General features: G+C 37.7%; 1 protein-coding gene and 1 pseudogene across 1 annotated transcript; one reads left to right on the top strand and one right to left on the bottom strand.

The window, feature by feature from the left end:
* Positions 1 to 12,014: 12,014 nt before the first annotated feature.
* LOC101398824 (RNA-binding motif protein, X-linked 2-like) lies at positions 12,015 to 50,053 on the bottom strand. The gene is given in 3 exon segments (XM_087417849.1): positions 12,015 to 12,075; positions 49,423 to 49,524; positions 49,527 to 50,053. Coding segments are annotated over 3 exon segments (636 nt in total). The 5' UTR covers positions 50,046 to 50,053; the 3' UTR covers positions 12,015 to 12,060.
* Positions 19,342 to 20,595, top strand: LOC101395113 (glyceraldehyde-3-phosphate dehydrogenase-like; annotated as a pseudogene).
* Positions 50,054 to 72,089: the final 22,036 nt, after the last annotated feature.

Raw genomic sequence — 72,089 nt, 5'->3', positions numbered from 1 at the left:
TTAAAAATCAGTGCCTGAATTATAGATTTAGCATTCAAGGCACTCCTTGTAAGCAGTAAGCATTCATTCCAAAGGGAAGAAAGAGAGGGTCAGATATAGGATAAAAAGAAACACACTTGTCATTGGAGAAGGAAGATAAACTAGAACTAGTAAATAGTTCATGCATGACATTCTACAAGAGGCAATATAAAATGCATGAAAGTATTCAAAAGGAAGAGAGGGCAACAAGTAGACTGATAAGTATAAAGGCAAATAAATATGGAGAATACCAGGGGAGGGAAAGCAAAGGAGAAAGAAGTAAAAGCAAACAAACAAAATAAAAAATTCCCTCCTATACTGACTATCCGGGTATAAAATCAAATTTTTTCCACTAAAATGATGACAAAAACCCCATGCTGCACGTTAAAGAAAGGTTGGAAATATGTTGCTGAAATTTTCTCTACACCATCCCTAAGTGAAAATCCCCTATCCTGAACATGTCTTCCCCATTACCTCTATCTCCAACCATCTTCTTCTGGGGAAGAGATGCTTCAGAACAATGAGAACTCACTCCAAATTGCTGGGATTAAAGTTTCCAAATGAAGAGCCCAGAGTGCAGCCTACTTTTTACCTTCTACTATCCTACTTATGAACTGTATTTCAATGTAAACAAGACTTTCCCAGTATCAAGAGAGAGACTGCACACCCAGACACTAATAATTGATAATAAAGCATTTTTTCCAGAAGGAGTAGCTTCTTGACTCTTTGGTGTCAGTGGCAACCCACATGTTTTCAAGTGAGAGTTTTGCTGATGGATAGTTTCTCAATGACACAGGCAATCTGAATAAAGTTAATTATTAACATATTAAGACATTTCAAAATAATTTGTAATAGGATAAAGTTAATTATTAACATATTAAGACATTTCAAAATAATTTGTAATAGGAATGATATCAGCAAGATGACCTGGCCTTCGTTTACCAATAGAAACACTGATTTAACAATGACATATAGGCCAAAATACCTTTATGAGAATTCCAGAATTCAGTTAAGAAGTTGCAGTGTCCCAGGTGAGAACAAAGCTGAGAACAGCTGCATTGAAACAGGTAAGAAAAGCAATTTCACTTTACCTGAGTTAGCCTCCTCCCCAAGTCAGCAGAGCTCAAAGCCAGGAGAGGATACCCCAGCCTGTGATTACTCCCTCAGGGGGAAAACGAACAGTGGAGCATGCCTCAAATGTTCTGGATTTTTGATGAGCTGCCTGAGGAACTGGTTTCTGTCTCACCTCACTTAGAAGACTGACAAAACCATTATACTTTGCATGCATGGGGACCTCTGAAAACACAGGAAAGTGGTGGATGGCTTGTTACAGCCAGCACAGCTCAGCCCAACTGGGGGAAGTGGCACAACCTGAACATTCTCCCTCAGGAAGGAGGGAGAGGAGTGGAGTATGTGTCTGGAATTCCAGCTCTTTGGAAGACTGCCCAAGGGACTGGTTTCTGTCTTGCCTCACTTGAAGCACTGACAGAATCAACATAGTTTGGATGTCTGGGGACTGCTCAGAACATAGGAAAGAGATGGGTGAATTGCTATGGCTGGCACAGCACAGCATGATTGAGAGAATGTGCACAACTTGAGGTTTCTCCTTTGGGAGGGAAGGAGAGGAGTAGAGTGAGTGTCCAGGGCTCTGACTTTTCAGAGGACTGCCAGAGGAACTGGTATCAGACTCAGAGCACTGACAGGGAGCTGGTATACTCTGCATACCTAGTGGTCACTGAGAATAAGGGAGAGCTGGGCAGCTTGCTTCTGTAGAACTGGAGAACTCTCAGTGCCACAGACAGACACTAGAGGGAGTAAAAGATTACAAGCTACTGAAAAAGAAACCAGAAATTGAGAAATTGTACACAAAGGCCCAGAGAAGTCATATGCCCACCAAATGGTTTCAGAGGCCCTCAGAATCTCTAGCTGGGCTGATTGATGAAGATCTTGCACTGTACAAAGCCAGTCTGTAAAGACTGGAAGAGGCAGCTGCTTTTTCAAATGCAAAAATCCCAGCAAAAAGTTACAAAACACATGAAAAGAAAAGGAAACATGGTCCAATCAAAGGAACAAAAGAAATCTCCAGAAAATAAATCTAAAGAGACAGAGGTATATGAATTACCTGAAAAAGAATTCAAAATAACCATCATAAAGATGCACAAGGAGCCCAAGAAAATAATGCATGAACAAAATGAAAGTATGAACGAGATAGAAAATACTTAAAAAGAACCAAACAGAAATTTTAGAGGTGAAGAATACAATAACTGCACTGAAAAATCCACAAGAGGGGTTCAAAATCAGATTTTATCAATCAGAACAACATATAAGTGAACTTGAAGATAGGTCATTTTAAATTATCCAATCAAAGGAACAAAAAGAAAAAATAATGAAAAAGAATAAGAAAACCTAAGGCATTTATGGGACACCATCAAGTCAACCAATATACCCATTATGGGTGTCCCAGAAAGAGAAGGCAGAGAGAAAGGGGCAGAAAACTATTTAAACAAATAATGGCCAAAAACATCCCAAATTTGGGAAGAAAATGGACATCCAGATTCAGGAAGTCCAAGAGATTCCAACTACAATGAATCCAAAGAAATCCAACCACAGACATATTTTTAATCAAATTGTAAAAAGTCAAAGACTGAGAGAGAATTTTGAAAGCGGCAAGCAAAAAGAGACTTATTATATACAAGAGAACCCCATAAGATTCATGATATGGTGATTTACAAGAAATATATATTTGGTCTTCATGCCCATTTCTGGCACAGAGTTCTTAAAACCTTTGGAATTTCCTAAGTGATGAAAGTCACAAAGGTATCTTTTGTTATGTTAATGAGGTGAGTTTTGGACCCTTAAGAAGGGAGGCTGGTTGCCAGTGGAGACAACCACGTGATTAGAGGGTTGGAACTTTCAGTCCCACTCCCTCAACCTCTGGGGAGGGGAGAGGGGCTGGAGGTTGAATCAATCACTAATTGGGCCAATGAGTTAATCAACTGTGCCTGTGTAATGAAGCCTCCATAGAAACACAAAAGGACAGGGTTCGGAGAGCTTCTGGATTCGTGAACATGTGGAGATTTGAGAAGAAGAGCATGCCTGGAGAGGGCATGGAAGCTCTGCACCTTTCCCCGTACCTGCCTTGCTCTGTGCATTTGTTCCATCTGGCTGTTGCAGAGTTATATTCTTTTATAATAAACTGGTGATCCAGTAAATAAAATGTTTCTCTGAGTTCTGTGAGACACTGTAGCAAATTAATTGAACCTGAGGAGGAAGTTGTGGGAACCTCTGAATTATAGTCAGCCAGAAGTACAGATAACAATCTGGACTTGTGACTGGTATGTGAAACCCAAGGAGCGGGTGGTTGGAACGCCCAATCTACAGCTGGTCAGTGAGAAGCACAGGTAATAACTTGGGCTTGCAACTGGCATCTGAAGTGGGTGGGGGACAGTCTTACAGGACTGAACCCTTAACCTGTGGAATCTGATGCTATCTCTAGGTAGACAGTGTCAGAATTGAGGTGAATTCTTGGACACATAGCTGGCGTCTGGAAAATTACCTGGTGCTGTGTGGAATACCCCACCACCACATTGGAATTGCTACCAGAACCAAAAGAAGACTATAAGTGAGTTTCTCAGCAGAAACCTTGCAAGCCAGGAGGGAGTGGTATGATATATACAAACAGCTGAAAGAAAAAATTGCCAACCTAGAATACTATACCTGGTAAAGCTGTGCTTCAGAAGTGAGGGAGAGACAAAGATATTTCCAGACAAATAAAATCTGAGGAAGTTCATCATTACTAGACCTGTGTTGCTAAGAAATGATTTCAAATTGAAATGAAAGCAATACAAAAGTATAAAGATTGCTGGCAAAGGTAAATATATAGACAAACAGAGAATATTATAATACTGCAATGCTGTGTGTAAATTAGTTTTAATTCTGGTATACAGATTAAAAGACTAACTATGAAAAATAACTACACCCAACAAATTGGGTATATAAGGAACATACCTCAACACAAAAAAGGCCATATATGACAAACCCACATCAGACATCACACAAACTCAGAGCAAACATCATACATGATGGTGAAAAATTGAAAGCTTTTCCTCTAAAATGAGCAACAAGACAACGGTCATCACTTTCACCACTCTTATTCAACACAGTACTGGAAGTCCTAGCCAGAGCAATAATGCAAGACAACGAACTAAAGGCATCCAAATTGGAAATAAAGAAGTAAAACTGTCATTATTTGCAAATGACATGATCTTATATATAGAAAATCCTAAAGACTCAACCAAAAAACTGTTGGAACTAATCAACAAATTCAGTAAAAGTGCAGGATGTAAAATCAACATACAGGGGCGCGCAAGTGGTTAAGTGCGCGCGCTCCACTGCGGCGGCCTGGGGTTTGCCGGTTTGGACCCCGGGCACTCACCAACACACTGCTTGGCAAGCTATGCTGTGGCAGTGTGCCATATAAAGTGGAGGAAGATGGGCACGGATGTTAGCCCAGGGCCAATCTTCCTCGGCAAAAAAAGAGGAGGATTGGCAGATGCTAGCACAGGGCTGATTTCCTCACCAAAAAAAAAAAAAATCAATATACAGAAAGGAGTGGCATTTCCATACACTAACAACAAAACATCTGAAAAAGAAATAAAGAAAACTATCTCATTCATAATAGCATCAAAAACAATAAAATACCTAGGAATAAATTTAACCAAGGAAGTGACAGATCTGTACAATGGAAACTACAAGACTTTGATGAAAGAAATTAAAAAAAACACAAACAAATGAAACGATATCCCATATTTATGGATGTAAAGAATTAATATTGTTAAACTGTCTATACTATCTAAAAACATCTATAGATTCAGTGCAATACCTATTAAAATTCCAATGGCATTTTTCACATAAATAGAAAAAACAATCCTAAAATTTACATGGAACCACAAAAGACCTTGAATAGTCAAAGAAATCCTCAAAAAGAAGAAGAAAGCCAGAGGCATCACACTTCCTAATTTCCAACTATACTACAAAGCAATAGTAATTAAAACAGTAGAGTACTGGGGCCGGCCCGGCGGCGCAAGTGGTTAAGTGCGCGCGCTCCGCTGCGGCGGCCCGGGGTTCGCTGGTTCGGATCCCGGGCGCGCACCGACGCACTGCTTGGCAAGCCATGCTGTGGCGGCGTCCCATATAAAGTGGAGGAAGATGGGCACAGATGTTAGCCCAGGGCCGTCTTCCTCAGCAAAAAAAGAGGAGGATTGGCGGATGTTAGCACAGGGCTGATCTCCTCACAAAAAAAAAAAAAAAAACAGTAGAGTACTGGCAAAAAAAAATAGATACATAGACCAAAGGAATTTTTATCTCACACTACACACAAAAATCAACTCAAAATGGATTAAAGACTTAAATGTAAGACTTGAAACTATAAAACTCCTAGAAGAAAACAGAGGGGAAAGTTTTCATGATATTGGTTTTGGCAATGATTTCCTGGATATGACATCATGGAAATGACAGCAAGCCTGTATTTCTGACTGAGCAACAACAACAAAAACAAACAAATGGGACTACATCAAGCTTAAAAGCTTCTGCACAGCAAAAGAATCAGTTAACAGAGTGAAAAGACAACCTACAGAATGGGGGAATATATTCGCAAACCACATATTTTATAAGGGATTAATATCAAAAATACACAAGGAATTCCTACAACTCAATAGCAAAAAAATAACCTGATTGAAAAATAAGCAAAGGACTTGAATATATGTTTCTCCAAAGAAGATATATAAATGACCAACAGGTATATGAAAGGTGCTCAACCTCACTAATAATCACAGAAATGCAAATCAAAACCACAATGAGGTATCACCTCACATCTATAGCGGCCATTATAAACACACACACACATACACACACACGTACAAAATAACCAGTGTTGATGAGGAAGTAGAGAAATTTGGATCCTTATGTGTTATTGGTGGAAATTTAAAATGGTGAGCTGCTACGGAAAACAGCCTGGGGGTTCCTCAAAAAATTGAAAATGGAGCTACTAAATGATTCAGTTATCTCACTTCTGAATATTCATCCAAAAGAACTGAAATCAGGATCTCGAAGAGATATCTGCACTCCCATGTTTATTGCAGCATTATTCACAATAGCCAAGAGGTGGAAATAACCTAAATACACATTGACAGATGAGTGGATAAAGAAAATGTGGTATGCATATACAGTGGAATACCGCTTAACCATAAAAATAGATGGAAATCCTGTCACATGCAACAACATGGATGAATCTTCAGAATATTATGTTAAGTAAAATAAGCCACTCACAGGAGTGCAAATAATACCTGATTCCACTTATATGAAGTGGTATCACTTATATGACTATCTAAAATAGTCAAACTCACAAAAACAGAAAGTAAAACAGTGGTTTCCAGGGACTGGTGGCAGGGGAAAGTAGGGAATTGCTCTTCAATGGGTTTAGAGTTTCAGTCATGCAAGATGGAAAAGTTCTAGGGATCTACTGTACAACATTGTGCTTATATTTAATCATACTGCACTGTACACTTAAAATTTTGTAAAGAGGGTAAATCTCGTGTTATGTGTTTTTTACCACAATTAAAAAATAGCAATTTGTCACATTACCAAAGAAAGGGTTTCCTCACTTTACTTATAGATATAAAAGGACCTTTTAATCTACAATTTACTTTTTATTTATATACACAGTTCAATGACAAAAAGTAATCATTGTAAAATTAAATTATCTTGGTAAATATGGCTGTTTACAATAAAGGAATTATTGATTGTCATACACTAACTGAAAAATAAAGATTTCCCAATCTCAACTCCCTGATCTCTAATAAGAATATAAAATTATAAATTAAAACTTTCAACTCCCATCTGAAACATGAAATTCTAGAGCCACTCCATATTAGAGGGAAAAAAGTATGTGATTAAAGCTAAGATTTGTATTTTATCTTCCTGGAAGAGCTTCTGTCCTCCAAGAACCCACGACAATATAAATCATACCACAATGATAATCAAAGAGAACTCCACAGACAATGACGTTCCTTTGCATTACCTCTGAATGGCCCCAGCCTAATGGCCAGCAGTCCAAAAACATATGCACAGTCGTGTTGCTTAACGACGGGGCTACGTTCTAAGAAATGCGTCATTATGTCATTTTGTTGTTATGCGAACATCATAGAGCATACTTACAGAAACCTAGATGGTATAGCCTACTACACACATAGGCCATATGGTTCTAATCTTATGGAACCACCACTGTATATGTGATCCATCATTACACAGCCCATGACTGTACACTGTAGATCACTGTACTTAAAAAGTCAAATATGTTTCCTTCACGTTTTATCATGTTGCCACTGGCCCACCAAACATGGGTTCCACTGTCCACTTCTCTCATACAGCCTTTCACACAATGTAAAACCTCTGATTTTGACATTAGTAGACTCTTTCAACCAAATAAAATTGTGACTTGCTCACATCTTTATCTTTCCCACACGATCATGGCAAAATGAGATATGAGCAAATAAATGGTGAGCCCAATTCACCATGGACCCTTAATAAAATTGTGAAGAGATAGGAAACTGTGGTTCATGGGTAAAACTTGGGAAGAGCTCATGGTAAGGCTAATGGAAATATTCATTTATTCTTCTCCATGAGATCAGGAAAACCATGCCATTCTGGTCTTTACTATGTCCCTAGTGCTCTGCAAGTGTTTAATAAAAATTCCTTGAATGAATGAGTGAAGGAATATCCAAGGTTATATGGAACCAGTCTGGAAAAGGATAATTAATCAAAAGTACATACCTTGACAGTACATTAAAATACTAAGCAAACAGCTTTCTAGTGCCATAGAAGTCTTTATAATGTTCAACATCATGAAATCTACATATTCAGAGCCAGTCTCAGTCCATAAAATTTATTTAAGTATTCACAAGGAATTTATTCACTTAAGTTTTCTTCATAAAATACTTAAGACTTCAAATAAGACATATTTAAGACTTGTTTGCTGAATCAGAGAATTAAAGACAATCTCTTTTTCCATAATTTTACCCAAATGATGAAGTCCTCATTGTACAATGCCACAGCTACTAACATATTAACATAGAACCTTCAAGTTCATGGAGAAAGACGACACGGTGCCTGAGATTGTATAATATACAAAATAGGTAGTCAACTTTGCTCTGGATAATCTGCAAACAAATTTATATTCAGGTTTTAAGCTTAAACTCCAATCTTATCAAATATTAACTGTATCCAGTGGTCCAGTAGTTTATGTTCTGTAAATCTTTCTTTAAACAATCTCAAATGAATGAATTAATTCTCACAACTCGTGGACTGTTATGATTGTTCAGTATTTTCATCTCAAGTAAATAAACATATTTATTTATGCCAGTAGCTGTTACAAACCTTTACCATTCTTCCTGAAATCACTTAGCTGGACTCACCCACTCATTTTTAACAGATGGCCTAGCCTCCTACCTCACAGAGAAAGCAGCAACCATCAGTCACAAACTCCACCTCCTATACTATCTGCATGTCCCCAGCTTTCCCTGTATGTCCCCAGCTTTCCCCAGAGGATATCTTACTTTTCTTCCAAAGATAACACCTTTATCTATTTTCTTGATTTCATCTTCCCCTCCCTTCCCTTCTTCCTCTCTTCCCGCGCACCTTCAATAAATGTTTACTGAGTACCTTCTAGTGCCAGGATTTTCTAAGCTTGGGGATGCAGTGTTAAACAGGACAGACGAAGGCTCTCTCCTCATGGATTTTCCATTCTATTGTGTGTCCTCCAAAGCTTTTTAACGTTCACCTCTTTTTTTTATCTTCAATATATCCTCTCTCGGTGGCTCTTCCCTTTCAGCTTACAAACCTGTTTAACCCATCCACATACTGAAAATGCATCTGCTCATTTTGCTGACCTTGAAAGCATGTGTCTCCTTCCTTTACTGCCACAATTCTAGAATCAGCTGCAGTTTCTGTTTCTACTTTCACTACCTTTTTTCACTCTTCACTGCACAGCAATTTTACTTTTGTACCCTAGTGAAATGTTATTTATCCTCAGCCTCTGACATAGGCTTCCTTCCTTTCAATTCTCATGAAATCTAGGACAGGATGTAGTTTATTCTCTTGACCACACTTTTTTGCTGCCACTTCTTTCTCTGCCTGCACCCTTACTGCTCAACTCCCCAAGATTCTTACTTTGGTCTTCTTTTCTCATTCGACCCATTTTCCCTGAAACATCCTACCCACGTCCATGGTTTCAGCTCCTACCTATGCGCTAATGACTCCAAAATTCTGTATATTCAAAGCCTCCTGAATTCCTTATCTACATTTTCTAGTACCCAAAAGACATCCTCACTTGAATGCCCACCGGCCTCATGTGCTAAAGACATGGTACTTATTGCTACAGAGTAGCACAGAGAAAAGTACTACTAGCTACGGTAACAGAAAAGCTCTGGCATTTCAGTGGTCTAATGAAATAAAAGTATTTTTCTTGCTCACATAGGTCCAGCTGGTGGCAGTGATGGCAATGTGGTGTGGGGGTGAATGTGGTTCTGGGACCTAAGTTCATGGAGACTCTACCTTTTTTATTATGCAGCTTCCAAAGGATCATCCACCAGGGTTTCATCCAGCCATTAGATGGGAAAAGAGTTCACTGGATGATGTGGAAGGTTTTTACACACCGGTTCTGGAAGTGGTATACTTCACTTTCAGTGAAGTACATGGCACTTCACTGTAGATGCATGGTAGATGCAAAGTGGTTGAGAACGATAGTCCATGACTGAGTAGCCACTTCACAGCAACCTCTACACTATGCAAGGGTAATGCAAATTTTTAGTAGATAGCTAGCATTCTCTGCCACAGAAGTCATCGGTAACCTTTGCAGAGACAAACTTTTGTTTCTAGTCAGTTGAATAAGGATTGAGAAGTATGAAAGTGGAGACTATCAGGGTGCTTCTTTCTCTGGAAGCACAATGGTGGTGCATAAGTGCTAATTTTATATTCACAGAACCAAAACTTGGCTGTTAAGGGAAAGAAGAGCTTGGGAAGCAACTGGCCTCTCTGCCTTCTATCTTTTTTCCTTTAATCCAAACTTCACATAATTACAAGAATGTCATATATTTCTTTTCTCTCTTTCATTCCTAATTTTTTCCTCTTTAAATTTATAAAGTTAGTTTTCTTGTAATAAAAGTAACATTAATCTTTCTAAAACTCAGTTAATCATTTCATTCCCTGCACTGAGACATTCAACAATTTCCCCAATGATTCTAAGATAAAGTACAAGCACATATTATATCACGAAAGCTTTACAATAGAACTCCAGGCAACCTTACTTGTCTCTTACTGAACTTGCTTGTCTCCCATCAATTCAGCATCACTTTAGCCTCACTAAGGTCTAAAGAAGCTAAGAACAAAGAGGATGCTGGGAAAATCCTTCCCCGTGTGGTTTTGAGTTAAAATCAACCATTAAGAGGCATCACACAAGATTTGGAGGGCAAAGAGAAAAAGATGGCATTATGCCTTAGATATTGCAAGCAAATGCTTGGGTGGTCATGAGATTTGAAGCACCTTCTGAGTGGGCTCTTGAGAATCATCCCATAGATATTCTGTACTAAGATCGTCTTTAACTCCCCAAGGCCTTCCAATGAGTATAAGCTCCTAATTCCCTGCATTAAACATTTTGAACTTGCAATATAGACAGCAGCTAAGGTTTTCCTGGACAAACCTTGACAGATATACCCACTCAAGGGGACACACACACACACACACACGCCCCATGCTCCAGCCAAACCAAAATTCTTGCCATTACCAAAATCCAATTCTTTGCTTTGATACATGCTGCTCTCTCTGCATGGCATGCCCTTTCTCTGACATTTCTGCCTGAAAAACTCTCACTCATCTTTCAAATTCAACTATCACCTTCTAACTGAAGCCTTCTCTAATTCCCCCAATTATTGACACACTCTCTTTGGGGAGCCCATGACATCTTGTTCATATCTCTTTCATGGTATTTATAACATTGTTGACATGCCCTCACCTTGTCGAGAGGAATCATGTTTTATTACACTTTGTGGCCTCAGTTCCTAGTGCAAAGACTGTCATATAGTAGGCATTCAATAACATGGGTTAAATGCTCCATTTTGCAATAAAATGTCCTTAATATAAGTAAACTTTTTTTTACAGTATACTATCAAAATTGGGAGAATAAATCCATATGTCAGGAGTACGTCTGAGGCTCACTGAAGCATCCCAGGAGCCCCTCTCTCCACGACTACGTGAACATGACAGGACAGATAAGTAAGCAGTGGGAAGGAGCATACATTATCCTGCCTCTCCCTTGCCTTTGTCCTCTCAATCTCTTTATCACTCATAATTTAGTTACTCTATATACTGGCATCCTAGAAAGAAGGTTTTATCCCAATTCCTGACTCCCATATCCTCACACATTTCTCCTCCCGAAGACCTGCTGTAGAGGAAAGGGCTCCTCCATGTTGTCACATTAATGGTACTGTGTGGCTGACTTTCCCCCAGAAGATGCCCTGGTTGCCCAGACAAGTGGCCCCACCTGCTGTCGCAGCAGCCTGGGTGCAGCAGAACATGCTCCCGCCACATCTGCAAGGCAGCAGCAGCACAGCCAGGAGAGGAGCCCCAGGAGAACGTCAGTTCTCCCTCATTGACACTGTGTCAAAATGACTCTGCTATTTAAAATGGCTCCTCTTAAATTAAATTGATGCCAGCTTCTGCGTCTTGCCCTATCCCAGGAATTTTCAATCAGCTACTTAAGGAAAAGATAGAGAAAAGAATTAATCTGAAAAGCAATTTTGCTTGGCTTTTAATTTCCATAAGAAGCTTCATTCAGATCACATACTATTAAACAAAAGTTACTTACAACCACAATTCAACTGATTCATTTGGCAAATATGGCCTTTATTGGGCACTAACTTGGCCAGGGTTGTCCTGGGGCTGGATTATACTGATCAAACAAAATAAGCATGTTCCTTGCCCTCTTGGAGCTTACGGTCTGGAGTTCTGTGGGGGAAGAAGAGGAAAAAACAAAAAAAATTAAATGCAATATTGTATAGAGTAAGTGCTATGAAGAAAGACAAAACAGAGCCAAAGGCTAGAGAGGGCCAGTGGGGGCACATGGAACAGTCTTTTAGCTGGTATGGTAAAACAACTCCACTATGATGAGGTGTCCTCTGTGTCTAGATCTGAATAAAGAGAGGGAATAAGCATGAAAGTATCTATGGGAAGGGCATTCTAGGCAAACAGAATAGGAAGGTCCTGGGGCAGTGGAGCCTGGAGTGTTCAAAGAATAGCAGGAGGGCCAATGTGGCTTAATTGGAGAGGCAGGAGATGAACTGGAGAGGTGGACAGGGGCCAGATCAGTTAGAACTTGCAACAGGAGTCGAGACTTCAGTGCAGGTCTAAATTACTACGACATTTGTGACAGGACTTTAATTAGGGCCACTCTCAATGTTCTTTACTCCTCTTGAGGAATGCAAATAAATTAGCCAATCTAGAATGAGTAAAACCAAGAAAGTGATTCCTGGTGCCAATTGTTCTGTTATTTGTTATGCCATTTTCTAAAAGAAATTACCTTGTTAAAACATCTCATTTATTTACACCCAAAGGACTTTGCATAAACTGAAGTTAAATGCGTATGAGTGCTTTTACAAAGTTGGGGGAAATTACTGCTCAGCCTGAAAAGTGGTGGAGGAGATTTTGCCAATGCGCTTGTGAAATCCTTGTAATTTCCTGGGAATGTAGTCATGTTTTTAGACTTTTTTGAGTAAACATTAGAGATGATCTGTTGTTTTACATATGAGAACACTGACTTTCGCAAAAGTCATCCAGGTCATTGGTGGCTGTTCCAATCAGATTTCGGCAGCACCTCAGTATGTAGAGTGGGCTTGGAGCCAGATACACCCAGACTCATGATCTATTCACAATCTTTCTGCCATTCTGAACCTCATTTTACCCAAATTGATATTGAATAAAATGTAAACATCTAGCCTAGTACCTGGTACATCACACACATTTTAAACCAGTATTTCTGCCTCTTTAGTGCCAGTTGTTATATTTCATGAAGCTGGTGAAAAAGACATTGCTGTCCTTCTTCTGTGCAGAATATTCCGCAAGGCCGTAGCATATTTTGTTTCCTCCGTTCACTTCTCCCTTTCTCTTACCACATCACTTAGAAGCTAAGTCAGTCTAAGAAGAGTCCTCCCTTCTCCCCATACATAACAACCTTCAAACTGGAACGGGCATCTGGTGTAACTATCAAGTGTGCCACATTACACATACAACAAACAAATGGATCCCAAACCTATCAGGCAGGACTTGAAGGACCTACTCTGGGCCCTTCTATTTCATCTCACAGACCCAGACGCTGCTATACTTTGATTTGAATGATGTTTCTACACATGTCAATTCACTCCCATTGATGGATCAGCCACTTAAATCTCAAAATATGGTGTATGAGTGCTATCTGGTTCCAGGATCCACGGTAGCAATTTGTAACTTGAAAGAAAATATACAGTAACACCTCATAGGCCTTTGCCTCTGGCTTCTTATGTGACAAGACCCCTGTGACTTTTGGAGTTGCTTGAAGCTTCTAAGCTCCCAAGGAAGCATCCTTGACCAAAAACAACAACAAACTTGCTGACATAAGGGAGCATTCTTGGGATTGTTATTCCAGAATCCATGAAACATTAGGATATGAGGTACACCCAGGGTTTACCAACTGGCAATTTTGTTCATTTGCTTCCAATTCATTGCCGCCATTACATAAAAATGATCTTCCCTACACAGGAAACAGACTCATCTGCCTATGCTGTCAGGAACCGCCCCAGGCAACTAGAGCCTCTGCCCACGGCTGAGCTGCATATTAACTTTTGGCATTGCTCCTAGGTCTATTCTTGCCATAAACTCATGTCATAAATCATTTTCAGTTTATTAAAACTCAAAATACATATATAAAAAATTAGGGGCTGGCCTGGTGGCACAAGCTGTTAAGCGTGCGTGCTCTGCTGCGGTGGCCTGGGGTTCGCAGGTTCGGATCCCCAGCGCGCACCCCACGCATCGCTTGTTAAGCCATGCTGTGGCGGCATCCCATATAAAGTGGAGGAAGATGGCCACGGTTGTTAGCTCAGGGCCCATCTTCCTCAAGAAAAAAGGGGAGGATTGGCATCAGATGTTAGCTCAGGTTTAGTCCTCCTCACAAAAAAAAAAAAAAAAAATTAAATATTAAAATTAGGTGTAGACACTACAAATTCCTTAACAATCTCAATGTGTAAGACCCATCTGCCCTCTCCCAGGGCCTTTGGTTCTCTCTCCTTCTAAGCAGGCATGCTCAGGGGGAACTTATTTGAGAGGCAGATTTCCGGGACTTCAAAGGACTCCATGTAGAATATTGGCAGTGTCGAGGAATACATTTTCCTGCTTTTCCCACCTGGGTTCTAAGAAGCTAGCAGACTGGCTGGAGCTATACTGAAGAAAACAGGTCAGAGAAGAGAACGAGAAACCCACTGTGACATCATTGGGAAAAGGGAAATGACTTTTTGCTGACTTTATCATCTTTTCCCGCTTCTTTGATCAGAATTCTTCCCTTCTCCCCTGAAACTTTCATTTGCTTCTATCCTCTCTGTCCCCCAAAGCCCACGTCTAGTGTATCCTGTATATAGCCTGGCCACATTCCTCACCTTCGCCAAATTGGAAAGAGAACGGTTTTGAAATGTCTCCATTTATAGACTTGAGTTTTGGCCTTAGCTGTTACATAGTAATATATACTATATATTAACTGTTACCACTGTTATGGTAACCACTTCATCAATGTTATCTTCATTAAAATTAGTGATAATTACCTTTAATAGGAATTTTGTAATGTAGAAGAAATAACTGTCATCTGCAAGAAACAATATCCTAATTTGCTGAAAAATTCCCCACTTTCACCATGAAACATCTTATGGTAAATCCTCCCCCACGAAAAGGAGATAACATACGTTTCACAATAGACATGACCCTATCCAATATGGACAATTATACCACTTACAAAAGTACTTTACTATGCTTCGGGAGAAAGTTTTAGCAAATATTTCCTTAGAGTATTCAGTTCAGGAGATGAAGAATGAGATTTAAATCAGGATTCAAAAAATTTCCCTAGACACTTTACTTCCAATGGAAACATCTGAATGTTAACAATTCACTTTCTTCTTTGGCTCTCCCTTTTACCAGACCCTTTTACTGTCTTATGCTTAATATTTATAGAGCCATATTTAGATAAAGCAAGAAAATAAATGAGGGATTAAAAACAAATTCATCATTGCATGATACATATAAGCAAATGTCCTAAATATCATTAATGACCAGGCTCCCTTCTTTCCACGTCACATTTTTTTCTTAAATTTCTACTCTGTGCACATTTGATGAGGTAAGTATAAAATAATTATAGTAACATGTACATTACAGGTATCCTCGAAGATATGAAGCAGCCAATTTGTACTTTTTCATAAGTAGAAAAAATAGAAATAAAACAACCTAAAGCAGTGGTCTCCAAAGCATGGACCCTGGACCAGCAGTAATAATATCACTAGGAACTTGTTGAAAATTCAAATTATCAAGGCTCCTCAAAGATACTGAATCAGAAACTCAGGAGTGCTACCCAGCAATCTGTGTTTTACTAAACTCTCTAGGTGATTCTGATGCATCCTAAAGTTTGAGAACCACTGACATAAAGGAGGTTTTTCTAGGCAGGATTAGTGTGTTATCTTTCCCTGTGTTCAAATTCAGATGTCTTTAAAGAATCTCATTTCATGACCAAGGCCAAAATAACAGATGCTATGCAAGTAGCCCAGAGATAACCATGGAGTTGTACATCAGTATCAAAAAATTGAATTGAGTCTGGAATATATTAGATTATATGGCTAAAGAAACTCTGAAGATGTAATTAAGTTTGCTAATCAACTGACTTTAAAACAGAGAGATTATCCAGATGGGCCTAATCTAATCACACGGGCCCTTAAAATCAGAGATCTCTCTCCAGGTGGTAGCAGAAAGGGACGTCCAGAGTCAAAGCAGGAGAAGAAATGACTTGCTACTGTTGGCTTGAAAATGAAGGGGGCTATGTGGAAATGGAAAGGGGAAAGGAAATGGGGACCTCAGCCCTACAACTGCAAGAAACTGGACTCTGAAAACCACCAGAGAGCTTGGAAGCAGACTTTTCCACAGACCCTTCAGGTAAGAGCTCATGCCAGCTGACACCTTGATTTCAGCCTTCGTAAGCTGTTGAGCTGAGAGGACCTAGTTGAGCCACGCTGTGCCCAGATTCTGACTTCATGGACTGTGATATAATGAATGGGTCTTGTTTTAAGCTGCTAAATTTGTGGTAATTTGTTATGGCGGCAATAGCAAACAAATACTGGGTGTTAACTTAAAATGCTGTTTCAGCCATCCCACACTTTGCAAGGAACCTGCTGCTTTTGACAGCAACAGAACCAACTGGCAATTTAACATTCAGAACATGAGGTCTTCACAAGTAAGCTTTTGTAATATTCAGAATATCTGGACTATCCCTTTGGATTCTTAAAGGCAATCACTCCTTCAGTACATTTGTCTTGAGGGCACACTCACTCTCCTTGTAGGCTAGACAGCAGCATCTAATATTCATATATCAACCTCTGGAAACTAGAAAGAGGTGCCTGTCTCTTTTCTTTGTTCTCCTCCCTCAGAGGAATCTTTCTATGTAAAGGAAACTTAGCTCACAGGGTTCAGAGAACAGCCACAAGGTAGCCCCATTGCCACATCTTGGTGGACTTTAATCTGTGACATATTGTCAAATCTCAGCACATAAAAGAAAAGAGTCTTCAAATGTGAGTTCAGTTCAGCCATTTTTCACTTTGCAGACATTTAATTCTTTTTATTTAAGGGAAGCATGAAGGGCGTTCCCCATAAGTTTATGACACTACCCACATAGTGGAGTCCTCAAGCTCTTGAAGAAGTCAGGCTAACAAGGAGATCTGAAGCAAAGGTGACAGGCGGTATATCAGTTTGCTAGGGCTGCTATAACAAAGTACCACAGACTAAGCGGCTTAAACAATAGGAATTAACTTCCTCACAGTTCTGAAGGCTAAAAGTCCAAGATTAAGATGTCGGCAGGCCTGGTATCTTCTGAAGGCCCTGCTCCTTGGCTTGTAGATGGCCATCTTCTTCTGGTGTCTTCACATGGTCTTCCCTCTGTGTGTGTCTATGTCCTAATTCCTCTTCTTATAAGGACATCAGTCATATTGGATTAGGGCTCACCCCAATGACCTCATTTAACCTTAATTACTTCTTTAAAGACCCCACCTCCAAATACAGTCACAATCTGTGGTACTGGGGGTTAGGACTTCAACATATGAATTCAGGCAGCAGGGGGAGGTGGTGGACACAATTCAGCACATAGCAGGTGGCAACCAGTTACTTACTTCAGGAGTGTAGCCTCATTTATGCATGGCTACCAATGATCCTTCCAGACAGGGCATCAGAAACTTTGTCACTTTTGTGAAGGGGCTCCAGAAGAGGTTTCTCGCTCATGTATGGCCAGAGAGGATACTAGGTATATTTGCAAACATTAGGTAATAGGAAGTGACAGACCCATGAGAAAGCGAAGTCTACTGATATAAAGCCCAGTGGCCTTTCTGTTGCATTGTACCATTCGTACTGGTTTACAGCAGAATGCTGCTCAAGAAACCATACGCCCTCTGTTTATATCAGAGTTACTAGGAAATTCCATTAAATTTGAAAACCATTCCCATTTATCCGTTTAACTGGTTATCTCTCTTTCACTCTCTTCATGCTTCCTGAAGTACCTATATAATGGAAATGATTCAGTTTTTTTTAATTTCATGTATTTCCTTCACTGAACATAAAAGCTAATTAACATAATCCTTGACATTTATTGCATCAATGTGGCAGACACTGCACTGAGTGGTTTACATGCATTATCTCATTAAACTCACAATAACCCTATGAGCTACATACTATGGTTATCCCAATGTCAGAAAAGGGAACTGAGGTTTGAAGATTCAATATCTTGCTAAAAGTCACACAAGTAATGGAGCCAGGTCTATCAAGGTCTTTCCAACTGCCTCTTCGATGGTGATTAGCTTCAGGATATAATAGGCAAAACTCCTATCATAGAATAAAGAAAAGTGGCACTATCATTCATGAGTTCCCATACATAATGAAAAAATATATTGGCAAGAGGTAACTCACTAATTGTACTGCTATATAACATAAGCTCTGGCCATCAAACTGTCATTACAAAGTTTGGGTGCTTCTGCATGTGAAACATTTCATGGACTTTTGGAGGTGGGAAACCTCTTTCTATTTCATACTGAATTATAAGATTCTCTATAAATAAAGCATTGCATTCATATATCTAAAATGAAATTAATAATAAGACTATAATCTTCAGACAAGTGACAAACTACTCTGGTACTCAGGTCAAAATCATTAACATAATGACTATGACTACCTACTTCTGAGACAACATTAAAAAGGAATGGGAATTTTCAAGAGGAAAAACATGAACAGCAAGCATTCCCTTGGAGAGGACAAAGACACCTACATGAAAAGCAAACCTAGACCTATTCTTTCCCATGAATGAAAATTAAGCTATAACTCACACTAATAAACTTCTTGCTAGGAAAAAAAAATTTCAATATTTGAATGACACTACAAATTCCTGTTGACCTATTTCAAGTAACTATTACCACTTCCTAGTAATATTTTTACTTATCTAGCAATCTCTGGAGAGCAGCTGTTTGTTCTCTTCTCTTGTCAAGCCTTGAACTGACACAACAGCCTCTGCAAATTCAGTGCCATGACAAGGACTCCAGCTTAATTGAGAGGCTGGAGATCTGCTGGAAGTGCCTCAGGATTTATCCTCATCCCAAAATGTGGAGAGGCACAGCGCCCTCTGCTGGTTAAAACCCTGGGGCCACAGCATATATATCCCTCAAAAAAGTGAAATAAAGATTCCGGATAAACATGTGCTGCAAAAATTTTCCACCAGCAGGTCTTCACTAAAAGAAATGTTAAAGGAAATTTTTTGGCCACAGGAAAATTATACCAGATGGAGACTCGAATCTACATAAAGGAATGAACAGCACCAAAAATGGTAAATATGAGTAAATATAAAAGAATATTGTCCTCATTTTTAAGTTACTTAACAGATAATTGGCCCTCTGCTCCTCCCTGTTCCACAGAAAGCCACATGTTGTCTTGCAGTGCCAGCCACATCCCTGAGACATGATGGTTAAGGTCAGAGTGGATAGATTTGTCCATATTGGGTGCCTGGATGTCAGGGCTGGTTTTCATTTTGTTTTTTTGTGAGGAAGACCAGCCCTGAGCTAACATCCCATGCCAATCCTCCTCTTTTTGCTGAGGAAGATTGGCCCTGGGCTAACATCCGTGCCCATCTTCCTCTACATTATACGAGACGCCGCCACAGTATGGCTTGACAAGCGAGGCATCAGTGCACACCCAGGATCCGAACCTGCGAACCCCGGGCCCCCGAAGCAGAGTGTGCGCACTTAACCACTGCGCCACCGGGCCGCCCGGCCGGGGCTATTTTTAACTCCAACAAAGAGGAGATTGTCATCATCAATGACTCTTTCACTGTATAAACTACATGGTCTACATGTTCCAGCATGATTTCACACATGGCAACTTCGGTGGCACAGTCAAGGCTGAGAATGAGTAGCTTGTCAACAATGGGAAGGTCATCTCTATCTTCTAGAAGCAAGATGCTGCCTACATCAAATGGGATGATGCTGGTGCTGAATATGTAGTAGAATCCATTGGGCCTTTAGCTCATCTGAAGGGTGGCGCCAAAAGGGTAATCATCTCTGCCCCTTCTACTGATGCCTGCATATTTGTGATGCTCCCATCCTCAACACAGTTTCCATCCCAGACTTCCTGAACCATGAGAAGTATGACAACTTTCTCGAGATTGTCAGCAATGCCTCCTGCACCACTAACTGTTTTGCCTCCTGGACAAAAGTCATCCAGGATAACTTTGGTATTGGGGAGGGACCACAGTCTGTGTTGTCACTGACACTCAGACTGTGGATCTAGGAAACTGACATGACAGTGTGTGGCTATCCAGAACATCATCCCTGCATCTACTAGAGCTGCCAAGGTTGTGGGCAAGGTCATCCCTGAATTGAATGAGAAGTTTACTGGCATGGCTTTGTGTGTCTCCACACCCAATGCATTGGTTATGGATCTGACCTACCGTCTGGAGAAGGCTGCCAAGTGTGGTGACATCAAGAAGGTGGTGAAGCTGATGTCAGAGGGCCCTCTCAAGGGCATTCTAGGCTACACTGAGAACCAGGATGTCTCCTGTGACTTTAACAATGACATCTACTCTTCTACTTTTGGTGCTTGGGTTGGTATTTCCCTCAGTGATCACTTCGTCAAACTCATTTCCTGATATGATGATGAATTTGATTACAGAAACAAGGTGGTGGGTACCTTATGGTCCACATGGCCTCCAAGGAGTAAGAGTCCCCTGGACTACCAGTCTCAGCAATAGCAAGAGAGGAAGAGAGAGGTCTCCAGCTGCTGGGGAGTCCTTGCCCCAACTCAATCTCCTAACACACTGAGAACCTCCCATCCTCATCACAGTTTCCATTCCAGACTCCCTAAAGAAGAGGAGCGGCTTAGAGAGCACTAGATTGTCGCATACCATCAACATAGTATACTGTACTCCACAAAAATGATGCTTGACTGTTTAAAGCAAAAATAAAAACAACATGCTTGGATTTATAAATGTATGGTGGGGTTTGTAAATGTATGACACAAACAGCACAAAGAACAGGAGGGAGGAATCACAGTATACTGTCACAGAGTAGAGAAGAGACATAATACTATTTGAAAGTAAACTGTGATAACTTAAATATGCATATATAAACCCTAGACACAGAGCAATCACTAAAAAAATAAGAGGTATAGACAATAAATTGAGGAGATAAAATGATATTCAGAAATACTGAACCAAAAAGATAACAGAAAAAGAAGAAAAAACAAAAATAACAAAACAAAACCCTGAACCAAACAGAAAACATAGAACAAGATCATAGATTTAACCCAATCACATTGATAGTTACAACAAAGGTAAGTGGACAGATTGGACTTGGAAAAAAAAAAACAAGAATCACATTTTATATGTAAAACACAGATACCCTCAAATAAAAAGATGAGAAAAAGATATTATGCAATCACTAAGTATAAGAGAGTTGTAGTAACTATTTTAATATCAGACAAAGTAGATTTCAGAGCAAGGAATATCATTAGGGAGAAAAAGGGACCTTTCGTGATGAAAAAGGGACCAATCATGAACAATACATAACAACTTTAAATGGACATGCACCCAAGAACAGAGCTCCAAAAAAATACCAAGCCAAAATTAATAGAATTGAAAAGAGAAACAGAAAAATCTGTAATTACAGTTGATTTCAAAATTTCTCTCTCAGTAATTCATAGAACAACTAGGCAGAAGATCAGTAAAGATACAGAAGACTTGAACAACATTCTCAATGAACTGGACCTAACCAAGTTATCAAACTCTCTAGCCAACAACACTGAATATACATTGGCACTGAAAAAGTTACCATAGACCAAGTAGACCTAAGACATAAAGTAAGTCTCAATAATTGTCTTAATAGACATAATTGAAATTTTAATAAATTTCAAAATTTATTGTACTTAGTAATAATAGCTAACATTTTTGTTGTAAATATACATAACATAAAATTTACCATTTTAACAATTTTTGAGTGTACAATTCAGTGGCATTAAGTACACTCACGCTGTTCAAATTTTAAAATATTAAAATAAATCCAAATATGTTTTCTGACTACAATAGATTTAAATAAGACATCAACAACAAAAAGATATCCAGAAAGTCCCCCAATATGAAGAAATTAAACAAACACTTTTAAATGAGCCGCAGGTCAAAGAAGAGGTCACAAAGGAATTTAGAAAATATTTTGAACTGAAAAAATGAAAGCATAACTTATCAAACCCTTAGCTGCAGCTAAAGCAGTGCTTAGAGGGGAATCAATCTATAGCTTTAAATACTTATGTAAGAAACGAAGGAAGATCTGATATCCATGATCAGAGCTTCTGTCCTAAGCAGTTAGTAAAGAAGAGAAAATTAGACCCAAAGAGGTAGAAAGCAGAAAAACACAAAGCTAAGAGTGAAAATCAGCAACACTGAAAATGGACCAACAATAGAGAAAATCAATGAAAGTAAATGCATTGGTTATGGATCTGACCTACCGTCTGGAGAAGGCTGCCAAGTGTGGTGACATCAAGAAGGTGGTGAAGCTGATGTCAGAGGGCCCTCTCAAGGGCATTCTAGGCTACACTGAGAACCAGGATGTCTCCTGTGACTTTAACAATGATATCTACTCTTCTACTTTTGGTGCTTGGGTTGGTATTTCCCTCAGTGATCACTTCGTCAAACTCATTTCCTGATATGATGATGAATTTGATTACAGAAACAAGCCACGGGGCTGGCCCCTGAAAAGTTTTATAGAAATGGAGAGAAATTAGAATGCCCAAACAATTTTGGAAAACAAAGTCAGAAGTTAGAAGACTAAATCTACAGTAACCAAAAAAATCATAATACCAGAGTAAAAAGAGATCTATATATCAATGGAACAGAATGTAAAACTCAGATATAGACTCTTACATACATAGTTAGTTGATTTTCAATATAGATGACAAGGTAATTAAATGGGGGATAGAAAGTCTTTTCAACAAATGGTGCTGGAACAACTAAATATCCACATGGAAACAATTGAAATTCAACTATCACCTGACACCATTCACAAATAATAACTCAAAATGGCTTATCATTCTAACTGTAAAATTTCTGGGGGAAAAAAACAGGCATAACTCTTTGAAGCTTGGAGAAGGTAAAGATTTCTTGACAGGACAAAAGCATGAACTACAATAAAATGTTGATATATGTGGATATATTGACTTCATAAAAAATAAAGACTTCTGCTCTTCAATAAAAGCTGCTAAGAAATGAAAGGACAAGATTAGGTAATACATATAGCTGACAAAAGACTTATATGTAGAATATATAAAGAGTTCTTAAACTTAAAAATAAGAACACATACATACACGCACAATTTAAAATGCCCGAAAGGTTTGAAAACACACTTTATAAAAGAAGATATACAAATGGCCAATAATTACATGAAATGATGTTCAATATTAAATCAGACGACACAGGCTAACTAGAATGGCTAAATTAAAAAGACAATACCAAGTGATGAGGAGGATGCAGAGCAACTGGAATTCTACACTGCTGGCAGGAACAGAAAATGGTACAAATACTTTGGAAAACAGTTTGAGAGTTTCTTAAAAAGTTAAAGATATACCTATCACGTGACCCAGAAATTCCACTCTTAGGTATTTATCTAAAAGAAATGAAAACATATGTCCACAAAAACTTGTTCGTGAATGTTCACAAGCAGCTTTATTCTCACAGTTTCCAAAAACTGAAAACAACAAAATGTCTAACCACAGGTAAATAAACAGATGGTGGTATATCCATACAATGGAATATAAGTCTGCAGCAAAAAAAAAAAAAAAAAAAGAATAAACTATGGATGCAGCAACAACATAGCTGAATCTCAAAAATATGCTGAGCAAAAAATAAACACAAAAGACTGCATACATTATAATTCCACTTATATGAAATTCTACACAAGGCAAAGCTATTTTACTGTGAGAAATAAGTCATTGGATGCCTGAGCCAGAAGTAAGAAGAACTCAATGGAATGAATATATGGGTACTTTTTAGGGGGTGAAGGAAGTATTCTATGTCTTGATTTTGATGGTACATATAAGTTATACATTTGTTAAAACTCATTGTACTGTATACTTTAAAATGGGTGCATTGTATTATAGGTAAATTATACTTCAATAAAATTTGAAGGGAAAAAAGAACAAACCTGGAGGCCTTTCTCCAATCTATGTGATCATCTAATTCCCTCTTCTCAGTTCAATTCCCAAAAAACTCCTACTCTTTCCTCACATGTCCTTAATATTTGCCCTTTGACATTATTATCTTGAGCAGCCACTCCCTGCCTCTAACCTGGGATCTTCTTGTTACCACCAATACCCATGACCCCAAACCATTCTGGAAAGTAGGACATAGACTTCTCAACTTCGCTCTAATTCTTGAAATAGACTCAGACATACTTTTTATTTTTCCATTTTTACTAAACTTGACTAAAGGGAAAAAGAAGTAGATCATGATGATAACCAAGAATGGAGAAAATTACATAGTTACCAAGAATGGAGAAAATTACACAGTTACCAAATTTTTCACAGAGTACTAGAACATCCTATGCATTCTAAGGTTTATCTTAAATGATCTAAGTAAGCAAGATGCTAAATATTTGCCTTTGGAATCAATCTACAAAACTAAGACTGCCCTGCACGTATATATGGTAACTGACAAATAATAATATACAACTGAAATTTCACAATGTTATAAACTATTATGACATCAATAAAAAAAAAAATACTAAGAGTGCCCTAGATGTTAGAACAAGTTACTAGATCTTGGTCCTTCTGTGATCTCTAGTATGTTCTGCTATATCTGGTAAATTCTTATTGCCTCCAACATCAAGAAGTAGTAAAGGTTTTAAATCACTTTAGATTAAGACATATCTGAGGTTAAACATCAGTTCTATCACCTATGTATATGACCCTGAGGCAAGCAGCTTTAGATGCAAAATGGCTGGGCTGCCTCCTTAGAGGAGAGCAAGATCACTTTTCATGGCTGCTAGAATTTCAGATTGTCCATTAAGCCCTTCCTGTCATCTCCTACTCTTTTATCCATTGCAGGCTTCCATGTCTTCACGCTGGCGTCATATTATAGAGAAGCATGCAACTAGGCAGTAGATTTAGAACTGATAAACAGGAAGTAAGGAATGACAAAGTTTCTAAACAGATAGGTAAATGATGAAATGAAAATTTAGTAAGAGTACTTTGCCAGAGACCAGAATTCACCAAGAAGCACTCAAATTTGATAAGCCTCCTAAGTACTATTTATTTTCATATCATGTTTTTAGAAAAGGGGAAAGATAGAAGAAAAACAGATAGGAAGAGTCAAATATACTACTTATTGCTGCCACATATATCTTTCTGAAGAATAACAATAGTCATATAGCCCCCTACTTGAAAATCTTCAGAGCTTTCCCATTTCCTACAAATCAAAGCCTGAACTCAAGTGTCTGCCATTCAAGATTTTTCATACTCTCACCTGAGCCTATTTTCCTCAATGTGCCTTATGCTGCAATAAATTAAAACGCTCGGAGCCGGCCCAGTGGCGCAAGCGGTTTAGTGCGCATGCTCTGCTGCTGCGGCCCGGGGTTCACTGGTTCGGAGACCGGGCGCCCACCGACGCACGGCTTGTCGAGCCATGCTGTGGCAGCGTGCCATACCAAGTGGAGGAAGATGGGCACGGATATTAGCCGAGGGCCAGTCTTCCTCAGCAAAAAGAGGAGGATTGGCAGATGTTAGCTCAGGGCTGATCTTCCTCACAAAAAAAAAAAAAATTAAAATGCTCATTGTTTCTCATAAACATCTCATGCTTTTCCATCTCTGACATTTCGCTCTTGGATATGATCTTCTGCAATGTCTCTTCCTCCATCAGACCTCATAATGTAAATCCTTCCTTTCTTCAGGGTCTAATTCAAATGTCTCTTCTTCCATGAATCTGACTTCCCACCACATCCTGAAATCAGAAGTCTGTAGTCTTTCCTTAGAACTCCCACAACACTTTGTACATTTCCTTTTACCGCTCTAAAACCCAAGAATCTGCCTCTTCCTGTTAATATCTTGCTAGTTCTCATGGCAATAATAATTGATGAATGAATGAATAGAGATGGTTCTTCTAAATAAGCACTTTACTGAGAATTTTCTAAAGTCAAACCCTTATAATAGATTATCGTGTACCACAATTCTCTTTTTGAACTTCAGCTGCTCACCACCATCTAGCCTGTTGATCATCTTTTATATAGAGGTAGAAAACATATACACTTATGGATATTCTTCACAGTTGAATATGTGTTCCTTATTACTTTCAAATGTGTAAAAGGGCGGGTGGTGCCAGCAATCTTTCTTTAAAGGGAATGCAAGGGGACAGCCTGTTCTATGGTTGGCAGCCACAACATGTGTCCACGTGATCCATCACAGTACAAGACCATTTCACAGTTTATATGGTATATTAATCAGCTTTGGTTATGGAAACAAACAACCCTAAAATCTAAAGAGTTGGCAACAAAAAACATGCATTTCTTACTTAAAGGTCTAAGAGTGGCTGCGTCTCTGCTCAGCTCTGCTCCATAAGTCTTCTTATTCTGGGACCCAGACTGAAGGAGAGCTATTTCTGCTATCGTACAAATAAAGACACATGGCCAAGCTTAACAACGACACAGAAAGTATATTCTGCCTAGTGGAAGGCACTGTGGTCACGTGGCAAAAGGAACGGATGTATACCTCTTGGAGAAGGACCACATAGTTGGGAACAATAAAATCCAACACATGTTGTTAACTAAGCTGAAAGAGTAGCCCCATTCTTCACAGCCAGGCTGTGCTCTCTCCTGCCACTCTTCTCCAGCCATCTACAGGTTAGGGCAGCGGAAAAAGCAATCATCACTCCCTTGATACATTTGCATAAGCACTTAAGTTCAACTCCAAAATGCGGTTTTCCAAAGTATGGAAAGAGATAATAAGGCAGTTTCTGGAAAGAGACCTTGGGGTTGTGGCTTGCCTGCCATTCATCAGATGCCCAAACTCAATTACACAGCAAACATTGAAGCCTGAATGACAAAAAAAAAAAAACGTGGTTGAATGGGGAAGAAAGCCTAAATACTCTTTCATTCATCTGTTCTAACTGAAAAATACACACAATTTAAATGAAACAAAATTCCTCCAGCCAGCCAAGTGTGATCACTTTGATAAGCCACTGATTGATATGTTAAACTTATTATTTTCACCAAGTCTTCTAACCTTATACATGTCAACTGGTCACAAAGATAACCCATCTGTGACCTTCCTTAAACAGTCTGTTGGAAATGATCCCAGTTTTAGCCAATTCCTCTTTTGTTCACAACAGCAAGCTAAGGAGTCCTAAATTGCGAAACAATTGTTTTAAAGCCCAGCCTTGGATGCAGATGAATAGTTTTGTAAAGGTGGACCCTAGAGGTGAAATGGCATAAAAGGAATTCTAGTACCTTATGTAAATATCCTCAATAAGGCCTCCTTCCAATTTGTTTTATAGAGAGATTCAGAACCTTGAAGGGCTGACCAAGCAGGCTAAAAGCTCTATGGAGAAAGCCATGGCAAAAAATAAGCAAATGTCTGCTTAGACCGGGCCTTCTGCCTTTTACACTAAATACTCAGTAAGATAAGAACTTTATTGAGTTTACAGGCTAGTGTCACAGAAATCACCATCCAAGGCAGGTGATATAAACCCAAGAGCCTTAGAAATAAGGTAGGGTAGCAACTCTCAGAAATAAGAACCACTTTCCCTCTGTGGTAGCCAATCCCCAAGGTGGCTCCTAATGATTCCTGCCTCTTGTTAATTCACACTGCTGTAAGGTTCCCTCCCACTTCATACCAGAGTTGGTATGTATGACCAATAGAATACAACAGAGGTGATAGTGTGTCATTTCCAAGATCAGGTTATAAAACTCTATGGCTTGGGTTACTCACTCTAGAGAAAGCCAGCTTCTATGTTGTGAGCTGCCCTATAGAGAGGCCAATATGACAGAGAACTGACAGGCCTCTGGCTAACAGCCAGGAAGGAAATGAGGCCCTCAATGCAACAGCCTGTGAGGAACAGAGGCCAACAACCATGTGAATGAGATCAGAAGCAGACTCTATCCCAGTCAAGCCTTCAGATGAGACTGCAGCCCCGACCAACAGCTCATCTGTAACTTCATGAGAGACCTTAAGCCAGAATTACCCAGCTAAGCCATCCCAGATTCTGATTCACAAAATTTGTGAAATAATAAATGTTTGCTGTTTTAAACTGCTGAGTTTTGGAGTAACTGTTATGTAGCAATAGATATTTAATATACCCTCACTGTTAAGGTTGTGTCTGTTGGATCTTATTCTTCAAAAGACAAAGGAAAAAAAATGAACCTTTTTACTTTGTTCCTTACTCATTTCTAATTTTTCCTTAGCCTTAAATTAATACCAATGTTTTATAATATATACCTTCTAATTTCTAAAAGCATTAGAAATCTTAAATTAGATATATATAAATTAGAATATAACAGTCAATATCTATCAGTATAAAATTTCCCTTTGTACAGTGGGAGGTTAAAATTCTATTTCTAGTAATATAAAATTCACTTTGCTAGCAATTAATAATATAAGATGAAACGATAAGATTGTGTTCCCATTGCTTCTGTGAGACTAATACAACACGAAACAGACTTTTCCAATTTTTTAATAACAGTAATACAGAAAAATCTAATGTAATATTTATATCATCACCATATGTTATTTATCAGCATTATTTCAATACAATTCACGTTGGTAACTTTCTAAAGCAAAAAAAAATTTTTTTTTATAAAGATTTTATTTATTTATTTTTTCCCCCCAAAGCCCCAGTAGATAGTTGTATGTCATAGATGCACATCCTTCTAGTTGCTGTATGTGGGACGCAGCCTCAGCACGGCCGGAGAAGCAGTGCGTCGGTGCGCATCCAGGATCCAAACCCGGGCCGCCAGCAGCAGAGCTTGCGCACTTAACTGCTAAGCCACGGGGCCAAAAAATTCTTATTAAATACATTTCAGTGAGAGATCCTTCAATAAAAGACAAAAAAAAAAAAAAAGTTTGAAAGTAAGATGGAAAAGAAATGGCAAAATGAGTATTTTTAGTTGTTAAGACATCCTAAAATTTCAGCTATAGCTTTGGTAAAATCCAACCTTGATGTTAATAATATTTGAAAATTAAGCCTTATGTATATAGTACAAGTTAGTTTGAATATATTTTTCCTCTGGCTATACTGACCTGATTAGCCAACTGCCAGATTTTATCCAATTGTTTGGTTAGTAGTAAAATAAAAGGTAACGTATGCTGGATATTTATAATACACCAAGTTTGTGCACTTGACACACTTAAGCATAGGTTTATTATTATAAACTGGAGGAAGCGGAAGCTTTTAAAATTATAACTAAATTGTCCATGGTTCTACTGTTAGTAAGTGGCAGAGGATTTACACCCAAATTGTCTTGCTCTCGAAGCCCTAGTTTTACCACTGCACTGTACTGTGGTCTTCTCCCACATGCCTGAGGATCTGCTCCTCCATTCTTCATTAATCACTAAACTCCAACAGCACTGAACACAGTCTTTGCCAGATAACACAGAACTTAAAATGATCCTGCTGCTGATAGCTTCACATATTGAGTCCTTAATATGTTCCTAATACTCAATACTTGCTTTACAAGTATTTATTCAGTTAATCCTCACAACGATTATGATAAAAATGCGTAAGTCATAATAATAATTCCCATTTTAAAGAGGTGGAAAATGAGGCACAACCATCTTTTATTGTTTAGTGTAGAAAGAAAGAACAGGTTTAAAACAAAAAACCTGTGATTGAGCCCTAACTCTGCCATAAAATATTATCATATCTATGAATCACTAAAATAACATATAATTTCCTTATTTATAAAGTAAGGTGGTTGAACAAGATAATTTTTTAATTTTTTTTTGTGGAAGTTTTCTTTGTTTCGGTGAGGAAGCTTGGCCCTGAGCTAACAACTGTTGCCAATCTTCCTCTTTTTGCTGGAGGAACACTGTCACTGAGCTAAGATCTACACCAATCTTTGATAATTTTTTAATTTTATTAGACCATTCAAATATGTCTTATCTAATTGTAAGCATTTTGAAATCTAGATCTCTATTTAATAAATGTTTCTAATTACGTGCAAAAGTAGAAGCAGCTCAACAAATACTACAGAACATCTATGAACTCTAATTTAAAAGGGAACGAAAATGCTAGCCTCCATATTAGAAGCTTGTATCAATCACTAGTCCCCTCTTCATCAGAACACATGGATGTCCCTCTTCTTGAACACGCGGATGTCTCCTATGATATCTCAATTCCAACGAACAATATTTCTTTCACCATAGTAATTCTTCTTCTTCACTGATTTATTGCCATATATAATATTAAGGTCCAAAAAATTTATGTAATTTTCTATTAAAAATCTGTATGCTACTTGAATGAGATTTTGGTTCCTAGGTACTTATTGATTTTCATAACTATTTCTCTAATTTTTTGTTAAAATCTGCTTTTTAAAAAACTGTCAAAGCCAAATTCTGGCTTCCAGGACAAACCTATTATTTGATAGTTTATTAGACTAGATGATTAAGTGCTTTCCTAAAGACCAAATAAACAATGTCATAAAATAAACTGCCAGTGTCAATCTGCTATATAATCCTATAATAGTTAAAGTTAATTGGAAGAAGCCCATCCTTCTAAATCCAAATAGTTTTAGCATAATAAAGAACAGATCCATTACTACATATATGACAAGAGCATGAATCTATATAATAGTGATTGAATATTTGGCAATGGTGTCAAAAAATCAAGGTCACCAAATATGATAAAGACCAATTATAAGTTTCAAATGTAAATTACATATAACTGAAGTGAAAAATTATTTTTGTATGATTGTTCAGATACTTATTGATCTAAACCTTTCAAAGCCAAGTCCAAAGCATATTTCTCTATCTACTATTATGACATATATTACTGAATAATAACCACAATTAAAGAAGGAAGATAAATATGTCTACCTTGAGCCAGACCTGATGGCCTAGTAGTTAAAGTTAGGTGTGCTCCGTTTTGGCGGCCTGGGTTTGGTTCCCGGCCATGGAACCACACCACTCATCTGTCAGTAGCCACGCTGTGGTGACGGCTCACAAAGAAGAACCAGAAGGACTTACAACTAGAATATACAACTATGCACCGGGGCTTTGGGGAGGAAAAAAAAAAGAGAGAGGAAGATTGGCCATAGATGTTAGGTCAGAGCAAACCCTTCCCAGCAAAAAAAAAAAAAAAAAATCTATCTTTATAAAAAGTCTTCAGTAAATGACTAATCTTAAAAATATGACAGCCAATATTTAATAATTTTAGTAACAAAAATAAGTTTTAAAAATATCTGTTAAGAAGGTAATGAGATATTCACATTTAATATTTTTAATGACTATACAAGCCTATCATCCTTAGTTTAAAAAATGCTCCCAAATATCTGCAAAATAAACAATATTTTATTATATACTGCATGCCAAATATTTTGCTAAGAATTTTACCTGGATTATTTAATTTTATATGTACAGTAACTATTAAGTTACTATTATAATTAAGTACTACTATAATTATCCCCACCTAACACATTTGACACCTTTGACAAGCTGATTTTTAACAGTTCTCCAAACCCATTTATATGCTTTAGCCTGGAATGTCTTTTCCTCCATCAAACCTCATAATGTATATCCTTCCTTCCTTCCAGGTGCAATTCAAATGTCACTTCCTCAATGAATATGACTTCCCTCCACCTCCTGAAACCAGAAGTCTATACTCTTTTCTCAGAATTCCCACAACCCTTTGTACAGTACCTGCTCTAAAATCCAAGATTCTGCCTCTTCCTATTAATATCTTCCTAGTTCTCATGGGAATAATAATTGATGGATGAATGAATGAATGGAGATCCCATGGTTCTTCTAAATAGGCACTTTACTAAGGCCTTTCTAATGTCAAGCCCTTATAACAGATTAAAATGTACCACACTTCTCTTTTTGAACTTAAGCTATATATTCGAGTGAAGAAAAACCATACACGAGAAGTAGCTAACATAGCCTACAAAAAATTCCACTATGGAATTTTCCTAATAAAGCTTAAAAGCAAGCCTCAAAATGATCAACCATATACTCTAGAAAATTAAATGCCTACTTGAACAAAATCCAACATTCTATTAACAAAGACCCTAAAATCCAGACACTCAACAATGTAAACTCAGTAATGTCCATCATCCAATAAAAAATTACTAGATATGTAAAGAAGAAAAGAAGAAAAATCAGTAAAAAGGCACAAAATGAAAAAAAAAAACATGGAGGCCGGCCCTGTGACTTAGCAGTTAAGTGCGCATGCTCCGCAACCGGTGGCCCGGGTTCGGATCCCAGGCGTGCATCGATGCACCGCTTCTCCGGCCATGCTGAGGCCATGTCCCACATACCGCAACTAGAGGGATGTGCAACTATGACATACAACTATCTACTGGGGCTTTGGGGAAAAAAAAGGAGGAGGATTGGCAATAGATGTTAGCTCAGAGCCAGTCTTCCTCAGCAAAAAGAGGATTAGCATGGATGTTAGCTCAGGGCTGATCTTCCTCACAAAAAAAAAAAAAAGATGGAATTACCAAAGACTATAAAGCCGTGATTCAAAATATATAGAAGGATTTAAAGTAAAATGTACACATAATAAAGAAATAAATAGAGACTCTCAACAGAGAAATGGAAACTATTCTATAGGATAGGTTTAGCAGATTAGACACTGGTAGAGAAAAGATCAGTAAACTTAAAAGAAGGTCACTAGAAACTATACAAACAGAAGCACTAGAATTGTTAGAACTATCAGACTGAATTTTTTAAAAAACTATGATTAATATGTTAGAGGATTAGTGTAAAAGGCAGAAAACATGAACAAACAGATGGGGAATTTCAGCAGAAAAATGGAAATGATAAGAAAGAGCTGAAAGAAATGCCTGAAATAAAAATTAGTCATGAAGAATGACTTTGAGAGACTCACCAGTAGATTTGACAGAGTCAAAAAAAGAATTAATCAATCTGATGATAAGTCAATAGAAATTATCCAAGCTAAAACACAAAGATAAAAAAGAGTGAAAAAGAAAAATAAAACAGAATAGAGCATCAAAAAGCAGTAGAAAAATATCAATCGAACATAAGCATAGCTAGAATCCCGGAAGGAGAACACAGAGAAAAAGGGGCAGGAGAAAAAAAAAAAAATCTACACCTGGGCATATCAAATTCAAATGGCTGACCATTAAAGACAAAGAGAAAATACTGAAGACAGTCAGAGGAAAAAAGACAAGTTATATACAAAGAAACAAAAGTAAGAATTAGAGCAGAAGTTTTGACCGAAACTATGCAAGCCAGACTATGGAGTGACAGAAAGAAAATAACTGCGAAGCCATAAAAATACATTCATCAAAAATAACTTACAAAAATAAAGGATAAATATTTTTTCAGGTTAAACAAAACTGAGAGAATTCATTACCAACAGGTTTGCAATACAAGAAATGTTAAAGGAAGTTACTCAGGAAGAAGGAATACGACACAAGACAAAAACCTGGATCTACAGAAAAAAATGAAGATTGCTGGATATGGTTAGAATAAAAGTAAATATAAAAGATATTCTTTTCTTAATCACAGTAAAAAGGATAACTGATTGTCTAAAGCAAAAGTTGTCAAACATTTTCTTTAAAGGATCAGGTAGTAAATATCTTCAGCTTTGTGGGCCATAAGTTCTCTGTTGCAATTACTCAACTACGCCCTTGGAGCATGAAAGCTGCCATAAATTATACATAAATGAATGAGCATGACTGGTTTGGGCCTAAGGGTTGTATTTTTCTAAGGCCTGAAAAACGTATGGCAACAATAGCAAAAAAATGAGAGAGATGAACTAGAAGTATACTGTTGTAAGTTTCTGACATTGTATATGAAGTGGTATAATATTACTTAAAGGTTAACTGCAATTAATCAAAGATGTATATTGTAAACCCTAGAGAAACACTAAAAATAATGTAATAAGATGTATAAATAATAAGCCAATAGTGAAGTTAAAATGGAATCATAATAAATAATTCAAAAGCAGGCAGAAAAAGGAAAAGTGGAAGAGAAAAACAAGTGGAACATATAGAAACCAACTAGCAAGTTGGGCAGATTTTAATCAAACCACATAAATAGTTACATTATGGATAAATGATCTAAACATACTGATTAAAATACAGAGATGATCAAATTGAATAATAAAGCAAGATCCAAATACATGCTGTCTCCAAGAAACCCACTTTACATATAAAGACATAGGAGGTTAAAAGAAAAAGAATTGGGAAAGCACACTATGCAAACACAAATCAAAAGAAAACTGGAGAGGTTATATTAATATCAAAGTAGTCTTCAGAAGAAGGAATATTACCTGGGATGAAGGGGTAAATTACACAATGATAAAGGGTTACATTCAGTAAGACATAAAAATCCTAAATGTGTACACACTTAGCAACAGAGCTTCAAAATACATGAAGTAAAAATTTATAGAAATAAAGGAAAAAATATACAAATCCACAACTATCGATGGAAATTTCAACACAACTCTTTCAGTAATTAATAGAACAAGTAGACAGGAAATCACTAAGGATCTAGAAGACCTCAATAACAATATCAACTGATTTAACACAACAGCAGATTAAACATTCTTTTCAAGTGGACATGGAACATTCAGCATGATAGAACATAATCTGCACCATAAAACAAACTTCAACCAATTGAAAATCACCAATACCACACAAAGTGTCTTCTCCAATCATAACAAAATTAAATTAGACATCAATAACAGAAAGATATCTATAGAACTCCCAAATATCTGGAGATTAAACAAGATACTTCTTAACATCCCATGGGTCAACCAGCAAGTTGAAAGGAAAATTACAATGTTTTGAATTGAATGAAAATAAAAACACAATATATCCAAATGTACAGGAATGTACTAAAGCAATGCTTGGAGGGAAATGTATAGTGCAAAATGCTTACATTAGAACAAAATGGGGCTGGCCCCGTGGCTTAGCTGTTAGGTGCGCGCGCTATGCTGCTGGCGGCCAGAGTTCGGATCCCGGGTGCACACCGAGGCTCCGCTTCTCCGGCCACGCTGGGGCCGCATCCCACGTACAGCAACTGGAGGGATGTGCAGCTGTGACGGTGCAACTATCTGCTGGGGCTTTGGGGGAAAAATAAATAAATAAAATTATAAAAAAAAAAAAAAGAACAAAATGAAGTTTTAAATGAATCATCTAAGAACAATAACCCTAACACCTGTTCTCTCTTCCTTTCCATCAGAGTGAATTATCTTAAGGAAGATACATACGTCCAACAGAGAGATTTTCCAAACAAATGCCTGTGCATTTTGAAGCTAGACATTATAATCAATTAAGATGCATTTCTAGAACATCTGGTCACTAGCCAGGCATCCAATTTAGGAAATGTCCCTTTAAGCATTAAATGCAACTGTTTTCAGTAACATTTTGCCTCCTTCTTCCTTTGAAAGCAAAAATATCTGCTTCAAAACTATAGTTTTGTATTCAAAAAAAAGTTTACTTTATTGTTTACTACTTATTATTCTTACAGATGAAGATGGAAACATACAAAACACACAGTAGGAAAAAATAATTAATATTGTATATCATAAAATGATAAAGATATGGTCATAAATAATGTGTCTTGAACTTAGGGTGACCAACCATCACCAAATGGCCAAGATTAAAGGGATTCCGGAAACATGGGATTTTCAATACTAAAACTGGGTAAGTCCTAGGGGAACCAAGACAAGTTGGCAAACCTGCTTGAACTATACTCAAGATATGTTTATTTTTAAGACATCTAAAAGAATAATTGAATTAGGCATATATCTCTAATGAACCATAGAGATCTATTTTAACAATTTTAGAAATAAAATTATCAAATCCCTCAAAATAAAGTAATTCAATGTTTGTCTTAAAACTCATGCTAAATTGATTTTTTGCTTATTTTCATGGCATCTAACAATGTGTTTGTGGATAAATCCACGGGTATGCCTCATGGCCTCAGCCCTGGGCCCACTGATCCTTCCTAGACTGGCTCTGTGCATTTTCCATCTTTTCAGTTTGATCTCTTTTTTGTTTTTCATAGCTACCACCACTTCCTCTATTTCTTGGCATTACTATCCAAGATTATTGGCTGAAATATACTTGGAATCTCCAGTTCTGCTTGCCTTTATCTACCTAAACATGTTACAAAGTAACTGAGGCTACACCAGCTACTGACTGGCCTTTCCTTTTTTCTCCTTTTTAGATGGTGTAGTCAGTGCAGTAGTTCTCAATGGGTGCGTGAGTGCCTGTGTGGCAGTGTGTAACAGTGTATGGGGTGGGCTTTGGGGGGGGTACCACAACCACCAAAAGGCCTTCTGCAAATGACAGAAACTCCCACCCCCAAAGACTCTAGTTTGATCCCCGGAAAACTGAGGTAGGAAGTAGCACAGAAAAGTTTGAAAACGTCTCATGGTTGATTCTGATATATCTATCCCTAACTCCCCAAGCTCTACCCATATACACACGCATGCCAGCACACACATACACACACATGCACACCACTGGAATCCTGATACAAACCAACTATTTCATTCCTGCTAGTGGGTTCTTCAAACTTTCTTCCTTCCTATCCTGCCTCCCTCCCATCCACTGCCTACAAACGCACACACACACACACATCGGTACCATGAAGGCATTTCTCTTTGGGCAGAAAAACAACAGTGATAGCAGACAATTCAAATGATGGTGGGTTCATCTTAGAAGAACTCTACCATCCAAGTGCCCCCTTGCATCTAACATAGCTCTGAAGAGAGATTATGCCACGTTAAGCCTATTATTAACTCACAATAATCCTAAAAGAGAATTACGGTTACCAGCATCACTTTATAGAAGGGAAAAGTGAGTTATGGAGACAGAAAGTAGAATAGTGGTTACCAGAAGCTGAGGGGAGGGGACAGTGAGAAGCAATTATTTAATGGGTACAGAGTTTCAGTTTGGGATAATGAAAAAGTTCTGCAATTGGATAGTGGTGATGGTTGCACAATGTGAATGTATTAATGCCACTGAATTGTATACTTTAAGTGGTTAAAAGAATAATACTATTGAATGCAAACAATTATTTCAAATCTTAGTTTGGTATTATATTTTTCAAAGCAGAACATATGCACTATTAAAAATATTCTCTAGGGGCCAGCCCGGTGGCGCAGGCGGTTAAGTGCATACGTTCCGCTGCGGCGGCCCGGGGTTCGCCGGTTCGGATCCCGGGTGCGCACTGACGCACCACTTGTTAGGCCATGCTGTGGCGGCGTCCCATATAAAATAGAGGAAGATGGGCATGGATGTTAGCCCAGGGCCAGTCTTCGTCAGCAAAAAAGAGGAGGATTGGCATTGGATGTTAGCTCAGGGCTGGTCCTCCTCACAAAAAAAAAAAAAAAAAAAATCCTCTAACTTGGGGGCTGCCCGGGTGGCAAGTGGTTAAGTTCACACACTCCACTTCAGTAGCCTGGGGTTCGCAGGTTCAGATCTCAGGCACGGACTTACGCATTGCTTATCAACCCATGGTGTGGCAGGAGTCCCACATATAAAGTAGAGGAAGATGGGCATGGATGCTAACCCAGGGCCAATCTTCCTCAGCAAAAAGAGGAGGATTGGCAACAGATGTTAGCTCAGGGCTAATCTTCCTCACAAAAAATAAAATAAAACAAAAAATATCCTGTACCTTAAAAACATTCTACAATTCAATTCTACCCACCACAAACATTTATTCCCAGGCAATCTGAAAAACATAGTATGCCTAATGGTCAACAGGACTGACCTGGTAGTCAGACTATCTAGATTGAATCTTCACTTCAGTGTTTTCCAGCTGTGAAGATGGACAAGCTTTCTAATTTCTCAGTATCTCATTTTCCCTTCTATAAAGTGATGCTGATAACAGTAATTACCTCTTAGGATTATTGTGAGTTAATACATGAATTAATAGATATAAAACACTTTGAACAGTTCCTGGCACATAGCAAACATTCAATAAATGTTGGCCAATATGTTTTGTAGTGGTGTAACAAAAAGTTAAGCTTTGTTACTATATAAAACATTTATATGCTGATAAAGTAAGGATGTTATTTTTAAAATAACATACAAGAAAAAATGTTGACAACCAGCAAAGAGAATACGCTAAAGAATTTGCAAAAGAATTTTTTAAATAAAGCTATTCCAGTTGTGTATGTTTCAAGTTTTATAGGTGATTTATTTTTCCTTTGTACAATGATTCTACAACTTAGGAATACTGTTTATGTATGTATGTCCTCTGAGCAACAGACCATGCAGGATAACAAATAGCCTTTGCCACTTTTCATTTGCATACTATTAATGGGCAACAACTTTAATTGTTATTTATGTTTAAAATTTAATGAAAATATGAATAATTTTAAATTTTTTCTGTTTATACAATAAAGGAATATTAAACTTGCAATGTTGTCTAGCCTCAGTCTCTAGAAGTATATCAAATGGAATCTATCACAGAAAATATTTATTAAAAATGTGAATGAACATGAATAATAAATATCAGGAGTAGCCATTACCTATTGAAACCATCACTTATCACAAAGAAGGAAATATTGTCACTATTTCTCTTTCCATAAATCTTATTCAGGGGTCCAGCCTTCCCATGAACTGACACGAGTTGTTTACTATCTAGACCAAAATTTTCTCCAACTGTTGACAAGCCAATCACAAGGGTACACAGCAGGGCATGAGACAATTTCTTCCACTAATCTTTTACGCAATTTCTCCTACATATCTTGGCAGGAAGCCTGTAACAGTTTGAACAGAGTTGTGCACAATATGTGCAGCGCAGCCAAAACTCATTAAGTGCCTTTGTCTCATGCATCTTGTGAAACACAATATTGCACCCCTGATGAGCAATGCCTCTAAATGTTATGTTAACATTAAGATCACCAGAAACCATTAATTTACTAGTCAAAGTACATCTCTCAGCAGCATTTAGGCAATGTTCTAGGGAATGATCTGCCTATCACCAAATATAAATGAAATTTTAATGACTGTTTTCCAGGTACTTCAGACACAGGCTAAGAAAGTGTTCTAGAGTGTACTTAATGACTAACTGATTGCAGGATGAGACTTTAAACTTTAATTTAAATGTAACACATTTTATACATTTTTCCAGGTATGAACAGGGTCTTCATAGCACTCTGGCTTTATTAAAAGACCACCTTCTTTCAGAAAATTAAGGGAAGTCTTCAATTTTCAGCTCAAGCTTCTATTTATTTATGTCTATAGCCAGGTCCACCTTTTACTTTGCCTTCAGTGCAATCATTCCCCATCTGTATTTCCCCATGTTAAAGTCTACTCCCAGAATGTCTTTATTATCCCAAATGAAGCCTGCTATCAGCCATTTCTCTCTCTTTCCAACTCCTCTTGAAAATGCAACCCATCGAGGAATTATCTCTGATTAGCAAGAAGGCAAAATGAACTCCTTTAACCTCCTTTGTTAAACATTCTCAATTGATCCTTAGCATCACAAAATGCAGTTCTCTCTTTCCTGTTCCACACATAAATATATTCAATATTTAAACTTACATTTTAAAATTACACTTGATTTTTCCTGTCCTAAATTATAAACCAAAAGCTACCAGGTTCTTTGCTTGACGGCATAGAATCTAGATTATCACCATATACCAAGAGGCATTCAACAAGTGTAAACCATTATCTACAAAATTTGATAAACATAAATAATTAACCTAGTTAAACAAAATACTAAAAAGTTATATTCCTCAACATCAGTGATTTCTTCAACTCAATGATCTAACTTCCTTATTGTCTGTCTTTATCTGAGACACGTGCCTGATTGACAAGTGAGCAATCCTTTATCGTTCAATGACAAAATCAAATAAACTACATGACAATCTGAGCAGTAAGGCAAAAATTGATCTTTAAAGCTGACAAAAAAAAATCAACAAAAAATAGATCAATTTAGTCAATAACTGTGGACAAGGCCATCACATGCAGGTCAAAATTCAACTGCATTCGATCTAACGATCATGAGGTCACTTTTTCCTTTTACCATTTGCTAAATTCTATTCACCCAGGCTCCCTTGACTCAATTTTTAAAAATATTTTAAGGCAATGACAATGATAATATAGCATTTATTGATTTGTAAAATAATTCTGATTCAGAAAATAGTTATAACATGACACATTTTTATTGGCTTTGTTTCTTATAGACAGTGGACTAAGACATGAAAGCATATTTTACAAGCGTAAAATCCTCATATTTTGAGCCCCACCACAAAAGAAAATACAGCCTCCTGATTTGCTGATGGACAGTATTAAAGGAGAAGGCAAATAAAATGATTTGCACAAGCAGCTGAGCTCATCATTCAATAGAATCCATAAGAATGATAGGTCATGTGCCACAATGGTTATCTTTGGAGAGCTGAACATGGCAATATTATAGGATCAGCCTTATTCAGATTTTGTGACTGATGATTCAGAAAGAGTCAGGCCAGAAACAAATGAAGGCTTGCAACAACTTCTCAAAAGTTAGGTGCTCTGGGAATTTTGTATCAACTGCAACTTTTTTTACTAAAAAGATGTTTTCAAGGCCCCAATAAAGAAGGGTTAAAAAAATACGGAAGTTCAAATGAATGTTTGCCCCTAAAAAACAAAGTTAGATAAAACAATCAAATAAAAACCTGGAGAAAAGACATCACAGCATGAAGCTAAAACATGATGACTGAAGGTTGATTCTGAAGCCAGGCTGCCTGGGGTCAAATTCTAGCTCTAGCACTTTCTAGCTGAGTGATTAGGGGAAGTTTCTTAACTAGTCTTGCCTCCTTTCTCTCAAGAGGCAAATAGGGATAATAATAGTACCTACCTCAAAGGCTTCTGTGTTAATATAGGTACAGCTCTTGGAACAGTGCTGGGCACACAGGAAGTACTATATGTGTGATGATGATGATCATGATGACCCATAAGCTTTCATGTGACTAGTGCATTTTCTACAAGTATCACCAGATTAGTTGAGGTTCTTATGGCTTAAGCCAAAAGAGATAAGTAGCTGCTTATTTCCCATATTCCTCATGGGATGAGACCTATTCCAGTGAAGCATTCCTTTTAGAGGAGCAGTTGAAAGCCCCCACCATGAGGAGTCCTCCAGGGGTGAATAATGAATGGTCTTCAACTGCAAATTGAAGTTAAAAAAAGAAATTTCAAAATATTAAAAGTACTATGATTATAAGTTTGAAAATTAAAATAACTGCAAAAGATGAGGATGGCATTTTCTAATATGGCAATTATTGTCTGAAATGAGAGTCAATTAAAGGTCACAGGAACCTATAAAAGGCTATGAGTATTCTACTATATATTACTAATTTGGGTAAATAGCGATGGCAGTATTTGTATGCATATTGTGCAAAGAGAACATATTGCAAATATATTTCTATAGCTATGTTACACATTTTACTGCTGCGTGTCTAATGAACAAGGGAGTTCCAGTCTTTATTATTAGCATTTGCTTTACAAAGGAATTGTCAATAGACGAAAGGGGAGATCCCAGAAGTTATCCACTCTACTAATCAGCTCATTTGCTGCTGACACATGGATTAAAAAATTGCCCAACATGGAATCAGAAGCCTGTATTACAGTGTTTTAAACACTCTAGACATGGGATATAAAATGGTCAACTAGCAGTATCCTGGCAACAAATGTATTTTGAACAAGAAAAGATTTCAAAACCATTTTTGCTATGTCATAATGTTTCAAGCACTTTGCCCAAATACTCCCACCATGTAAGTACACTCCCACTGGGATGGACTGGTCAAGGATATTTGAAAATAGTTGTATCATTTTAAGTAACACATTCCTGTTGGTCCTGAATCTTACAAGGTTTGCTTTCAAACATCTTTGACAACAGGTGTTAATAAGGTAGTTATTCTCACAATTGGCTACTATTTATATATACTTAACACTAAGTATTAGAGAATACAGTGATGACATATAGAACATACTATCATTATTACTAATTTTCAATTCTTTTCTGGAGGGTCTATTGCCATTAGGGAATATTACAGTAGTTGGGAAAAATCACAATACCCTCCAGCACCACTTCTGCTGCAGCCTTCTAGAAATGCCAAATGCTGCAAGCCTCCTGGGGATGGAAACAGTTTTGCAACACGGATGAGTGCTTCATTTGGTGCCTTTGCACTTAGTCCCCAACAGAACCACTGATTATTTCTGAGGCTATTCTATTTTGAAATGATTTCTCTGACTAAAATTTATGTTGAAAAAATCACAAAGACCAAAAAAAAAATGTCATCTGTTCCCATAACACACTATTTAATAGCATTTTCTCCAAAGGACTGGCCAAGTATTTTTCCTTATGGAACATTCTTCTTACGGAAAACTATTTTAGATACGTAGAGGCATTGTTTTACAAATGAATTACGACTGGATTTCTGTGAAGATGTTAAGTTATCTATATGAGGATGACTGTTCCAGATTTTGCAGGGATTCTGGAATCTTACTTTGAAGAAAAATTCAACAGAAGAGGACATTATGGCCAGGATCACTCTGGCTAAATGGAAAACTGAAGCAATTTGCTCCTACAGACAGACTTTAAAAGAAACACCTTTAGTCAATTCTCCAGACTACTTACATAAAAATGATGTTTGGAGTTTGATTCAACTAGAAAACCTTCACCTTTTCTTCAGTTATTTGATTATATAGACTTGACGTTAGACAACACAGCAGAAATACAGACTTCAGGTAGATGAAACCAAATTAACACATGAACATCTAGTGTTTCCAATTCTAACAATTTCTTGGGTAACTAGATTTTATTTCACTTTCTTTGTTGATAAGAAAAATAATTATTAGTGATATATTTAAAAAATAACTAAAATCACATATCTGACAGTTTAAGATAAAATTTATGCTACATAAGTTCAAATTTTACTGCTTTTTTAATAATTTGTAAATCATGTTGACACTTTTAAGAAAACTGTCCATATTATCTAAGTCCAAATTTTACTGCTTTATTATTTCCATTATGTATTTTGGAAACGGAAATCTTTTGACCTTACAATAACCAAGTAATAAAATAAAGTAGTAAAAGAAATTGAAAAGCCATGCATCTCTTTATTTCAGACCCTTAAGATGAAAGTCAGAAAAAAAAACTGATGACTTCCATTCACAACCAATAGAAAAGGAAGAAAATTCCCCTTTACCCTGAAAGCACAATGCTAGATCATTATGAATAAAAACGTATAAGCTCTGGTTGATCAATATAATGGGTAGTTACTGTTGTGCTGATATTTTTAATGGCTTAACCTGGATGGCACTACCTTTCTTTACCTGTTTTATGTGAGAAATTACTTGGCTATTTACTAAACTTATTTCCCAAAAGAGTGCTTATTATTCTGGGAACACTACATTACACTGTATCATAAAGAAAAACAGGAAAAGATAATGCCCTCCACCTTTGAAATCTCAATAACATGTTAATGTTAACAATAATCTGCTCTTTCTTATTATCAGTGGTAACGCAAATATTGAAAACGTTTGTTTGACAGAAATCCAACAAGAAGCTGAAGTAACATGCCAGAAATGTGTCAAAAACATTGTGGAAAGAAAACTACAATAAAAAATGTGGGAACCCTTTACACAATAAATTCCTAGCATTTTAAAGAAGGCTTTATTACTAGCACTCACACAATCTTTCAACAATTACCATGGTGTCTGCTAATCAACACTCAGTAACTAAAATTGCTAGGGACAAAAACAATGCCCATTCCTATGAAAATATTCAGTTAAGGAGTTTAAAAGTATAAGAACTTTATGCTTTTTTTCTTACATCAAAGTTTTTTGTTGTTTATTTTTTTATTGAGGTAACATTGATTTATAACATTATATAAATTTCAGCTGTACATCACTATATTTTGATTTCTGTGTAGACTATATCATGTTCACCACCCATACACATGTGCCCTATCACCCCTCTTGCCCTCCTTCCTCTCTTCTTCCCCTCTGGTAACGGACAAATGGACAAAGAAGACGTGGTATATATATATATATACAATGGAATACTACTCAGCCATAAAAAAGATGAAATCTTGCCATTTGCAACAACATGGATGGACTTTGAGAATATTATGCTAAGCGAAATAAGTCAGATGGAGAAAGTCAAATACCGTATGATTTCATTCACAAGTGGAAGATAAAAACAATAAGACCTTTTCCTTAATATTACTTATTACATATTATATGAAATAGAAATACTAATAAAAAAATGAAATAGAATACTAATCCTGAGAAGTAACCACTTAAAATATAAAAATACCACATCCAAATCTACTTCTGCTCTGTGCTCTTATTCCTCCGACTTGGCTCCCTGTACAAGTCCAATCCATGTCCAAGCTTGTTTAAACATATCAAACTTCTCATGGTTTAAATATGAAATGGTACTGTGAAACATATCCTGTTATTCAAGTTTTTCATACTAGAGAACCTGGCTTCAGGCAGACCCAAAGCCCTGCCCTGTCAGAGGAGGATTCTGCAGGCCTCCCCTCTTCTAAATCCACCTCACTGGAGTGAACAAGCCACTAAAGAAAGCTTGCATCCCTGAAATATTGCTTAGCCTTTGTATTGGACTATAGGGCATTATCAATATCTATTCAGAGATGCAGTCCACCTGTATTTCACCTGTATTGGTTTCCATTATTACATCTATTATATGCTGTTCTTTTCAAACTTATTTATGTAAGGGAAAATCGAAAGTCCTCACCCACTAAGCAGACCAAACTCCTAAGCTCAACATATTTTCATCTTCTAGGTATTCATGGTCAAAGACTGACCTTCAATGAAAGAGTAAAAGGATCAAATGAGGGAAAGCAACAAAAAATATATTGCAGTTCAATATAGGCTTTAGTTTAGAAAGTCAAGGAGATTGTCACTTAAGAGAGAACTTCTGCCTCACAACAAATCAAAGTGTATTTTCTCTGACTAGTTCCTTAACTGAAGTGAAAACATAATTTGGATCATTTCTTGAACATACTAAAGCAACCAGTAAATTGAGTCAATCAGCCATGAAGAGTAAAACAAGCGTTAATGTAATTGATATTAATCAAATCCACTGCAATTATGTAAATGTAGCTTTGAATTCTATGTGTCATTTTATATGCTACTGGTGCTTTGAGAGAACCTATGAATTTCTAAACCCAAAGGCTCTAAGAATGCCTGAAAGGTGTTGACACCGCCATCAGCTGTGTTCCCAGCTGACTTAGGTACTACAGGCTTAAAGCTACTCTTGCCACGTCTCACAAATAAAGCTGTGGTTGACTCCATCCTAGTCCTGTGGTTAAGCACAATTAGATAAACAAGCATAATTTATCCCTCACATTACATTAACAGCTGACGAACTGAGGTTCTTTATTTGCATACAGGGGCACGAGAGGAAAGAAAGCACTGAATTGTCCTTCACTATGCAGCCCTGAAATCTATTTTTGTAGATGAGCCCTTTGAGATGCCTTTTGGATAAGGGCTCAAATTCTTAAACCAAAAATGCAGTAGTCTATGGCAAAGAGAGAGTTTGACTGTGAATGAGACAAAATAAAAACCTCTGGGGGCTAAGGAAATGCTTTAAAACTAGAATAAGAAAATTGTGTATCTGTCACATATTATAAAAACATAACTTCAGAATCATCCGTCTCTGTTTTTGGTTTTGAAATTTTAAGTTTGAGTCAAAAACTATTGCTCAGTCATATCTTTCTCTCTGCCTAAAACTATTGCTCAGTCATATCTTTCTCTCTGCCTATTGCAGAGATATATCTCATGTGATGTAACAAGATGAAGGCTGTTAAGGCAGCTGCTCAAAATAAAAGGTCTCTAAAAAGCAATAGCTTCAGCTGTATCAAGTCTTCCCTGTGGAGCCATATTCAGACACATGAGCCAAATTCATATCATGTGTCTTCTTCCTCTTGTACAAATGAAAAGCAAAAACACTGGGGGAAAGACAATAAAATCAACATTAGGCCAGTCAAACCAACTTAAATTATTTCAGCACAAATTATTGAATTTTATGTAATGGAGTCACCCAAAAATATGTATTCCTATAAAGTGACCATCTTTGACAACAGATATCGTTATTTAACTTACGGCCTGTCTTCAATTTAGAATCTATGACTATTTAATGTCACCCGTTTTAGACAATAAATGGACTCTTCCATACAAACACAAAGCATCAAAACTATACCCGGCCTGCTCTTCCAGTCAAGGCAGCTCTGTTGTGAGGTGATCTAGGCAGCCACCAAGGACTCCGTAGATGAAGTTTCAAATGATACACTCAATTTCACTCTCACTTCACGGAATCATGAACAAAATTTAGTTTTCCCAATATTTGATAAAACAAGTATTTTGCTTCCTTCTATTAGAATTTTAAATAACAAGGTAAACAAGTGTACCAGCTAAGCAAGAATATTATCAAGTCAAAAAATGACTTTTTCTAGGAGTCTCACTAACTCTAGAACCCCCTTTATTTCGAATGGATAACATTTGAGAAAAATGATTAGCCTCAAACCAAATGACTAGTATATCTGGGCATATTCACCAAAGCTATGAAGTTCAGTTCAGAATTCTGTCATTTTATTTCAGTCACCAAATTCTTTACGACTGAATCTATTTCCTAATATCATATGTATAAATGACGATAAATGGCTTGGAAAAACCAAAAAGCCAAAAACACTCATATTCTTTGAGCCAACGATCCAGTGCCAGAGAATTTATCCTACGGAAATTGAAAACAACAGCACCAAAATAAGCATATGCACAAACATGCTAAATTCATTGCTATTTTAGGGGGAAGACACTTCTACACGTTTGCTAAATTATTCTGTATTCATTATATGGTATATTTTGTAGCTATTAAAAGTAAGGAAAGGCATATTTTCTTATATGTAATAAGCGAAAGACAATAGTTGAAGTTGCTGTTTATGTTTGCCCACCTCTCAGTGCTACCTAGTGTGCTCCCTCAACTTTCTTGAGAACTGCTTGTATTCTGGTCACCACTAATTTCCTAATTGTTAAATTCTGTGCCACTGTCAACCTGTTGTTTTGGTTGACTTCAACACGATGCAAAATGAACTCAACCTTTTCTGTCATCACCCTCCAATTCTCCACTCCCTCCTTACCACATATACTTTGCTCCTCTTCTTGTATTCTCTAGTCAGAAATTTGGGGGTCTTCCCAAATTATCTAAAATTATCTCCTAAGTATGAGTTCTTCTCTATATCCTGCACCAAGCTGATATGCACCCTCAAGATCTCTTCCATAAGCTACTGCAATTGCTTCCCTGCTCATCTCTCTACTTCCAGTTCCTTCCCAGCCTAATTCACCCTCTACCTTCCCACCATGCGCTCTTTCAAAACTATATTTCTCATCCTGTCACTTTCTCTCTAAAATTGTTGACTCTTTCAAATTAAGACAAGCTCAAACAGTCTGTATGGCACACAAGAACTTTCTTGCATCTCTCCTGTTCTCAGCATCCTCACTTCTCCTTGCTATGTGCAATACCCTGTGCTCCCACTTACACTGAACCACTTCCGTCTCCCATAGATTCTGCACATATTGGAATCTCTGCCTGCAATGTCTTTTCTCACCTCATTTGCCCCACTGACTCTCCTGTGTCCCCTTTTACAATTCTACAGCACTCTTCACATACTTCTAAATTAACTGTGTACATGTGCATCTCTTCCACTACATTATGACCTCCTCTGGTCAGGCATTGTGTCATATTCATTTTTGTATCCCCAACTACATTATAGCACCTGATATTCAGTAGAAACTTAAGAAATATTTCTTGAATGAATGAACAAATAAATGGATAAATGAAGAACCTGCAACTATGTAAAATATGCATACATGTGGGCAAAGACTGGAAGTAAATGTGGGAAAAAGAAAAGTTAACTTCTGGAAACTGGATTAAAGGCATTTTTTTCTAATGCTGATTAGCAATACTCTCATTGTTCATAGTACTGGTAACTTCTGTATCTATTAATGCAAAATTAGTAGGTTTTTTTGAGAAAATTTTTAGGCCAAATATATTTTCTGTATAAAGAATGATTGGCCCAGAGTCACAATATGCAAAATCATTCAAGATATTAGAATCTTGGGAAGTTTTTTCCTTATTTAAAATGTATAGGCAATTTCCAAAAGGTTAGCTTAAGGTTTCCATCCTAAGTAGCCACCTTTGCAAGTTCATATATGCAGTTGTGTCTATATGCAGAATATGAAATTGCAAATGGGAATGAAACACTCATCCATCAAACATCAAATACTAACCGAGTCCAGGAAACACTCTGCATTTCCAATTATGCTATATTACTTTACATATCCCAAGCTCCCAGAAGATAGAACAATTACTTGTGAGAAAGAATAAGATATGCTTTCTTTGATTTTATATATACGAAGTAAAGAAGAATAGCAAGAATGTGCTATTAGATACTCTCTTTTTAATCCACCATGACTAGTCACGAATCTCAACTGATAATATTTTCCATAAGAATATTCTGTCCTTTATCATTAGCTAAAGTTACAATAACAACAACAAAAAAAAAACCTTCCATTACTACTGATACATAAAATCATATAGGAGCAGGAACCTAAATATCTTAAATATATTTTACTGCTTACTAGAAAAACTAAATGATAGCAATAAATTCCCTCTATGCTGGCTGAAATGCTCCCATCTTAGCCTGAGAAGCTTAGCACTATAAAAGACTACAGAGATTATCTAGTTGAATGCTTCTAACATTTTGCACGTTCATATTTAAGCAGGATACTATGGATGGGAAGTTACTATATAGTGAACCATACAGGGCACTACGCTTAAAATCTTAGGCATCAAAATCTTGAGGAAAATACAAAAGGAGCCATACAAATCCTGTAACGTAATTTCAACTGTTGTAAGATTTTGAGTAGTTGTAGGAAAAAAAAGGTGTTCAAATCTTAAAGAAAGTCTGCCCCAAATACTTTATTTACAGAATTATCAAATTAATAACAAGTTGCAGCCCATAGCATGTTAAATATCACATTTCCTTTCAAAATATGAGGCTCTACAGCCTTGCTCTGGGATTGGTCGCCTGGGGTCACTGGGATTGGAGAATGTATGTGGCTGTGCCTTTAGATCGGCTCAAATAGGTCTGGGCTTCAATCTCTGTCCCTGTCTCTGCTCTCCTCCTCTTTCCTCCTCCTGCCTCATAAACGGCTGGGCTCAAAACCTGGATTCTCCTTCCTCAGGCCCCTCTCCAGATCCCTCTACACCCTGCAGGAAGCTGTCCCCTGCAGCAGCTGTCCTGGCCTCGGGGCAGCTGGGTTAGGGCTTCTGGCCCTCTCGAGACTCTAACCTTACCTTGGTTTGTTCATTGGAGCCTGGGGCGTCCTTCTCCATTTCAATCTGGCCTCTGGCTGGCAGGGACGATGGCGGCTCTGCCTGTCCCTCCTCCTCTTTAGTACAGCAGTCTTCTCTTTGGTCTTATTTCTTTTCCGTTTTTCTTGTTCGTGCTGTTCTGAGCGTGCTTCGTCTTCAGCGCCTTCAGAGGAAGTGGACGAGGGGGTCTGAGGCCGGCAGCCCTTCTCCCAGAGCTCTCTGGTGGCGGCATCCCGGGCCTCCGCGGCCCGAGGGGGGCGGTAGTGGGACACGTGGTCGACTCGGATAGTTCTTCCCTTGATTTGGATTCCATTAAAATTGTCAACGGCCAAAATTGTACTCCTCTGGTCTTCATAACAGACAAAACAGAATCCTTTAGACTTCCCTGTCTTCTTGTCGCGCACGAGATTAATGTTAACAATCTCCCCGTACTGGGAGAACACACACAGGATGTCTCCTTCGGTCAGTCCGTAAGGAAGCCCTCCCAGGAAGACCCAGGCGCTGGCCTTGTACGCCGAGTGCCAGGACGCCTTGGCTGTCACGGCAGTGGCGGCCTCCCGTTCATTCAGCTCGCTAACCAGCTTCACCTTGGTTAACGGGTTCATCTCCTCGGGCTGGGGCCCACACAATGGCAGCCCCCGGCTGCACAACGCCCACTTCCGGTGGACGCAGGAGGGCGCTGCTTCCGGGGGGGGGGGCCTTCAGGGCGAGTGCCCTGCCCCGCCCTCTCCACGCACCCTCAGCTGCCGTTTAAGTTTCAACTTTTGGGGGGCTTTACCATGCAGAAGTGTACTAATGCTCACTAGTTTGAAAGCTCTAATCTATTTTAGTTTCAAAATGAGATGACTAGGTTGAAACAAAGGTTTCTGCTCTGAAATCATGTCTGATCACGGAAGTTGGAACTACCATGTTTTTTTCCTTATTATAAATCCTTTTGAGAGCCTACAATGTGCTAGTTTCACTTTGGTCAAATTATGAAGAGTAAATATTTGATATGTTACAAGGCGGGAAGGAAGACTGATCTTTACTTAATATGTACTCATTGTTAGCGTTCTCCAGAGAAACAGAACCAATAAGATGTAGATAGATGATTGATAGGTAGGTAGGTAGGTAGGTAAGTAGATAGATAGACATATATCTATCTGTGTATAAAGAGATTTATTATAAGGAATTGGCTCATGTGATTACAGAAGCTGAGAAGTCCCAAGATCTGCAGTTGGCAGGCTGGAGACCCAGGACAGCTGATGTGTAGTTGATTGTGTAGTTCCAGTCTGAGAGCTGGGAGGCTCAAGACCCAAAAACAGCAACGTTTTAGTTCTAGTCAAAGGCCGGAAAAGACTGATGTCCCAGCTCAAAGCAGTCAGGCAAGAGTTTCCTCTTACTCAAGGAAGGGTCAGCCTTTTTGTTCTATTCAGGCCTTCAATTGATTGGATGAGGGCCACTCACACTGGGGAGGACAATCTGCTTTACTCAGTCTACCAATTCAAATGTTACTCCAAAAACACCCTCACAGACACACGCAAAATAATGTTTGACCAAATATCTGTTCACCTCATAGCCTAGTCAAGTTGACACAAAATTAACCATCATATCCATCATGTTTCCAGACTGAATTAGCCCCCAAGCCAGGGATAATTGTACTCCCCATTTTCATACTTATTTCATTGATGTAGAGAGTGATCCTTTGCTCTCAAAGACGGCAGTTCTTAGGGTGAATGCAATGCACATTTGTGCACACAGCCGAAAATGGCAATGAGTAACAAATACCTACTAACATATGCAGTGGCTCCAGTGTGTAGCTCTAGCAGCATTTTGCAGAGCTTTAGTTTGATTTGATTTCTTAAAATAAGCCACTTAATTTCTGTGAAACTACTGCTACTTCTGTAACCCACAAGTCTATAAGAGCTGTGATTTTTTTCCCAAAAGGTGTGCCTCACTGAGTATATCAAGTCATATGATGGTAGTCACACTTGAAAGCTCCATGAAACAGTCACTTAGGTGTAATACTCATACTCAACCTAGTCATATGTCCAACCTATTAGATTTGAAACTCAGAAAATAATTGCACACTTGTCATTCTGCCTTTGTTATTTCATTTCTATCATTATTGCTAGCACAGATGAAAGGACTCAAAAGTGGCACATAATGGTTAGAGAAGTTGAATAAGTCTTAGAAGCCCCTTCATGCCTCTAGCACAGAAAATACACCTCTACAGTTGTTCATTTTGACCCATAATTAAAATGTCATCTTAAAGGCGAGATATATGTATTTCCTAGTAATAAGTGGACTTCTTGATTTATTTTACTTATGAAAGAGGGACTAATGGCATATGCTTCAGTGAGATGTTATCATAGATATAAATGAGAAAATGTAACCCTGTGTATTAGAGAAGGGATTTGAAAAGACTTATTCAGCTATGTACACGAGCTTAAATAATTTACCCCAAGTCTTTTCTGTCACAAACACCCAGGTTATTCTGTACCCTTAAGACCATATGGGATTTAGGAAGCAGAAGTCAACAACTTTCAGTTACAAATCTGAAAGGCATTTAGATTGAGAAACATACAATGAAAACTATCCTCTCCAGCATTGACATTACTTGTATCATCATCAACAATAACACGAGTTACAAGTGTCTCATTGAAAAAGTGATGGGAAAAGGCTTTGAAAAGCCTAGCTAAATAAGAACAGATTCCTTCTTCCTCTAAAAAAGTCCACTTCACAAAAAAAGCCATATTAGGCACAGTAGGTCCAGTGCCTAGGGCCCACAATACTGTTAGAAGTCCATGAAATGTCTTAATTCTTTAAAATCAAAAGAAAAAAATGAAGTTCATGTCAAAGAAAATGTTTTATTATATAATAAACTTTATATCAATACAATCATAAAACATAATTTTTTAATAATTTTTTTAGGGATCATGGGGCCCATGAAGATAAAAGTGCGTAGATCCCATAAAAGTCATAATGTGGCCCTGCTTTCAAAAGCCATGTTTACCCTATGTAGCATTGCCTCTCTGGCGTTAGCTGATTGAAATAGGGATAGATATTGACCTATGTCAGGCCTATCAGATTCTGTCTCCAATGAGTTTGGAATTGAGATTTAAACTTATTAGTAAGTATTTGTTCATTTGTGGGGCCCTGTACCCTTGTAGGCTTTGGTGCAGTCACGTGTGTGAAAAAATGAAGAAAAATTGTCTGCAAGAGAAAGAGAGAAGAATGAGAGATGACGCAGCCTGTGAGACAGAGAGAATGAGACGTGGAGATGCTACCTGAGTTCTTGGTGCTTTCCAGTCTCTATATGCTGACGGGTGGCAGTCCAGACTTTCCTGAATTCCATGAGGTGTCCCAGTAGCCTTCCTTAAATTCTATTTTTGGCTAAGCCTTTTGAAATGATTTTCTACTAATTTTATTTTACGTTATTTTATTTTTAATTTTTATTTATTTATTTCTCGCCCAAAGCCCCAGTAGATAGTTGTATGTCATAGCTGCACATCCTTCTAGTTGCCGTATGTGGGACGCGGCCTCAGCATGGCCGGAGAAGCAGTGCGTCGGTGCGCGCCTGGGATCCGAACCCGGGCCGCCAGTAGCGGAGCACGCGCACTTAACCGCCAAGCCACGGAGCCGGCCCCTCTACTAATTTTTTTTTTTTTTTAAAGATTTTATTTATTTATTTTTCCCCCAAAGCCCTAGTAGATAGTTGTATGTCGTAGTTGCACATCCATTCTAGTTGCTGTATGTGGGACGCGGCCTCAGCATGGCCGGAGAAGCGGTGCGTCGGTGCTCGCCCGGGATCCGAACCCAGGCCGCCAGCAGCGGAGCGCGAGCACTTAACCGCTAAGCCACGGGGCCGGCCCTGCCCTCTACTAATTTTAATCTAAGAGTACTATATTAGTTTGCTAGGGCTGCTATAACAAAGTACCACAGACTGAGTGGCTTAAACAACAGAAATTTATTGTCTCACAGTGCTGGGGACTAGAAGTCTGAAATTACATTATCAGCAAGGTTGATTCCTTCTGAGGGCTTTGAAGGAAAGCTATGTTTCACACCTCTCTCTTTGGCTTACAAAGGCTATTTTCTCTCTATATCTTTTCATATTGTCTTCCCTCAATGTCTGCATCCAAATCTCCTCTTCTTACAAGTACAACAGCCGTATTGGATTAGGGCCCACCCTAATAAGCTCACTTTAACTTGATCACCTCTGTAAAGACCCTATTTCTGAATAAGGTCACCTTCTGAGGTACTCAGATTTTAACAAAAGAAGGATTTTTAACAAAAGCATTTGTGGGGGACACAATTCAACCTATAACAAGTACTAAAACAAGAGGTCAAATGTAAATTAAATTGTAGAGTGCCCATGTGTTACTGTCATTGATATTTTTGGATATATTTCTTCCCTTTTTATTGAATTTTAATTTTTAAAAGGTACTTCATATGTTTTCTCCTCCTTCTCCTAAATTTGGCTCCCATAAACTGTATTTTTCCCATAAATTACTTAAGGTCTTAAATTTCCAAAACATGATACAATATCTCATAATAGCAAAGAACGTGGACTCTAGAGTGAGAGTCTGTGAGTTGAAAGCCTGCCTCTGCCACTATAGTGCAGTCATCGGCAATCTATTTAATCTCTTTGCATCTCAGTTTCCATGGCTATAAAGTAAAAATAAAAAGAGTACCTTACTCTTAGGGGTGGTATGAAGATTAAATTAATTGAGGGCTTGGCCCGGTGGCGCAAGCGGTTAAGTGCATGCTCTGCTGCAGCGGCCCGGCCTTCGCCGGTTTGGATCCGAGGTGTGCACAGATGCACTGCTTGTCAGGCCATGCTGTGGCAGCATCCCATATAAAGTGGAGGAAGATGGGCATGGATGTTAGCCCAGGGCCAGTCTTCCTCAGCAAAAAGAGGAGGATTGGCAGATGTTAGCTCAGGGCTGATCTTCCTCACACAAAAAAATAAAAATAAATAAATAAATAAATGAATATGGGCTGCTGGAGAGGCTCTTTAAAAAAAAAATTAATTGCTATATGTAAAGTGCTTGGCACAGAGCAAGTGCCATCTAAGGGCTGACTATTATATTGTAGAGACTGAGCCCTTGCTCAAGCACTGGCCTTCTTTCATGATCTTTGCCCTTTAAGATGGTCATAAGGCAAACCTCAGTTGCTGACTGCCTTCTTTGGGTAAGTATTAGGAGCATAGCCTCCCCGGAGGCCAGGTTGCCTGGGTCCAGATTTGCCACTTACTTCCCCAGGAACACAGAGTACCTATGTAACTTCACTTTCCTCATCTGCGAAATGTAGATGATAGGTAATGGTACCTACTGTAAGGAGTTTGTTGTCACAATTGAATGAGTTAATTTATGCAAAGCATTCAGTACATACAAAGCGTACACTTACGTTAGTTATCATCATTACCATTAGATGAATAAATCAGGGGGCAATCTCTGACACTGACCGGAGCAGCCAGCGACACAGCACTGACCCTGATGAAGCTCATGGCCAGACCGCTGCTGGACTCCAGAGAGTCTTGTAAATTTTCAGATACTCTCTACTTTCTTATAATTTATAGTCAGGGTAAAAGCCCTAATTTGAATAGCTTTGGCCTATGTATAAATACCATTTAGTTTTCTTTTTTGGCTTGTTTTAATTTTTTTTTAAATATTACGAGAGCAATGCTTGAGAAACATGAATCTTAAATTTGTCACTTTATTGTAAGTTAAAGGACAGATAGGGCCGGCTCCGTGGCTTAGCGGTTAAGTGCGCGCGCTCTGATGCTGGCGGCCCGGGTTCGGATCCCGGGCACGCCCCGAGGCACCACTTCTCCGTCCAACGTGAGGCCGAGTCCCACGTACAGCAACTAGAAGGATGTGAACCTATGACATACAACTATCTACTGGGGCTTTGGGGGGAAAAACTGAATAAATAAAATCTTTAAAAAAAAAAAAAAAAAAAAAGGACAGATAAAACCTCCATGTAAAATATCTATAATCATATGCCATGCAATTAAATGTTTCTGGACCACTGTTCCCAAAGAACATGGGGAAAAATTATACACAAAACATTTATTGATATTTATATAGTATATAAAAGTACTTGAAATTTGTTGGCCTCCCTTTGGGGAAGGGAATCTAATTTTCTTATCAATTATTAAAAAAACTAATTTCCCTAAGTTGGAGAAATCACTAGAATTTATAGATAATTGATAACTATTTGATGACCACTTTCTTCAAAGTCTCTATATTTGTGACATAAAGAAAACAACAATTAGATGGAAAATATGCAAAACAAGCTCCTGTTTTATTTGCATTTCAGAGCAAGCAAATTGACAATGCAATATTGCTTTGCTGATATTATAGTGCAAGCAAGAAATTTAGTCACACCTCTGATAAAAGAGATCATTTTGGAATTGTATACTTGTATAATTGGGGGAGTCCAATACACAGAAGTAACAACATTTCCCATAATGGTGCTAATTACTGCACACTATCCATAACCTTTAGAGCATTGAGCTTAATTCAAACAAAAATAACAGATGGTGTTTCAGGAAAACAAGCCTTTATATTGCTTTCTCTTTTTTCATATGCAACTGTTAGAGAAAGCTATGTTGGAAGTTCATTGACTCCTAATTATATTTTGTTTCCTATTCTGCATTCTACATATTTCATTCCAATAACAATATAACTAAATTAATTTTAGCTTAAAGAAAGAAAGACTACTATACTGATTAAATATCATATTGGAAAACATAGTCTATTTATCTTGGCAAAAGTTCCACTCATTTGATAAGATAAAAAGAATAAGCTTTTCAAATGTATATTGTATTTCAAATCATGATTTATTATTTCATGCTCTGTGTTTGCTTTTGGAAGTTAACCGCTTCGGGAGAATTCAGACTAGAGCCAACAGAAATACTGGCTAGAGCTTAAAACAAATGACATCTTCTTACGTCAATTTGTACCATTTCCTATAAAGAAACTAACAAAGCCTGGGTAAATTTACAAAAATAATTTAGAGACTTGCAGGCAGATACACATATAGAGGATCTCTCAAGGGGGCGACATCATGATTTATAACCATCTTGTTAAACTTAAAATATATTCCTCCTGAATGTGACAACGTTACCAAGTTTTGAGAAACCTGCTGACTCAACTTTGTGGTTTTTAGTCCCTTCCCTCAGGTGACAGGGTAGACAGTTTTTCAACAGAAGACCATCTAAGTGGCTGTTGTCGTCTGGAACAGTACTAAGCAGTCCCACTTCTGATCTAAATCTCAGCTCAGCAACCAACACCATTATGCAGTCCTGCAGATTTGTCTTTACATCTACTCTTTGGCTTCCATTTTTTCTTCTCTACTTCTATGAACATTCACTTACTCCAACCAAAAGAATCGGAAATCAGTTTATTAGTGACTGAGTTAAACAGCCCAATCCCTAAATTTTTGGGAAAAGAGTGAAGTCAAATTTTTCTGTATAATCTATAGAAGCTAATATATAGCAGACCAATGTAGTATGACCTACACTATGTATTATTTTTATTAGCTACTAGTGCCTAACTTACCATCCTCCCAATAAAATAGCTGGATTTGTTTTAATCATCAATACCCTTGGGTACAAACTGTGTGAACTACTTGCCCTAATTTTGCTATTATATTGCCAGTATTAGAGAAGATGTTCTAATTTGATTTGCTGCAACATGATAATTTCAAAAGAAAAAAAATCAATGATAGTTGTTTTTTAAAGCCCAATCTGTAAACCTGGTGATATCTCTCTGGATTGATTCAGATTTGGTCCTGCTTGAAAACGACCTGTCTATATTCTCCCCTGCCTTGCTATTCTATGAGTCTCTGCTGAAAATATTCATGATTACATACCCTGTGGTCTGACTATCAAGACTGCATTATAAGTGAGTAGATATCTTTCTCAGTTATTCAGGCAGTCTTGAATTAAATGGTCTTTATGCTATTAATGTCATGTTACACAGAAGTTCCAGTGTATAGCATAAGGCCTAATGCAAATATACCAAGATCTCACCTAGCTGTGACCACCCCTCCTTGATATTATTCTTAGACTCTCACAAATAAGCTCAGGAATTTGTTCATTCCTCATATTAGAATATATGGGGCCAGAATTGGCTCATTTGATTAGACTGAGGAAGAAATTTTCACTAAACCGTGAACTCTACTTGGCAGTGGAAATGACATTTTTTCAAAATGAATCACACCACGAAAGCCATTGGTCCACTAACTCCACATCAATATAAATCCTTGCTGAGTCTAGAGATTATGTTTTCAGTTGGCCTTCCTTTTCATTACCGGAGAGCTTTAATTTCTTTTCATGACTTGGGATTCTCTCACTTTCTTTTCCTACTTTCAATGCTCTGCATATATTACACCCCTGTATTTGTCTTTGATAATGGAAAAAAAGACTCATCACTTGCCATGCTCACTCGACATATCTTCATTATCTTGGGAATATCTTCACCAAAATATATTAAAATGTCACTAGAGAAAAATGAATGTATATAGAATGTATGAATATTGCTGGGCTAGATCTGTATCTCTGTCTCATTAGTCAGCACGCAGCCTCCTGGCGGAATGCCTACATTTCAAGCCCAGTAAAAAACAAACAAATAGATTTGAGAACATCAGGGACAAATAGAAAGGGTCTTCTCTCTGTGTTAATGTCCTACCAGTTATTTATCAATTTATAACTTCTCCCTAGTCAATTTTTTGCATCAGAGTCAAGCAAATTCCATTTGTTCCTTCACTCCACAAATATTTATTGCACACCTTCCATGTGCCAGGTGCTACTATAGGCACTGCGAACAAAGAATGAACAAAGCCAGTAAAGTCTCTTCTCCTGTAAAGTTTACATTTTAGTGGAACGTAAGAGGCAATAAACAAGTAAATACACAGTATGTCAAATAGGTGGTAAGAGCTAAGGAGAAAAAAATAATAACACAGAGTGAGAGGTAGAATGTGCCCTGGGGACAGCAGGGATGCTATTTTATCTAGGTGATATTTGAGTGGACACTAAAAGGAAAATAAAGAAGCAAGTCACATGAGTATCTGGGAAAAGAGCGGCCCTGGCAGAAGACGGAATGTATAATAAAATCCTTCGTAACATGAACTGATCAAGACGGGCTTGGAGGTGACGTCTACTCCCAAATAATGAACAAGTCACAGTTATAAATCCTTTAAAATATTGGATACTATTTCATTTTCTTAGAAATTTTGCAAAGTCCTCTGAAGACATTGTTCACTTAACTCTCACTCTCATACTTTCTAAACTCTTACAAGTTTGTATGACAAAATTGATGACGCTAAACTAAACTTCAGCTCTTTAAGGTTGTTTTACATTTTTTAATCAATGGAAGGTAAATTAAGGAGGTTTTATTGTACCATGTCATTGTTTGACTACTTGCTAAGAAAATTTTCTCCAAGTTTCCAGACTGTAGGACGATAGGGAGCATGAGGAGGATAACCAGATGTCCTCCTTCTTATTTAAGAGCTTAGATTTCAAGTGACACTTGTGTATTTTTAGTATAGACCGCTGCTTTTCATAGTAGTATGAATGTTTTCTGTAACAGGATGCTGTGATCTCTGAAAGTGAATGCAAATCCCCATCCTCAGAGGCAGTCTCCAAAGGCAATCTGATAAATGCATTTAGAAGTTTGAACATAAACAGTGAAAGCAAGAGTAAAAGAGTACTTACCAAATGGAGTAGAATACCAAATGAATGGAGGGCAATCTAGTTTATTCTTTGAGGGGAATAAATGCCTCCTTTTTATTACTTTTCTTTAGTGTCTGTACCCATTAAATGATTCAATTAATGTTTGGCATTTAGACAATAAACACTACACCCCTTGCCTCTGACCGTAAGACCAGCAGGAAGATGAAGGAAGAAGCAAAGATTTCTAGAGGTTCACAGATACCTGAATTCAAACTGATAGAGAGTGGAAATGAGAGAGAGCACTTTCATCACTGGATTTAAGCTGCCTTTTAACCTGATAAAGTCTTGACTTCAACTCTGATTTTTCTCTAAAACTAAATAACTTATTTGGAGGAACAGCAGATGAATTTACACCCTGCAGAAATAATTTAGAATGCCGATTCCCTAACGTTTGTCCCAAGACTAAGACTTGTTGACGGAGAACAACAGGAAAAGTCTCACCCAAAATAATGTGAGCAGTTTGAAATTTTATTTTTGTATTTTGCCTTTATTCTCAGTACCTCCTATAAAGAGCTTAGTAGTCACTCTTTGTTATTTATCTTCTCAATATTCACATGTATAAAATAGTGAAAGGAAAAATAATCATTTTTTTAATGACTAAAACACAGAGGGTTTAGATAAAATTATAAGGAGCTAAGTGGATTATTGAAGCAATTAAACAGATAATTCCTGCAAAAATTCCCAGATGTGGTTGAGGTAAACATTGTTTTGTGAGACTTTATGCCCATATATTTCAGATAATCACCTTGATTCCCTCTTCACTCTTCATAGAGAGTCACAGGCTAAGTAATTTGTGTAACATACATTATCTATATGCTGCTTTCAGTATCATCAACTGTTTAATCAACATTTATGCTTAGTTGACTTTTCTTAATTAAAAAAGGAAGATTACCTTAGCCGTTAATTTATTATCTAAAAATATAAGCTTCCACCTAGCCAAACAAATAGCTAGCACTTACAAATGACTGTGTGATTCCACTTGACTGATTTTTAGTGACAACATGGCATAGTGACCTTAAAAGGGATAATATGGTACATTATATAGTGTAAATATATACGTATCAGATAATGTTAAGTGAAAAAAGTAGAATACACTATTACACCTCTGCTGTAATTAAAACTATGTTAAAAGTAAAAAAAGGAATGAATGGAAGGAAACAAAGAGAAAATATAATGAGTTAGTTTGTTACCATCATAAAAAGTTGGATTCAACTAGATTTAGTTTTAACTGAAATTTATTGATGCCTAGTATGTACCAAGCACTATGTCAAGTTCTTTCATCCTTCCTTATCTCACTATCTTTCCTCAATCCTGCAACAATGGTATTATTATCTTCATTTTACACAGGAAAAAAAGTTTCAAAGAAAAGACTCTAGATTATATAACTTTGTGAGAAACTCGAATGTAAGCCAGAGTTTCTGATGTCTTGTATTTCCTACAGCACAAAACAGTTTAAAATAAATAAATATAACTTAAAAACCTAATTAGTTCAACTATCCAGTGCTTTAAAAAATACACAATATGTGATACATTTAATACACCAGGCCTCACTGTTATTAGGTATGAGGATTTCAGGAGTTACGTCTTACATTATGGAGCAGGACAATCATGGAAGTTAAGGTGGATAGTAACTGTAATGCGATTGTAGTAAAGAGATCCAGAATATACCACTGTGAAGAAACTTTTTCTGAATTCCCCTTATCTTCTAAAGGAAGAGCCTTCCAAAAGAATTCGACTATCATAAATCCCTTTTCCAGAGGAGTTTTATGGCCATCAAGATGGAAAAAGAACACTTGCACCTGCATAAACAAACATTATCACAAGCTTTCTTATCCCCTGTTTGTTTTTCTAAGAACCCATTTGTCTTTCCTAAAGAAGCCCATCTGTTCTTCCCAGAATCCTTTTCTCTCCCCTCCTTTTCCCCTTTTCAGTTAGATATATAAGCCCCTAACTTTAGCCATTTAGTGAGCCACTTCTTTTGTGTGCACCCACATCCATATGAAAAAACTTTTTTTTCTGTTGCTAATCTGTCTTTTGTCAGTTTAATTTGCAGACCCCCAGTCCCTTAATCTAAGCGGGCAGAGAAAACATTTTTCCTCCCTAACAGTTTGATGATGAGGACAGGATGGTTGGGACTTGTCAATTGCTCTGGAGCCTGCAGATGAGATCTTGGGACCTCTGACCAAGCTGGAAAAGGTGAATTTCCTCACCAGTCAGACTCCTGGATTTCTGCTTGGGGTCTGGTTGACTGAAGGCAGTAAGAGTCTCTCCTTATCTTTTCTTTCTAAGACTTAGATTAGCAAGAGAAAACACTTGAAGGAACTAGTACTTTGGGTATTTTGACTTTTGGTTTGAGTACTCTTGTTATAGATCCTTTTCCTCCCAGGGATAGCTGTTGTGTTCTGTTTGTCTCATTTTGTGTCCTGAGAGCTTGGCTTGGATCTACTGAGAGCATTCTCTCTCTGGTTTTCTGCCTGCTGTTGTCTGTGCTCAGAGGTGGCCAACCATCAAATTGGAAGGCCCTGAGGATTTGTAGTTGGCTGGACAGAAATATGGATAGCGTGAGCATTCCATTTGCAGTTGGAATCCTATAGATCATTTCCCGCTCTCAAGTTTATCTAAGTCTCTTCTTGCTCTTTGGCTATCTTTGAGAGTGACTTTGGATTATGGAGGCTGCATCTTCTGCATCCTTTTGGGGGATGCCTCTTGTGTCCATGGTTAAGCCATAAGGCTTATTGGTTTTGAGTTACATTTTGGAATAGTTATACCTTTGGAGACCATAAGTCATCAATGACCAGATGACATATCTTTTGATTTGGAAAAGCTTTTGTATTTAAAAAGATTTTTAGAGAGCAGAGAGCTCTCATTCTAAACAAATGTCCTAGTGGTGCCTATGCGAGGATCAAATTGAAAGGACAAAAGTATCATGGCTAGCCTAATACTCCCTTGACAAAATTAAAGAGCAGAATTCAGATTTAGAACAAAAGTCTAAATGCAAACCCACCATAAACCCTCCCACTCACTCTCATTTTTACAGAAAGACCAGAGATATTTGGGTCTGTTAATAAATATGTACTTTTTGCCACATTGAAAAATTGTACTATAAGGAAGCATGTGCCTCTAGAAATTACGAAATGGTGAATTCATAAACTTGGCAATCTGCTACAGAATGCTGGTTTATGACAGACAGTTCACACTGTCTACTTCCTCTTTTTCTCTGGAAATTAAAGTTACTAAGGGTTAAGAATTTTAATCAATATATGTAAATGAAACTACTAGGAATAATAAGAGTGAAGGGAAAAAAACTCTATGTAAAGTATTCAAAGAATGTAGAATGTTTTTATTAAGGAAAAAAGGAAAGTAATCTTGTCCTAAAGTAACTGTTTAGAGGTTTTAAAAGGTTCTTCCAGAACGAGAAAGAGAAAAATGAAGGACAAATACCTGAATGAATATAAAAGGTTATAAAGGGTTGGCATAAAAAAAAAGTGAGAGAGAAGAGAGTGAGAGAGAATATCTCATGTGGTCAAACTGGCTATTGAATGGATTTATTATAAGATTTTAAAGTGAGCTTTAATATCAATAGTGTATTATTGCAAAACTAGAGTTTAGTTTCATTTTTTGTTAAAAGGACAAAGTTTTCTTGGATTATTGGATGGCTTTTTTTTTCCCAATTATTTTATTGAGGTCATAATGATTTATAACATTGTATAATTTCAGGTGTACATTATTATTTATCAGTTTCTGTATAAACTGCCTTGTGCTCACCACCAATAGTCTAATTTTTATCCGTCACCATATATATGTGCTCCTTACCCCTTTTGCCCACCCCACAACCCCTTTCCCTTCTGGTAACCACTAACACTCTGGACTCTGGATGGCACTTAATAGGAGATTGTAAAAGGTTTTTCTTTACCTTTGGGATAATCCACCTAAGAAACAAAGATTCATTATCTTTTCAGAATAATTTCCTGTGCTTTATATTGTCTTTGTCACGTCTTCAATTATTTAAGAGAACAAAATCTTCTTGAGCTCTCTCAATGTTAAAAGAGCTAAGCTGTTCTTTTTTTTTTTTTTAGAATCACGTTACCTCCTAAATTTACTTTTAAAATCTTTTATTATCACTTTGGGTGAATAACTAAGTATTGTTTCATAGTAATCTGTGATCCTGTTTAATCAAGTGTTCTAACCTCTTGACATTTTTGGCAACTTCCCAAAATCGAATTGTAAATGAAGTCTTCTTGACCTTGAATTGACTTTGAGATTTCCCAGAGGGCCCCTGTAAAATCTCAAAGAAGTTCTCTCACCTTGTAAAAAGAGAGATGTTCAACTAAATATGTTTATTTGATATGCTACATTGCGTGGGAATCATTGTCAAGTAAGTAGAGATACTTAACCTTCCTAGGCTATATTTGTATGCGTATATGTTATTAATATAAGTATTTCAGAAATTATATAAAGTTCCCAGAAACTTAACAATGTCCTTGCTATCTGTGATATGTCTTGCTACAATGTTATCAGTCATAATTCTAGTTATGATATTAAAAAGTTGTATGTGACAAAGACAACCAAATTCCTTTTTCAATTTCATTATAATGAACTCTCATCAAATCTTTCACCACAGCCATTTTAAGACTTTGTCATTCACAGATATAGTTATTATTTTACTCTGATGCTTTTCTGATAGCTCTTGCAATCACCAATTGGCCAAAGTGCTTCATCTTCACAAAAAGGACTGTCTCATAGACTCGTGGAAAGAACTCTGACAGATACTCTGAGTTACAGGCTTCTGATGGCGTTGCTTAAATAATTTTAAGATCATACACTAGACTGAGTAAGGACTTCCACAACTAGTGGAGAAGCTGATGAGTTCATAAAACCAGTAACCCAAGATCAAGCAGAACAATAATTAATTATGTAGGACTGGATGAACTGATGAAGAATGATTATAATTTCTTTTATGACTTTTTCTCAGAATATTGCTGGGTCTTTAATGTTCTATTTTCTTGATATAAGAGACTGCTTTCTCTTTTCTCTTAGGCTATCTACACACAACAATTTAATAGATTATACCTTTGTAAATAGTTATTTGTATAAATTCATGGCAATATAGTTATTTGCGTAAGTTCAATAAGAATCTGTTCTCCCTGTAACAGGACATATTGGAAACACTGTTTATTTACCAAGGCTTTGACTGGAATGTCATATTTGAGAATGATGTGCATACAATCACATAAGACCAGACAGCTTTAAGGAACTAGGTTGACTTTATGAAACCAATGCTTACAAAGCCCTTTTGGAAAAACTGGTCTTGTATCTGGTTTATAGGATTCCAAGCCTTACAGGTGAGTAGGGAATGTTACTTCCCGAAAGGCTCAGGGAATTGAGGATATTTTGGGGACCTCGAGAAGATGTGAATTCACCCAAATCTATAGATACTGCAAGTGAAGTCAGATGGTGGATTCTTGGCTTGGCTTCGTACTCTCAAGAGGCTTTTAAAAGTCCAATCTGAGATTCCTTATGAAAGTTCCAGTAAAGCAAACTTCAAAAGACTTATGTAGCCAATTTTTATTCTTGCCACACTTATGTAAATGATCAGACTAAATTGAATGAGACTGGAATTATTTTGTAAACAGGAGTAAACTTACTTTAACTATCTTTGATCAAAATGGGGATGATTGTAGAGGAAAAAAATTATGTTTTAATGGAAATCTATAACCCATTCTTGTGGGTTATTAGATTCTAGTCCTGTTCATTGTCTTTGAGCTATTTTTGCCTCTTTCTAAACTGGATCCTGCAATCTTGTATATTTTGTCAGCAATTAATGTTTCTAGTTTTTCTCCTACCCTCTCGACTTGGCATCACTGATGACTAAAACTGGTCTTTTCCCAAAACCCTGCAAACTAAAGCTGGATGATTTAATACAAAAGATTTATCAGGGCTGGCCCCATGGCCTAGTGGTTAAGTTCGGCATGCTCCACTTTAGCAGTCTGGGTTTACGGGTTCAGATCCCGGGCATGGACCTACAGCACTCATTAGCCATGCTGTGGCAGTGACTCACATAAAAAATAGAGGAAGACTGGCACAGATGTTAGCTCAGGGCAAATCTTCCTCAAGCAAAAAAAGAAGAAGATTGGTAACAGATGTTAGCTCAGGGCAAATCTTCCACAGCAAAAAAAAGAAAGAAAAAAGATTTATCACCGTAACAGTGTGGACCACCCAGATATCTCACTAGAATACCTGCATCTTCCAGACCCTACTCCAGGAAATTACCATGACTGTGACACAGCCACTACCATCCTCACTCCACCATTTAAAGACAATTTGAATGGCATAAAACAAAACAAAACAAAAAACCCTGGGTTTATTGTCTGTTCCAACCATTACTCTTTATTTTTCTTTTGTTTCTATAGCAATATCCCTCATTAAATGCCTAATTGCCTACATCATATAAAGGTCTAACTTTCTATAGCAATATCCCTCATTAAATGCCTAATTGCCTACATCATATAAAGGTCTAACTTTGGGGGGGTGCCCCACCCCCACCTGCACTGCCTCCTGAAATGAGACACAACTGTTTAACTAGACTGGACTCTTCCCAGGACTGGAAGACTGGTTCATTGGGATATGGGGCAATCAAACAACTCAGCTTTTTATTTGTGAAACTTATAGGAAAGTTTTAGAAGGGGGAAATTAAGAGATCCAGAATACAACAATGTAAAGAATCTTTTTCTGAATTCCCCTTCTTTCTCTAAAGGTACAGCCTCCCAAAAGAATTCAACTATCATAAATTCCTTCTCTGGGGCAGTTTTGTGGTGATGAAGAAGATGAAAAAGACCACTCACACCCACATAAACAAATACTATCACAAACTTTCTTATCTCTCATTTCTTTCCCTAAGAATCCATTTATCTTTCCTAAAAAAACTCATTTGTTCTTCCCATAGAAGTCTTTTCTCCTCCTCCTTTTCCTCTTTTAAGTTAGGTATATAAGTCCCTAACTTTAGTCATTTACCTCAGTGAATAGAGGAAAAACCCCTCCCTGCCCCACCTCCCCCCACTCCTGCCACAGTGGTTAAACATTTGCTTCTGCAAAAGGAATGGAGCCAGCAGACTTAAAAGTAGTAAATAAGTGAGGATACCTGCTGAAGGGAGACAAAGGGACAAAGGAGCAGAGCAGAAATGTAGAAAAGGCAAAAGGTCAATAGAAACAGAGCACTCTTTGGTTGGTATTAAAACAAGCCTATGGACTAACCATTACATCAGTACGTATGGCAGGGCAAGGCTCAGTAAACTAAAATAAATTCTTTATCTTACATAGACCATTGAAAAGTAAACATTGGAATGAGAAGAATTTATGAATTATCTTTGGGAATAATATGTTCCAAAACACTGTTTAAGAAATAGGATTCCTGGGGACGGCCCCATGGCATAGCGGTTAAGTGTGCGTGCTCTGCTGCTGGCGACCCCAGTTCGGATCCTGGGTGCACACTGATGCACCACTTGTCAAGCCATGCTGTGGCGGTGTCCCATATAAAGTGGAGGAAGATGGACGTGGATGTTGGCCCAGGGCCAGTCTTCCTCAGCAAAAAGAGGAGGATTGGTATGGATGTTAGCTCAGGGGTGATCTTCCTCACCAAAAAAAAAAAAAGAAATAGGATACCCATCTATTAAATACATTTAATTAATTTGTATTTAATTCCCTTTCAAAAGAGTAGAATGAGAAAATTCATAAATGTTCCTTATGGTTCCAACACGATCAGAATAAAATTCTCTGTACAAATCAGAACTTTCTAATTTCATGCTCAAAGTAAATCTCCTATGAAGGTGACCATGACCTCTTGGGAAGAAGTATGAACCTGGAATAAGAAACCTTGGTCCTCATCTTCTGGTACATGCGTCATTCACTGAAGATGTCTACGTTTTCTAATGCACTTTGCCAGGATGAATGGCTTTCTAGAACCAGCCTCATGAAGCTGAAACGTTGAGCAGCCAAAGCTGGTTAGTCTAAATCCCTAAAGCAAAGGTAATTATTGTGACCTAGAGCCCACAAAACATGAGCATTCCACACAATCTGCCACCACTACCACATCTACACATAAATAAATCACAATGTGTCTGTCATTTCCTAAGGTCAGAAGACAGGCCAGTCTACCCACAGGACAAGAAGCAGCTCTCGATGGTGCAATTTGAAGAAATTCTGAGGTCTTTCCCTCCAAAAGCTTATCCCCACTTTGCTTTCCAACCTCACCGTTAAATCTCTTTGGGATCTAAGATCTGTCTTCAGATTAAATGATGGTGTAAATGTGAAAACATCTATCCCAGTGCTAGCCACATAGCACACCCTCAGTAAATGTTTACTGAAGAAAATGAGCCATACCTCCAAAAAAAGTGCCCTAAACCATCACAGACAGAGTCACCATTTATGATCACTTCATAACCAATGTTCACTGCACAATTCTCTTCCCCATTCCTTTAGGCACGTGCAGAAGTTCAGAGCTCTGTCACCATTCTCTCCACTTATCCTGCTCCATTGCCTCATAAAACTTACTCCAAATAATCCTGTATTTATCTTTTATTTTCAATCACTCGTTCGATACTGGCTTTTTCTCTCAGGCCATAATTAGGGTCAAGTCTCTCACATACTAAAATGATCCACATTTGGCCCTGCCTGATCTTGTAATAACAACCCTATCTTCACCCTTCAGCTCAGAGTATTCTTTAAAGAGTTGGGACGCAGAATCCGCCTTCTCTGAACGAGTCTCTATTCAAACATTTTAATCTGGCTTCTCTCTTACAACTACAAAAAGATGGGGTAACAAAGGCCATTACAAACTTCTTAGTTGCTAATTTCAGGAGATGCTGTTCAAAACATATCATTTTATTTCTTTTTTACTTTTTTTAATGACGCCCACCTTCCTGAAACTCATTTAGCTTCAATTACACAAAATACTCCCAGTTTTCTTCTCTTTCTAATCTGTCTTTCCCAATCTGCTCTTCTAGCTCTGTTTTCTCCTTTCACCCCTTAAATGTTGATATTCCTTGTGGTTCTTTGCTTGACTACCTTCTCTTCCCAGTCTGCATACTTACCTTGGTGATCTTAACCATCTTTATAGTTTTAATTTCACCTGTGTTCTCAAATTTCCGCCTCCAATACTAGCCACTCACCTGACTTCCTATAAAATGTTTACAACTGCTTCTTGACAGGAGCTCCATAGAAACTTCAAACTCAACATGTTTAGTATGAAACATTTACCCAAATATTCTCCTCTGCCAGGAATTTAAATTATGTGCATTACCAAACAAGTCCCAAGATTTGTTCATTCTAGGTCATAAATATGTCTTGAATCTATCTCTTCCCCTCCATCTCCACCATTCACCATTAGCTCTCGTCTTGGAAATTATGATGCCCTAAAATTCTTTTGGCTCCTCAATTCATCCTTCTCGCTGACCATGCTTCTCTATTATCCACAGGAGGGAATGTAAAATCCTTAGCTTGGCAAATTCACTCAGACTTCTTCTAGTCTCCTACCATTGCTGCATCACTCATTCAAGAAAAAGTTATTATAATTACTTAACATTTACTCTTTTAAACATGATGAATAAGGCATGGTCAATGAACTTCTGAAATTCATTGAGTAGAGAAGAAAGACAAGTATACAAACAAAAGTTTAAGTAAGTAGTGGAGACTATCTGTTTGGGGTATATATTCAGTACAGTAGGAGCATGAGAAAAGAAGTAGGTTACTTTTCTGAGTGATAGATATTAGGAAAAGATTTCTAGAAAAGGTGATGCTACACCTGAATCTTGAAAGAGCGAGTTGGTGAAGGAGGGAGAGTTTTGGAAAACCCTGTGCTCTAGACTACATTACTTGACGTTTCTTGTATGCATTCCTCCCTCTCTTTCATACTTGCTGTAACTACACATATTGCTCCTGTGTCTCCTCTCTCGGACACCTAATTCACTTTTTCTAAACTGTCCCAAATGTAACCCTTTTATGACCATTCCACCCCCACCAAAGACTAAATCACTGTCTTGTCTCTGATCCACTGATCCAAAGCTTGTACATACCTCTATTCTGCATTGTGGTTATTTGCTCCCTCTTTAGTTATTTGTAGGTAGGGATTAGGTGGTTTTCATCTTTGTTTCCTGGTTTCTGGCAGATAACAACCACAGTTTCTATTATCGTCTGTCGAGTTCTATAATTTACCAACTGTTTGAGGTACATTATCTCTAATTTTCACAATAATCCTTAAATGTAGACATTATTATCATGCTTATAAATGACAAAACTAAGGGTCAAAAAGGCCATGTTGGCCCAACTTGATGCAGTTGGTTGTGAAGTTGAGATTAAAACTTAGGTGTCAATCTGTCTCCAAGACCTACATCCTTATAAAGGAACTACAGTATCATCCTAGCAGATACTGAAGGCACGTTGAAAGGATAAATGAAAGAATTAATTAATAAATGAATGGTTGAATTAACGATCTTCTGGAGTTAAAATGATAATAAATTAGGGCAAGCCCCACACCCATTAGCTTTCTCTCTCGTATGAGATAATGCCTGAAACCACAAAATTTCATTTGTGGTCTTGCTGCATGTACCCTAATCATCTGTCTTGATCTACTTGTGTGTTGAATATAACTACCCACAAAAAATTTTGGTTTTTTTAATGACCACTTCCATATCATAAGATTCCACCTAGTACAACACGAAATAATATAGCTGAAAGTAATTATATAATGGGGAGCCAAACATAAGATATTATCTGCAGATTAAAAAATCTTTTTGTCCAGATAGGAAAACAACCTAATAAACAAAATGTGGTTATTGCTATCAATAAATAGACTTTAGAAATATATTTGTACTCATTTCAGTTAACTTGCCAATATACTGAGTTATAATTCCTTCAGGTGTAGTTATACAATAACTAACATATAATATAAAAACACCCAAATAGCAATAAAGCTTGTTTTGGTATTATTTGGCATTTACTTTATCTGGCAATCCTAGAAATCAGAAAGCTGAGAGTGATATATAATTATCAGTTTTGTGCAGATGTTTCATGGAGGAAGAGGGAGAATTCCTCCCCGCCTTTCCCTTGAGGTTCTATGGCTGGCCAAATAATTAAAAAGGCAGGTTAGCAGGAGAAAATCAAACAAAGTTTAATAACGTATACATGGGAGAAACTCAGAAAATAAAAACTGAGCAATTTGTCATTCTAAGTTGCTAGCGTAAGTATTTTTCAGCTCAAGATAAGGAGGGTGCTGGGGTAGTGGTTTGGGATTTCATAGGGGAAGAAGACAATTCACATGGAGATGGAAATGCAAATGTTTGTCAGACAACTCTTTACTGGGCCACCTATAGAGGATGTGTCCCGAGAGACAGAGTTTAGATAAGATGGGCTTCTTGGTGCCTTTCTTATCACACCTATTTTACATTAGATTACAGCTATCATATGGTACTGGCTCCTTCCTGGAACAGGGCTTCTATGTTAAATTCTTTAGGCAGTTTCAGAGGGGAAGCTCCAATGTTCTTCCTGACTCTTCTGAGACTTTATTGTCTTCAGCTCAAAATAATCCGCATACCAGAGTGGTGCATCTTGGGGTGGCCTGCCCTGAACACCATCACTTTCATAAGAAAGTTATGTAATTTGCAACCTCATAAAGATACAGAAAAGTTGAGACTTGCTGAACCCACTAAATAGCTAACTTAAGCATACTCACACTCTTGTGGTTGATGCACAATGAGGGTCTGTTATTAACTTCCAGTGGCTTTTGTATTACTTAGCGTACATTAAGCTATGCTGCAGTAACACATAAACCCCCAAATCCAAGGATATAGTAGGCTAAATGTCTCCAATGATGTCCATACCCTAATCCCCAGAACCTATGAATATGTTGCCTTACAAGCAAAAGGAACTTTGCAGATTAAGTTAAGGATATTGAGATGAGGAAATTACACAGGATTATCTGGATGGGCCCAATGTAATCACAAGGGTCCTTATTACATGAAGGCAGGAGGATCAGAGTCAAAGGAGGAAAAGTGAAAATGGAAGCAGAGAACAGAGGGAGAGAGAAAGAAAAAGAGAGAGACAGAGATGTGAAGATGCTATGCTGATAGTTTTGAAGACGACGGAAGGGACCACAAGGCAAGGAATGTGGTGCCCTCTGGAATCTGGAAGAGGCAAGGACACAGATTGTCCCCAAAAGCCTCTAGTAGGAATGCAACCTTGACAAAACTTTGATTTCTAGCACTTCTGACCTACAGAAGTGTAAGATAATAAGTTTGCATTGCTTTAAGCCAGTTAGTTTGAGATAATTTGTTACAGCAGCAATAGGAAACTAAGACAAAGGGTCTTAACATTTTAAAAAGTTATCACTTTAGACATGCTACATGTCCATCACTGGACAGTGCAGGGGCTTTCCTTTATATAGTCAATCAAGGACTCAGGTTGACAGAGACTCCACCATTTGAAGATCACTATTTGCCACAGCAGGGGGAAAAGAGTATGTGGGGATTTCAGACCCACTCTTCTACACTTTGGTCTAGAAAGTGACACATGTCACTTCTGTTTTTGATCTTTCAGCCAGAAAGTCACATGATCCTGCCTAACTGAAAAGTTGCTGGGAAGTATTATCTTCCATGAGCCTGGAGGGAAAGAACTGGATATTGGTGAGCACTAGTAATGTCTGCCTCAATCTTATATTAGGAAGTTGATGAAAACCTTGGTCCAGAAAAGTGAAGAGAAATCTCTCTGACCTGGCCTGGTCTAGATTTTACTCTTTCATAGTTTAGAGTCGGCTCTTCTGAGCCAGTTTGCATTGGGATGACCAGCTCCTTATATTATCAGAACCTATATTGTTAATCACAGAGAATTCTCAATAGCTGAAATTGTTCACATCTAGATGTCATGTAAAAAGTCTTTATTA

Source organism: Ceratotherium simum, chromosome 27 (genome assembly GCF_057802395.1).
Source record: "Ceratotherium simum simum isolate JZ-2026a chromosome 27, ASM5780239v1, whole genome shotgun sequence".
Classification (NCBI taxonomy): Eukaryota; Metazoa; Chordata; class Mammalia; order Perissodactyla; family Rhinocerotidae; genus Ceratotherium; species Ceratotherium simum.
The sequence above is the reverse complement of the archived record's forward strand: the minus strand, read 5'-3'. Positions and strand labels throughout refer to the sequence as shown.